The sequence below is a fragment of the Cibotium barometz genome, chromosome 64, assembly GCF_041138505.1.
Source record: "Cibotium barometz isolate CiBa-2024 chromosome 64, ASM4113850v1, whole genome shotgun sequence".
Lineage (NCBI taxonomy): Eukaryota > Viridiplantae > Streptophyta > Polypodiopsida > Cyatheales > Cibotiaceae > Cibotium > Cibotium barometz.
The window spans coordinates 11,766,419-11,835,689 of NC_141109.1; the positions used below are offsets into that span (position 1 = coordinate 11,766,419).

Consider the following 69,271-nt stretch of genomic DNA (forward strand, 5'->3'; position numbering starts at 1 on the left):
ATAAACGAGGTCGGCCACCCTAAGGTCACTTGTCTCTTTGTAGTCCACCCAAGATTCCCAGAATATGCCTCCGGCCACCCATTGTTTTGAGTACACAAGGAGGTTGGCCAGTTTCGGGTCAGGTGATCGGAGTTGGCCGAAATACTTGAGCACATAAGGGCGGTCAGCCACTAACGAGACCTAAAAAAAATACACATGTATTATGATCAATTTTTTGTGCAAATATGAATATAAGAGTGTTTCTTTTTTTTTTGTAATTACTTAGATGCGTGCTACGAGGGGAGACCACTCTGTCAAAGTCACTCAAGAATCGAAACTGGCCCTCCACATGCTGCTAGACCATCATTGAGAGCCCACCTCAATGATACATGCCATGCACACACAATCTCAAGAGAGTGCCTACCTCTCATGAGATTCACACATAACACTAACACAAGCCAATGCAAATGATGAACACACGAAAACACATGCAAAGTACAAACATTATGCACTATCGAACAATAACCCAATCAAACATAAAACAAATGACACACATACGAAACCACACATAATCACAGAAACGAACACGCTCACATGCATACACACACACACACACAGAGAGAAAAAAATCCTACGAAATAATGGGACACCGTCCAATAGCTCACCTCAAATCCTCTCCATCATGTGTCCTGCAAAACCGAATGGCTTTCATTAGGCATAGTCTGAGAAATGTTAAAGATACACTTTGACAACAACAAATCCTATATTACCTGTGTGAGAATGGAACTCGTTCATCTCACGTAATCATTAAAAAGAACTGTTCTCATTCGCAAGCCCATGGCCCTTTGTCGACTCATACACCTCCATCTAAGAGGTTCATTGACGTTGGTGTGTGGATCGACTTGATCAATGGGTTCCGTCTCTCCTCGCAATTGCACATAGTTGTGCAAAACACAACAAGCTAGGACCACAGAAGGAGCAAAGGGCAAAGCAACATTCAAATCTCTGAGTATACGCCATCTGTTTTTCAAGATCCCAAAAGCATTCTTGACTTTCACTCTTTCCTTGGCAATCTATTTATCAAACTCATTTTTCTTCTCTAGGTTCTCTCTTGCTTTTGATTTGAATGCCAAGTTACTTCTACTCTATCCTAAGCAACTTGCAAGTGTTCCAACACATGTCAAGTTACTCCTTCTATCCTAAGTAACTTGCAAGTGTGAAGCAAGCTGCCTATGGATTATATGTTGTAAGCGGGAGAGTATGGATTTTCCTATGCTATTGGCATGTGGATATTATACATTTATGGTTGTGTCTGTTTATTGTTGAATGAACAGTAAGCGCGCAACATGCACATGCGATGTATGGCCAACGAGGCCGCCTCCTTAGAGCCCTCGGATCCCATGAGCACCATAAACTCGTAAAGGGTCATGGAGGGATGAGGAGGCCTTTGGGTCATTTGACCCTATATCTAAGGTCTTTTTAGACCTTTATATAGAATGTGGGACATATGAAGACATGTGAGCTAGGGAACGACGTCACCACCAACACCCTCCCTAACATCAAACGTGGATTCCCTGCATAGAACACAATAGAGGCTGGAGCTTATGATGACCCGGCTCAAAGGCTCGACAACAAGCTTAGGCTCAAAGGGCTTCAAAGGCTTGGCCATGGCAGTAGTGGCTTGGCTTAAAGTCATGGCATGCCCTGCAGCTTGAACACACAAGGTGGGAGATGAGAACTAGGAGAGAGCGAGGTAGAGTGAAGCTCTGATACCATCATGTTGACTGAAGAGGAAGCATAACACGCACATGCGATGGATGGCCAATGAGGCCATCTCCCAAGAGCCCTCCGATCCCATGATCACCATGCACCCGTTGTAAAAGGGTGGTGGAGGGATGAGGAGGCCTTAGGGTCATTTGACTCTATATCTAAGGTCTTTTTAGACCTTTATATAGCATATGGGACATATGAAGACACGTGGCAACTAGTGAACGATGTCACCGGCCGATGCTAACATTTATATTCTTTGATGCTCACATGGAAGATATATTTCTTGAAGACCCTGCTTGTGCTTGTGGTAGTGCATAGGGAGGAAGGAGCAGATTTATCTTATCACCTTGATTGGTGACACATATGTTCTTGATGATGATGATATCTTTTATGATGTTATGTCCCGAGTTAGAGTATGATGGTGCTCTAGATGATGTTTTACCAGAGGAGCATACCCTTGCTCTAGTACCTATGTGTGCTGGATCATTTCAATATGATAGTGTTCTCTTTAGAGGATGATCCGACCATTCATACTTTATTGATGCACATGATTTTAGCCTATTTGCCTAATTTCTTTGGTGATTCTATTTCACCATATGCTTCATCAACATATTTTCTTGGCGTTGTGCCATCTTGGGCACATGTCCTAGTTGCTAGAGTTTTGTCATCCGCACATTACTTTATTGTTTCATGTGTTCCAATGTTATTGGATATACATTGACATATCTAGATGGTGATAGGACATTTTTGGCCTATGATGTAAATGATGGTGCTCTATGTAGATTCTTATTCCTTCACTCCATGCTCTTGGAGTGTGGATATCATTATTGATTCATGGTTCCATATATTCATATCATACAATTGGCATTGCATTTATCTCATGGGATTTCATTTTTAGCATGCCTTGGCATTTATGCAAGTTTGCACTTCGGATTGACATCTGATCCACTAGGTGTGCCACGTGTTAGTGGACACCTGGCACGCATTACTCATACACTAGCTAAGCCCATAGTCCTTTAGCACTTTATTACAAACCATCCTCATCCATAGGGTTTGTCCTCGAAACCTTAAAACATTTAGGCTTCCATATGGGTTGGGTATCCTCATAAAAGTGCTTAAATCGATGTCCACCAAGTACGTGGAGAAGAATGACTCATGTGAGAACATCGTCAAGTGATTCATGGCTGTAAATTGCTTCCAATGACCAAAAATTGTATCTTAAGCATGCAAAACAGCCCCAAACTTGCTCTCCATGATGGTACCTTCCTTATCAACACCCTCAAATGCAAGTACCATGATCTCCAAGTAGTACGAAGCTCTCTAACAGTGATTTACATGAAATTCTAGCAAGAAAAAACACTATTATGCCTCTTCATTTGGTCCACCAACAAATGCACCCATAATGCCTTCGTAACCTTCCAAGATTGAGGTGGGTTGCCACGAAGATTCGTCATTGGGTAAACCTCTCCATTTGACAAGGTATTCCACCAAAGAATGATTGCATAACATGTTCTCTCTAGTGCCCAACACCTTTTCTGGCACATAATCAAACATACCTTCCTCATTCATTGGAGGTAACTCATCTTGTACTTCCATTGTGGGTCCCATATATGCTTTCAATTGAGAGACATGAAACACATCATGTATGCGTGTGGTTGTGCCGGTAGCTATAGCTTATAAGCTACTTGCCCAACCCTTCTCTCAATCTTATATGGACCATAGTACCTATGAGCCAATTTGGTGTTTGTATTACCCTTGAGAGATGCATATCTTGATTTTGGTATGTGTAAAAGCACCCACTCTCCCAGATTGAATTCCACAAATCTCATATGGGCATCGGCATATTGCTTCATACTTCTTTGAGCATTCTTCAAATTATCCTTGCATTGTTGTATGAGAATTTGCATTCTTTCCACCTTATCCTTTGCATTTTGATTTGAAATCTCCTCTTTGTCACCATTGGCGCATTCACTTTGTATTGTCTTGCAACAATAGATGCCGAGTGAGTGACCTTGGTAGGAATAAAGTGTGCCATATTTATCAATCAATCCACCACTACAAACAAGTTGTCCCAACCCTTCCTTGTATGAGAAAGTCCCATGATGAAATCCATGGATATATGCGTCCACTTTCTCTCAGGAATAGGATAGGGCTGAGGAAAACCTCCCCACTTATGTGTTGGATCCTTGTATAATTGACATGGCAAAACACCTTGTGACATATGCATGCACATCTCTCCATATCCCTTTCCAAAAGAACTCTTCATTATCTTGTCAAAGGTTTTGTAGAGACCTAAATGCATTTCCTCCATCACCTTGCGCTTGTATGATAAACTAGATATACAAGATAAATCTTGTCTTTATAGTACAAGAGACCACCTTGCTGTAATTTCTGCACCACTTGTGACACTTCTTTATCCAAGAGATATTCCTCGTGAATGTCCATGACCTGATCTTTATGTAGCTCTGAGATTGCATTCAATGAACAAGCTCACATTCGTGAAAGAGCATCGGCCACTACATTATCATTTTTCTTTGTATAAGTGATCTCTAAATCATAGTTTTGCAAAATAGCCAACCATCTTCTTTGCTTTGGAGATAGAGTCAGTTGTGATAGAAAGTATTTGAACACCGAGCACCCTATGATCACTTCTCATATAGAAAGTATTTGAGCACCCTATGATCACATAAAAAGTATTTGAGCACCCTATGATCACTTCTCACACAGAAATGATTCCCATAGAGATAATGGTGCCACTTTGTGATTGCATGTAAGATGGCAATCATCTCTTGATCATAGGCATGCAATTCCATCTCCTTGTCATCCAATTTGCGGCTCTCATATGCAATTACCCCATGAACTTGATATAATACAGCCCCAATGCCTCTTCCACATGCATCTTCCCTTACTATAAATGGCTTTGAAAAATCAGGACACACCAAAATAGGGGTTGATGTAAGCTCTTCAAAACTCTTATTTGTAATTGCATCTCAAAAGAATGTCTCCTTCTTGAGCTTGTTTGTCAATGGTGTAGCTATGTGCGTTTACTTATCAATGAACCTCCTATAAAAGGAAGAGTCCCAAGAAACCCCTCAATTGTGTTGTATTGGTTGGAATAGGCCACTTTTGCACACCCTCCACCTTCTTGGGATCCACTCTTATGCCATCTTATTGATTAGCATGCAAAGCATAAAAAACCATGCACACATTCTTCAAGTGCTCTTCTTCACCCTTGCTATACACCAAAATGTCATCGAAGAAGACTAACACAAACTTGTAGAAAAAGGGTTGAAGAACTTGGTTCATCAAGGCTTGAAAAGTGGTGGGTGCATTGCATAACCCAAAACATAACCAAATAATGATAGAGACCCATCTCGGTCCTAAATGCCATCTTTTACTCATCACCAATCTTCATCCTTATTTGGTGGAAGTCTGACCTCAAGTCAATTTTTGTGAAAAAATGAGCACCCTTCAACTCATCCAAAAGATTCCACACACATTCTAAAGGTTGCATCCTTCTTCTTCACAAGAAGCACCGAAGATGCAAAAGGAGATTGACTTGGCTCCACCCATCCCATGTCCATCAATTATTGCACTTGTTTCACCACCTCATCTCTTTCCACGGATAATCTATATGGCAGCTTGTTTTGATGGGTCTAGCATTAAGCTCAAGATCTATCCCATGATCGATGTCTCTCTTTGGTGGTAAACATTTAGGCATGTTCAATACATTCTTGTATTCATCTAACAACTTTTATGTGCCCTTGTGCACTTCCTTCTTGATAGCATCATTTCTCTCATCCTTGAAAAGCTATAATACATATAGGTAACCCATCTTCTTGAGATCTCTCTTAAGTTGAGTGACATTCACTCCCATCAATGTAATGCTCCATTCACCATGCATAAACTACATAAAGCTTTGCTTCAATCATCTTTACATCTATACTCCTTTGAGAGCTCCAAACTCACATCTTGACACATCATTGTGCAATCCATTTTAGCCCCATTTACCACTTGAACTTCATGAAAAGTTACCAAAGGTATGGGTTGTAATTTGAGATCACACAATGAATTCTTGTGTACTTCCACTATCCACCAAAACATGAGACACTCTTACCATTGACTTTGATCTTAAGCCTTAAAATGCTTGCACCCTTGCATCCCCCATAAGAATCATGCGACAAGGTACAAAAAATTGGCTTCATGCTTGCATCCCCAAAAATTACACAGGCATTCCATCATCATACTCTTGCCAAGCCTCTTGCAAAGTGCCATTGGGATCAAAAGGAAATTCCCCCTCAAGCACATGATCATCATCACTTTCCAAGCATTCAGTGCAATCACCAAAAGCCTTGTTATCATCTCCATGATCATCTTCAATTGCCTTAGCTAAGACCATGTTGATGGTGATATTTTTGGCTTTGCAAGTTTGAAGTGCTCCTTGTTCCATTTTTCACCACATTTTTAGCAAAGCCCCTTATTCCTCAACTCATTAATATGGTCCTCCTTCATAAATAAGGAGACAAGAGAAGACTCATTAACTTGGAGTCAGGAGGAACAAGAGACATCGCTTACATGGAGTCTAAACATGGGTGAAGGTCACCATGAAAGCTTGCATGAGAAAGGCTTGATTGATATTGAATGAAAGTCATAAAAGTGTTATCTACAACTTGAGCTTATAATTGTCTTATATACCTTTGGCCCCTTTTCACACTTACTAATGCCTTGGCCTCCACATTGGGCCATGCCCAAAGCCTATAGTCATAAAAGTGATATCTACTACTTGGGCTTGTGATTGTCTTATATACCTTTCGCCCCTTTTCACACTTATTAATGCCTTGGCCTCCACATTGGGCCATGCCCAAAGCCCATAGTCCTTTAGCACTTTATTACATGTATAAGTTTTATAATTATCTGGGACTATTTGTAAGTTCAATACATCATCTTTCTCAACCTCTTTTGGGGGCTAATATCTTCTTGGCTTCTTGTTTTTCCTCAGCCAGGTCCTTGTTTCTCTTTCTTCTTTCTTATTTAGAAAGTTGTAGTTCAAATTTCATTGGGGAGGCTAGGGTTACTCGGGCTTTACCATAGGTAGTAATCTTTTCAAGCTCTTTGCCCCAGTTTTTTGAGAATTCTTTGTGCACTTTTGTGGCCTTGACATATCTGAACCTCTGCGCATCTATCCACACTGGCTTCATAATAGGGTGTTATGTCTAGCATGGTAACACTTTTGCCTTAACCATCTTCTTACGCACTTCCCTCTCAATGATGCCTCACTGTTAGGGTATGTTGTTAACTTTGTTTTTGTCATTTTAGCAACAGTCCCAACTCTCATCATCATGATGGAAGTTGAGGGTCTGTGGGTCATTGCATCCAAATCCATGTATTTAGTTCCCCGACTAGGGAATACATTAATGGTTAACAATATGTGCGTCCAGTTTTCACTAAAGTGTGTAAATGGGAGCGATGCATACATCAAATCCTCCTCCTCACCCTTGTTTGGTACAATCTCTGGTTCTCACACTTTGCACTGATGTAGTGTGGTTAGTGGTGATTGATTCATTCCCACAGAGGTTACCCTCCATATAGAACTTGGCCATCTTTTTGTAAATAGATTTGATCTAAGACCCAATTTGGCCTCCCTTATAAAGGGTTTGCCAAGTATGATATCATAAGAGTCTGGTTGGCACAAGAAATTCATCACTACAAATGTGCGATGATAGGGGAATGAAAAGATTTTCAATTTGGTTTTCTACAAATCTCCTATGGGTCTTACAGAGACTCTATTGTTCCATTTTCATGATAAGGTCCATCTGTTCTAGAGCTGGTTTACCCCATTTTTCCCAACATCTTTTGATGATAATGCTCACCCTTGCTCCACCATCTAGGATTGTAATTGCCTAATACTCGTTATGGTAGATAGGAATGGTTACATTTGTGTCATTATTCTCATAGTAATGCCCCAACTGGTTTACAAGGATTTATATAAATTTGGGGGTGTTACTTTCTTCCCTCAAATGATGTGGAGTTTCTAATGTTAGTTCTTGTCCTAGTTTCTCATGTGATTCTATAGTTTCTTTGACATATCTCTAGAGGGTAGGATTGCTACAAAGCTATTAACCTATAATGGACATTGAGACGTACTATGTTTTATGTCATTAATTTAAATATTCTGAGTCATGGGCCGGGCTTGTCGGCACCATATGTTAAGGATAAAGGGATTGGGTGATCGCCGATGAGAGGCGCACCTTGAATATCAGTAGGGTAAGGGTTAGGATCGGCCGGCCATGTATGGATGCCCATGTGTGAACGGCCAAGTCACCTATAAGAGCCAAATGTAACCCTAAAACTCTCATTCTCATGTGTTGAATACAAGAGTGCTCTTGCCTTATCTCCTTGGTTTCCTTCTCCTGAGTGTGAGAGAGAGAGAGAGAGAGAGAGAGAGTGAGAGAGCGATCGAGCACTGTGTAGTGGCACGGCGGCGGAGAGGCGGTAGAGCGGCGACGGCGGCTCCTCCTTCACTGCTGCGACGCGGGAATCCTTCACAGCGGCGGTTAGAGCGGTGAGTGACACACCCTTGCATTCTGTTTGAGCTTGCTTTCCTGGTTGTATGGTTGCAGCCATTCGTGGCTCGCATACGGTGTTCGGCAAGTCCCCAGCTATGACCTGTGCTGCTAAAGCGCACATTTTTGGCGCCGCTGTCGGGGAGATGCCCTGCACCAAGCTCCAGTTTGTAGGTCAGGCTGCTGCGTGAAGTGAAATTTACACTATAGGAAAGGCGACTGTGTGTTTGTTGTTGAGGTGTTTCCGTGTTTTGCAATCTGTTTCTGCAATTTGTCTTCTGCAACTCTGCTTCTTTTGTTATTTTTTCGTTCCGCGTGCGTTCTGTTCTCTAGTTTTCTGCGTGTGGGGGGGATTTCTGAATCCCCAGGCCTGCGCTGTGTGCGAACTACGCCACGGCAAAGTCTGAACCCTAGAAAGAAACCGTAGAAAACTTATCCCAAATTAAAAAAAAGGAAAAATTAATTTTTAAAAAAATAAAAATAAAAAATTAACTTTTTTAAAAGAAAAAAACCAAACGTGTGAAGAGGAAAGATTTTTTATTTAGAGAAAAAAAATTTGAAAAGAAAAAACCCCAATTGACCCCAACCCCGACCCCGGCCGCGGTCTCGGTCTTTTGATATATATATATATAGGAGAGTGAGCCTCCATAGCTTTCTTTCAAGTGAGAGCTTATGGGAAGTTGAGCCCTATATGTAGCCCACTCCCCAAGGAGTGAAGTGAGCATGTGGGATAAAGCCTTCACCCTTTCCTCCATAAGCAAATAGGCCTTCACCCCTTCCCCCACAAGGAAACAGACTGTTTTGAGGACCACACGAGCTCTGGATAGGCGAACACTGTGCTGTAAAGCACGCCAGGACCCTTTAAACGATACGCTCGTTTCGAGCTATCACACGCCCTAGTTCAGGTTCGACCATAAGTAAGGGGGTTAGAAACACGTTAAAAACAATACAAAAACAAGTAAAAACGGGGTGTGAAACACCTAAGAAACCACTTGTGTGGACTTCAAAGGTAGTCACCAACGCCCGTAATAGGGAACCCACGTCACATGCATCTACGCTCTGGTCGGGTGCTAGAGTCTGAGCCACTAGAAAGCGTTTCAGTTTACGCAGGCTCACACCATCCCTCCACGTTGGCATCTTGGCCTTCAGTTGGAACCCAGGGAAGTGCCAACTCCTATCAACCAGGCTATCCCAAAAGTGCTTCCACCAGCTATACTTGCTCACCTAGGTGATCTCGCAGTGTTTGCTCAGACGATCGGATGATCTATTGTGGAAAACATGCGGGGCATGCCTGAGAGAGAACCCAGAAGCAAGGCGGTACAAGTGGCTAAGCTCACTCAAAACTTTAGTGGTAACGAAGATGTGAGGAAGCACATTGAAGTCTTTGAACACATGTGTGATTCCTTGGAAGAGCACAATGAGCTGGATAAGTGTAAAGCCTTAGGCTTAACCTTGAGTGGGAAGGCCGGAGATTGGTATCGAACCTTAAGGGTTGAAGAGCGCACTCACTACCCCACTCTCAAGAGATTGTTCTTGAAAGAATACATACGTGAGGGTGTGCTTTGGAGAGTAGCATCTCAACTCCAAAAAGCTGAACGCGAGGAAGGGGAGTCAGTGAGAGACTTTATAAGTCGATTGAAGCATCTAAATTCTCGTTGCACTCCCGATGAGCGCTTCAATAATAACCAACTGCTCGATAGATTCATCCGAGGATTGCGCCACGAGGACATATACAATGGCCTAGTCATTAGAGGTCTTACAACGTGGGAAGCAGTCACTGCCAATGCAATCCAGTTAGAAGACAACTTGATGATTGCAGGTAAAAAGGTGTCTTCGGAGACAAAATCTGTTAGTTCGCAAGTATCTGGGCACGAGCCAATGACAGTAAAACCTATTGCCAAGGAGCCCAAGATATCCGAAATGTCTGTGAGACCGACCTTACTAAGGCTCTCCAAGAATACTTTAGGGGTAATCGAGCTCCTCAAAATAGCCATATGTACCCAAGAAGAGAGCAACAATGGTGTTCGGTTTGCTTAGGACCACATAGCACGAGTGAATGTCCCACATTCAGAGTCAAATTCAATTGGAATTGCAATGCATGTGGTAAGTATGGCCATCAATCTAAAGATTTCCTAGTACTTAAGCGAATGTTGGCAAATCAGGCACCACTAGCCTGGTCAAACACACCTCAATTACCCGCGCTAATGCCTGCACAACCTGTCGAGCAACCGTCACAACACATAGTTCCAAGGAATCCGAACGTAGTCCAGTCTGTGCCGTTACCACCGCCAGTGCTAGGACCACAACCTCCACATCCAAGGATTACCCCTGTAAACCAGATGGGTTGTGAGTCACATAGTGCGTGTGGGGATTATGAAGAGGAGATAGACCCCACTGTTCCATATGGGATTGATACGTTTGAACTGATTCCCCAATACTACATGGAGGATCATTTCGGGCAAGTCAAGCCTGTATATCAAGCGGCTGCTCTCGCCACAAGAGGGCAAAACCTTAATACTTTGGCGAGGAGACCACCTCTTCAATGCTACGAGTGTGGTGGACCGCATCGTGTAGCAGAGTGCCCTAATAGGCTACAGAAGATCGCTACTCAGATGCAACCAAATCAAGGGAGCACATTGGGAATGCCGGTACTTACATGTAATCATTGTGGCATAGATTATTTGATTGCTCAATGTCCACATAATCCTAATGCACCCAAGATTACGCCATTGAATTTGGTTGAGGTCACCAACCAGGCACGAGGAACCACACCCGTTGTACTCGCGAATGTAGTTACACGGTCAATGCTTCAAAATCAAAACTACATTCTCAAGGAGAGAGATATTGCATCAATTACTCTAGCAAAGAAAAAGAAAACGCGGCGGAAGAGATCGCTTAATGCCACGAGCTCCAAGCCTAGTTCAAAGACTAACATAGGGACAGGAGACGACCCCGTGTATATGAATGATCCCGAAGATGATTCCGATTCAATAGAAACCATGGGGACCAAAGCCACTACCTTAAGGGAGGATCCCACTCGGGAGCTCAATGAAGGAGAATCAAAGCGAACACATAAATCAGGGGAAACAAAAGGAAACTTCCTCGGCCCCACAACCAAGTCAGCTAATGCCCTCTCGGCCACCCAAACTGACTGAGACTCCCAAAGACAAGCCACGTGGGCCAAAAACCCTCAAGAAAAAGATTGGAACTTACCCAAACCCAGTTGAGGAGATTGAACAAGTGCAACACTTAAGGGGTTTGGTGGAAGAAACACAAAGAGAACTAGAGCCAGCAGACCCTAGAAGAATCAAAATTCTAGACACAGTGTTTCCTACACAAGTTCAGCCTCACAGGAGCCATAAACCGTTAGCTATACCTAGTATCATTCGGGAAGAAAGTGAGGATAGGACATCAAGAAGTGGGCAAACACCCTTCTTGCTGGAAAGAATGTTTAGTGAGGGAATGCCTGACCTCATCGAAGAGGAAGTGATTCCATCTTCACCAGTCCCTAGTCAAGGGGCGATATCTCGAAAAGTACCGTTGAATGTGTCCAAGCTAATGGATTTCATGTCCTCTGAGATCAGAACCACGATTATATCCAAATTATATGGAGATCCTGAGCTATTCTTACCTCTTCGGGCATTTCTCAATGGAGAACTAAAGGCGGGGCTACCACAATTTGCAAATATGGATAGACCCGACACGCTTTAAGATGAAGGGGAACATTGGGATCTACAACCCAACCTAAATGAAGACTCGGTCGTTGAAATACCTGTGAACAAGTTGGGACAGTACTTTGAAGGTGATGAATCTAATGCCACCCTCCCCATTACTACCAAGGGATTAACTCTAAAGGGAATCCTTGATGGTGGTGCTGGAGTGAGCATTGTGACTAAAAACTGTTGGGAATCTATGGGAAGACCTCACCTCGAAGTCATAAACATAGTGGTTAAGATGGCAAACGGAACCATAGCTAAACCTATTGGAATGTTAAGGGACCTTAAGATCAAGGTTCTGGGATACAAGGTAAAACATACCTTCATTGTAATGGATTTCTCCAAGCATCCTATGTCATATCAAATGATCTTAGGACGTCCTTTCATGAGGGAAGCACAAATGGTACATGACTGGTCGAAAAACCATGTCTACCTACAATTCCAGGACTCTGTCATTCGAGTTGATCTTGAGAATGGTCGTGCACATCCCTTAGGAAGCAAGGTTATTATCGATAATCGATCGGATACCACTATTCACTCCGCCCCATTAAGGTAATGCTATACATGCAAAAAAGAGACTGATGATGGGAAAGATTCTCCTTATATGGATGTCCTACCGGGTATGACTGAGTCGGATAACGTGGATTGGGTACACCTAGCGGCAACCATAGACACATGGGAAAATAGAGGCACAAGTTGGTAACACCCTGAGGGGTAAGATATGCCACCGTTAGTGCTAATAAACATGATAGGTGTTATGCACTTGACTCCTAATGGCGAGAAAGTGGCAAACTCCACTGACACTGAAAGCAGCGAAGACTCTGACCAATGCAACTCTGAGTATGAATCTCAAGAAGAAACTGACCCTGAGCCTGATGGGGGGGATGAATCAAATATTCACCCAAATGTGGAAGCAATGTGCTCAAGGCCTAGGACAGTGACCTCCTGCAGTTCATCCGAAAGTGAGGGGGACACAAGTGAAAATCGACCAAGTGAGTTCGAATATGACAGAAACAAAAATCAAAAACTTGGTAAGAAGAAAACAAGACATAAGCACCAACGCTATCGAGCTAATGTACGCACTGCAATAAACAAGGAGAGATCCACCGCAAAATGGCTTAGTTATGTAGGAGCTATTGACGCTCATCGGAAGTTAGGGGATAATTGGGGACAATACCTCCAAAGTGTCATGTGGTGTATTCCGCAACCTCATGACGTCGCCCAATTAGAAATCAAAGAGAAGCCGAAACTAAGTCGTACTGTAAGAAGGCGGCAAAACCAAGAGTTAGCTCAGCAACAAAAGGAGGCAGAATTGAAAGAAAAAAGCCTGGCACAACAAGAACCAGTAGACTTACACCCCGCACTCGAGCATTTTAAATCATTCACCACAGGGGAACGTAAAGTGGTCTACACAAAAGCCCAACGAACGCCTACCAATGGGAGTAGCGGTGTCTACGATGGTCCTGCGGTAGTTAAGGAGATAGACTTAGCAGATCCGGGTGAGGAGTCTAAACCAGTTTTTATTGCTCAAGACCTCACCCAGTCAGAGGAAGCTGCACTTAAGAAGCTTCTTAAAGAATTCAAGGACATATTTGCTTGGACATATCATGATATGCAGGGTGTTCCACCCTCGGTGGTGCAACACACGATTCCAATGATTAGCACTGCTAAACCAATCCAGCAACGTCCCTACCCAATGAATCCTAAGTACGCAAAGATTGTACAAGAGGAAATTGAAAAGCTTGTAAAATGTGGATTCATATACCCTATTAAGCACTCAGAATGGGTTTCTCTGATAGTCATCGTACCAAGAAGAATGGGAAACTCAGAGTGTGCGTTGATCTCAAAAAGGTTAATGCAGCCACCAGAAGGGATCATAACCCCTTGCCATATTCTGAACATGTGCTTGAAAGAGTGGCAGGCAAGGAGGCATATAGGTTTTTAGATGGGTACTCGGGTTACAATCAGATCACAATTGCAGTCGAGGACCAAGCTAAAACAGCATTTATCACGGAGTTTGGAGTGTTTGCCTTTCGCGTCATGGCTTTTGGCTTGACCAATGCACCTGCAACATTCCAACGATTGATAAACACGGCCTTTAAGGAATATCTAAGGGACTTCTGTGAAGCTTTCTTAGATGATCTTTGTGTTCATTCCTCTTGGGACGAGCACTTGATGTGTTTACGAAAAATATTTGAAAGGTGTAGATTATATCGCATCTCATTGAATCCTTTCAAATGCCAATTCTGGAACACGGAGTTATCTTAGGGCATATAGTGTCCAAAAATGGCATTTCCACTGACGAGAGTAAAATCAAGGTCATTTTGGAATTACCCCCACCCACCAACTATAAGGGAGTCCAACGCTTTATGGGCCACGTTGGTTACTATCGAAGATTTATTCTATTCTTCGCCGAGATAGCTCGACCATTGTATAAGCTTCTCATCGAGTTTATTTGGACCGAAGAATGTGACCGTGCCTATGAGCTATTAAAGAAGGCCTTGGCGAGTGCTCCAATCTTGAGAATGCCTAACTGGGATTTACTCTTCCATGTGCATATTGATGCATCAAACCTTGCTATTGGGTGTGTGTTAACTCAACCTGGAGAACACAAGCTAGACTACCCCATTAGCTTTGCCAGTCGTCGCCAGTTGAACGATGCTGAGATGACTACACCACTACGGAGCGAGAAGGGTTGGCACACAATCTCATCCTCAATAAGATCCATCCTTGCCAAACGATCAACATCAATATCCATTTGATCAATTTGTAAGGCTACGGTTAAATTTATTCCACTATCGATATTCTGTCCATTGATAATGGTATCGATGTCTTGATCATCCTCATCAACATCACCATCATCCTCAATGGTAGGGTCATTCTCATGATCATGAGAAATGGCACGCTCATCCTCATTATCATGATCATCTCTTATTTCTTGATCATCGATCACAACATCTTCATTGGCATGTTCGACATCATCTTCATTGCGGCTTGTTATATCCTCCATATGTTCCATATCAGTGAATGTATTATACATCACTTTGGAACGTGGTGCAATAGGGATGACGTACCACCATTTAATGTCGTGCACCATTGGCAGATAGATAACCTACTCAAATACACATACTGCAGTAATTAATTAGCATATCAAAAGTCAAGGGGTACGCGAGCTTAGATATATATGTACATGAAACACATTAGTAAAAAAATGCATACCTGCTCACATTGTTGTGGCAATACGAGCCTATCTTTCTTTGTTTGCCAAAACTTTGTAGAGTCAATAGTTACATAGCCACTTACATGGCGTTTTATCATTGCATTAGGCCCTTTTTCCACCACGTTCATTTGCCATTTGACATCCAAAACATACACAAAGAAGCGACGAAAGTCAAGCCTAAATATGTCTTGGATTGTGCCACAATAATCATCCATTTTTCCATTAGCTCCCTCAAAGCTACTAATGACACCGCAATCTTGTGTATTCCTCTTTTCATCAATTCTTTGTGTTTGAAAATGCTTGCTTCACACTATATAGCATTGAACATAGTGCACTGGACCAAAATAGAAGCAATATTTGTGTAAGCAATGTGAATAAATATTAAAAGCAAATCACTTACAACTAATGCAAAACATTAGTTCTATGTATCTTTAACATGCATCCTCCTGCATACTCCCATTCTTCCGCCGTGATATGCAGCCCCTCGTCGCTCTCTGCTCTCTCCATTTTCTCATGCAACCAATCAACATGGATATCATTCGGAAGTGTTGCTAGATGCTTAGGGTATGTCTTACGAGAGCCATGTTGCCTCCGAAAGAGAGCTCTTTCTGCTTGCCTTTTTGTCTTTGCATCCTCATATCTTGTAACCCATCTGCTCATCACATCACTATTAAGGATGCAAATGAAATTGAGATCATCAACAATCAATGTTCTGTCAATTGCTTTACTCTGTCCTTTTCCTTGAGGCACAATAGAGGTCATCCTCAAGTCCTCTTCATTGCTCCATAGTCGTGGCAAAGAGCTATCCACCTGACCAAGAAATTATGAAATATATACAAGAGACTCTTGTATCAACCAACCCTCGGCCATGCTTCCTTCGGGCCTTGCACTTTGCCTCACAAAGTCTTTTAAGGTCTTCATGAAGCACTCTAGGAAGAACATCCAACGTGCATGCACAGTGCCACATAAAGCAATTTCGTCCACTAAATGCACAATGAGATGTAGTTGACTTGTGAGAATGGTTCGCGGAAAAGTCTCCTCTACCAAACAAACCACCTCCACTGCCATAACACGCGCATCATCCAACGTGGCTGGATCAATTGCTTTGGAACTAACATATCTGAAAAATAAATGAATAGTACGTTATACCTCATGCACGTTCATTTTGCAAGGTATAATGAAGGGTGATCTGACATGGGTTTTACATACCTCACAAGCTCGCCCATCTTATAAATACATTTTTTCAAACTCTTATTTGCACAATGGTCGATGCTAGTAGGTAGTATGAACTGCGCACATAAGAGCACATGTATGTATGGTTTATGGCATTACAAAATTTAATTTCAACGTACAAGACTTGGAAAACACTTACTTGGAGCATCTTGTGCCAATCGTGGGACTTCAACCCATATAGTTGCTCAACGCCTCTTTTCTTAGTGGTTGTAAAGGCTCCCTTCAATGATCTCATGCATCCAGTGGGAGTACGCAAAGTGGTGATGGCCTGCTTTACTTGCTTCTCCTCTTTCTTTGATATAATCCATGGTACAGGTGGAAGACGAACGTGCCCACCCTCCTCTCGTGGCCAAGCTTGATGCATACGTCCTGTGACCCGCAAGTCCTCCCGTACGCTAACATTGTCTTGTTTACCAATAACATGTTCCCAAATACCAGATCCCACATTCTTGAAGATGTGCATGGGATCAAGAAGATGGTTGATCTTAAGATGGGTCCAATATGGTAGCCGAAAAAATGGAGTACCTACACAAGGGATTGCTCTATGTGACCTTTAATCCAATTAGAGACTACAAAAAACAAGATTGAAAAACATTACCATACCTGTTCATGCCATCTGGAGGAAGAATATTTGTAGACTCCCAAATACGCTTCCAATCTTTTGCACGAAGTGTTTGTGGAGGAATGTCACTCTTACTAGCAACATATTTAGGATGATCTGATGGGAGAAATCGATGATGATTATCGAATATGGTCTTACACAAACCGTCAGCATACTCATGTACTAACGAAGGGCCACAAACAGGACATGTATGTTTACCCGATGTTTTCAAACCTGTTAAAATATAAATAAAAGTTAGAATAATAAAGTCAATATTTATAATTAATATAGCCAATAGTATTAGAGTAGGGAGGTAATTAGAATTCTTACCAGAACAATCGCTGTATCTTGGAAAGTCATGCATTGTCCACATCAACACTGCTTTTAAGTCGAAGTGTCGAGAGGAGGGAGGCCTACTAATGTCCACCACCGCAACACCTCTCCATAGTTCCTCCAACTCATCAATCAATGGTTCGAGATAAACATCCATATGCTTGACTTTATGTTTCCCTGGAATTAGAAGGGATAACATAAGATGTCCCTTCTTGATCGCCATTGATGGTGGAAGGTTGTAATTCACCAACACAACTGGCCACACACTGTATGCGGTGCTTTTGAAACCAAATGGATTCACTCCATCCATATCTAGGCCAAGTCTCAAGTTTCTGGGCTCTGTTTTAAAGCTGGGCCACTCATCTTCAATATGCTTCCAAGCAGGAGTGTCTGAGGGAATTCTCCACATGCCGTCATCCGATCGATGTGAGGAATGCCATGACATGAGCTCTGCTATGGATTTGCACTTGAACATGTGTTTGATGCAAGGAATTATAGGAAAGTGTCGCAAGACTTTACGAGGTACATCAAAACTCTTCACATCTGTTCTATACCTTGCTTTACCCCCACAAGTGGGACAATGTTCTATACCTTGCTTCACCACAAGTGGGACAATGGAGATGTGATTCAAGGTAATTCGACGTGCTCGTACAATGTATCCTTGACATCGATTACACATACACTTGATCCTTTGTCCCAACCACACATCGCGATTACGATGATGCATTGTCTCATCCTCACCAGAACTGCTTGAGGAGGTTGATGACATCCTAACACAAACCAGAAAACACAAAATCATAATAAGTTTTTAATGAAAGTATAAAACTCGCGTGTATTAACGCGGCTAGATCCTAAAAATAGCATGTATTGACGTGGCTAGATCCTAAAAATCGCGTGTATTAATGTGGCTACATCCTAAAAATCGCGTGTATTAATGCGGCTACATTTAAAAATCACGTGTATCAACGCGGCTACATCCTAAAAATCGCGTGTAAGAACGCGGCTACATCCTAAAAATCGCGTGTATAAACGCGGCTGATTTATTATAAACGCGAAAATACACGCATTTTTACACACGATGACCTGTTCAACCTAAAAATAACCCGCCTTCCCCAAATAAACATTTTCAAAAAATAGATCTGCTCTCCTTCGTCGTCGCCTCTTCCAATAGAGCACTAAACCTAAGTGCAAGGAGCACACACGGGTGAAGGAAACCGACCAAAAAGAAGACTCACTTTTTCAGAGGTGAGTCAGTTTGTCCTTTGCCCTGTCTCTTTCCTCAGATTTGTTTATGCTATTGTCTCTTTCGTTTATGGGTTTGTCTCCGTCCTTCTCCTTCTCTGGTTGCCATCTGGTGAACGATTGTGACAGGGGGCGACAGTGGGCCTTTTATAAGGACGATTTGTCGGAGGTCGATCGCTTTCAAAAAAAAATTTTGCAGGCCGCGTCGTGTAGGAACGCGTGTATGTCTGCGTGTATCCTGTCTGCACAGACGGTTCACGCGCATATACACGCATTTTTGGATGGGTGTATACACACGTTTCTGGACGGGTGTATACACGCGTTTCTGGACAGGTGTATACACGCGACTGTGTTTCCCCATTCTATGGTCTTAGAGCTGATAGGTGGCTTGGATGATGGTATTTGTGTGAGTCAAGAGACAGTCCATGATGTACATGAGGATGGTAATAGTCATGCATGCAATAATGTGTGTGCAACCTTTGAAGATAACCACACAAGATGGATGTTGTGGTGATAGTGATGTAGTTTTTGAAGAGTTGTAGGAGGATAACTCTGTAGTTCTGAGTGTTGTTGAAGATGTGAATTCTCTAGATAGTGATGTCAGTTTGATGGTGGAAAATCATATGTGCTAGCTTGCATTTGTGCTTTGATGCAATCATGTATATACTTTTATTTTTGCAGATTCTTTATGGATATTCCAGGTTCTTCATCCGATCCATTTGCGTACAGCAATTGGTTGATGGAGATGATAAATCATTTTGGGCGCCATCCTGGTCCAGTTGAGCTTACAGAGTACATGTATGCCCATCCCCCTCCTTCCATACCTGGTGTCTATACCCCTACCGCGAGTATCCAGGGTACTCCACTGTCGTCTATGCCTACGAGTCTGACGAGATGGCATGCAGCTTCTCCTCTTCCACGCCCACCGAGGAGACATACCTCGTCGTGAAGAGCAGGCAGCATGTGGAGGCACGACGGATCCAGATGGAGACCATTGGATCTTCGCATTTCGGATCTCGCGACGTCGAGTCATGGGAGGCAGAGTTCGTATCTTGCCACTTTATTTGATTGTTTACTTAATTCATTAATTCTATGATTGTTTTAATCTTACAAATTGTGTTGATTATGATACAGCGCGACGGGTTACGGGGAGGAAGCCCACAGCCCACGATACTGGGTATGCTCGCCGGCATAGCAGACGTGACACGTGGGCCATCTTCAAAGCCGAGGGACGTATTACGGACGCGCAGTTTGAGATGGCCATGAGACCATACGGTCGATAGGTACTTGAAAACTCTAAACGAATGATTTTGGTTTATTGAATTACATATATATATACTTATATACTATATATTACTTGAACAGGCACAAGCTGCTGATGATCCACCCGCCGCCACTGCAGAGGGTGGACGTGAGCACTACTCATCGGATATTTCGACCGATGTGGGCTCATCTGAGCATGGAGGGAGCACCGAGTCATCATCTGGGTCTGAGTAGTACTCAGACTTATAGTATCACATTCCATATTGAGGATGTGGTTGTATATATATTTTTGTAACTGAAGCCATGGGCTACTTCGACATATGGACTCCCTTGTATATGTGTACACATAAAATTTTGATAGTAATATTGAATCGTGAATCGATAGTATTGCATTCATGTCTGTCTTGAATCGTGTATTGACAATGTATGCATTCATGTCGTTCTTGTCTTAATCTTCCTCGTGGATGGTCCAATGCACCCAAAAAAAAAAATCCAGAGAGTGTTATTGGGTGCTAGAATGCTGGAACAGCATTCAGGTACCAAATAGCACTCTCTGGAATTTTTTTTTGCTCTTTGTTCGCGTGTATAAACGCGTCAACTCTGCAAAAAGTCGCGTGTATATATGTGGATAATCTGTAAAACACGCGTGTATAGATGTGTCAAATCTATGAAATACGCGTGTATAAGCACAGCTAAACTGGCAAAACGCGTGTATAGACGCTTCTATCAGCGCAGCTAAACTGACAAAACACGTGTATATGCTCGTGTATCAGTGTGTCTGAACACGTGTATATGCTCGTGTATCAGTGCGTCTGAACAGTCCTATACATGCGCTTTTACACGCATGTCTCTGGCCGCGATTATACACACGCGGATACACGGGCCCGCTACTTTTTTTCACAAGTCATTTTTAGCGGCTAGGAGCACGGGTATGAGCCCGATCCCGTGTAGTGAGAAGAAGACATGAAACCATGAAAGAGGGAAGAAAGCAAGAAGTGCTTACCTTGGAGAGGGAGACTTAATTAATCCAACACCCTCCTTAAGGGATGAGTTGAGGTGGAAGGAAAACTGGGGCTACATGCATAGGCTATGCATGTGCAGCAATAGGTAGATAGATAGGTATTGACACCCGTCGGCTATGTAGCAAAAAACTCTATTGTGGTCACTGTCTAGCAGAGCGAAAACCTGGGTAAATTTTTGTTTATAGTGCAAGATGTTGTTGTGTGTTTTGTATGAACCCTAAATCAATTTTGGCCTGGTTAAAGATGTCTGACAGTAATCATCAAGGACTCGAAGTTAGATCCGCCGAGGCATGGTTGAGAGAGAAAAAATTTGATGTGTGTGTGATCGATGTAAGAGCTAGTATATAACGACAATGTCACATAACAATTGAGCATGTCCGAACATATGGTCTTCATGAGGCAGTGACAGACCAAGTGCGGATGATGACATAGAGGAGAACCATAGGAGAGTTCTAGGTAACATTTCACACCATTCGGTGACATTCAAGTAAAGTGTGGAAGGTGGCAAGGCTTCATATGGAGAGCTTGGTTGAGACTCATCTTCTCCAACCAATGAATGAGGTGCCTTCACCATTGCCACATGAGGAGGAAGATAATCTTATCATGGATGACATGGTGAATGCCTTCTTTGGAAGGGAGGTCATAGATGATAGTGAGCAAGCTCCAATGTCACAAGAGGAGGAAACCTTGCATAGAGAGGCAAGCACACCCTTGTATGAGGGATGTTTGTACTGCATACTCCGAGCAAACTTGGAGCTATTGAACTTGAAAACAACTTATGGATGGAGTGATGCAAGTGTCACAAGTCTTCTTCAGTAAGACTGCCTAATTTTATTGAAAATATTTCATGTTATATATACTCTCCTTGGTAATATTTTGACATATGATTTCTTACCCTATGTTGTAGGCTTCTCAAAAAGATTCTTCCCACTCAAAATCTATTACCAAACTCATGAGATGGGTGTCGTAAAATGCTCTCTATGCTAGGTATGGATTACACAAAAATACATGCATGTCCCAATGATTGCATGCTGTTTAGAGGGGTTAATAAAGATGTAACACAATGTCTACAATCTGGGGAGAGCTGCTATAGGGATGATTTGCAAGGGGATAAAGTTCCTAGAAAGGTTTTAAGACACTTCCCTATCATTCCTCGCATCCAACACATGTTTAAATTTAAGGGGATTGCAAAACTCATGACGTGGCATGCTATTCATCACTCGACCCCGATGGCATCATGAGGATCATAGCTGATTCACCGGCATGGCAACATGTGGAGCATCAATGGCCAGAGTTTAAAGATGAGCCTCGTCACTTACGTCTTGGCTTGGGCATGGATGATGCTAACCCATTTGGCTTCAAGTCCACATCATGGTCTACTTGGCCTATTGTATTGGTGAATTACAACCTCCGTCCATGGGTGGCAAACAAGAAAGGTCATATCATGCTCGCTCTCCTTGTACCAGGCAAGTATAAGGTGGCAAACATGGATGTTTACCTCGAGCCTTTGATTGAGGAGCTTGAGACACTATGGTGAGGTATTAAAAGATATGACATTTCAAGACCAAAAAATAGATGTGAGGCCGAGGTGAAAGGTTTTTTTCTTTGGACGATGCATGACTATCCTGAGTTCTAGGAGTTCTCAGGTAGTACCTACTTGAACCTTATATGCATAAGAGTTTAGCCTTTAAACTTTAAGTTTATATCTCTATCTCAATCATCTCAATCATCTCAATTAAAATAGGTTTGGCAATCTCTGAACATCATGCATGTCCGATTTGCGGACCATCACTTATTTTGGAAAGACCCTCTACACTTAAGAAGGTGGTGTACGACAAACATCATCGATTTCTTCCTCCTTCACATCCCAATTATGTGCCACAAGATGTCTCACCACTTGTGATGAGAGGTAGAGATTGGTTTCAGGCATGGAGAAGGACTCCCAATCCACCACCAAATGGGATGTCCAGACACTCAAACTTCTTTCGACTTCCATATTGGTGTGACATGAAGATCAATCATCTCTTAGATCCCATGCATATCTTCAAGAATGTGGCAACAAATATTTGGTACCATTTAATTGGTAAAAGAGATACAAAGGGTGCAAGGGATGACTTCCAAACATTGGACACCTTCAAAGTGCATGGCCAATTGAAAGTGAGAGCAGCAAAATAGTCCTACCAAAGGCACCATGGGTATTAACCAAAGAGGGAGAACAATAAGGTGAAAAGTGTGATCGCCTCTTTTCGTATACCAACGGGAGTAATGCATTCATTGAACTGGTTTCCTTCACAAAGTGCAAAAAGAAAGGAGAGGAACAATTATATAGCCTCAAGACACATGATTGGCACAAGATATTACAGGTATATAAATATTCGCTTTTTCATTTTCTCTTTGTGGTACATAATTTGTACGCTCATATACTAGCTTCCATTTTTTTCTATGCATAGTTTATTCTTCCAATTTCTATAGTTGGTTGTGAAGACAAGAAGGTGAGAGAGGCTATTTACGAAATGGGAAGCTTGGTGAGGTGTGAATACTCTCTTCAATTCACTAAGTTATATTGCTTATTTGGAACTCTCATGCACTCACAAGTTATGTATTGGTAAATAGTACACATAATTGCTATGTATGTAGGTACATATCCTCAAAGGAGATAGATCCTATGTCCATTGAGATGGCTCTTCTCAATGCTATTGAGACAATGTGTATAATCGAGAACAACTTTCCTAGAACAATTCTCACTAGCCAAATGCATCTTGTGGTGCATTTGGTTGATGAAGTGGCGTTGTGTGGTGTTGTTGTTCTAGGAAATTCCATGGATGTTTTTCCTTGAAAGGTTCATGAAAACCTTAAAGGACTTTGTGAGACAAAGAGCAAGGCCAGAAGCAAGCATGGCAGAGGGATGGTTGATGCAAGACTCTCTTGTATATCTCAAAACATCTATCTTGCACAGATCCTTCCATGCCACGATTATGGAGCAATGAGGAGGATGACTGTCTAATCACTAATGTGCCTCAGGGAAAAGGAAGGCGCAACGAAGACTGGATGAAGCATTATGCCACAAGGTAAATACATTCTGCGTTCTAAATAGTCCCATCATGGAGAAGTGGATTGGGAGATACAAGGATGCAATCAACAGACGAAAGGATGAGAGAAGAGCTTTTAGAAGAGCAAATAGACACTTGCCATTCCCGCGTATCTTGGAACCTCTACCAAATGTGATCAATATAGAATGGCTTCGTATGGAAATATCAATGGCATCGCAAAATGGAGAGATGATCACAAGATAAGAGCATGAGTATACAAGAGGATGTGACGCTCAAGTAAGTACATTCTTCATCTCTATCTCACGTATATACCTTGTTTAATGCACTATATATACTAAATTTCATGCTTTTGTTTAATGTTAGTACAATGCAATATGGTCAGAGGGAAGGCACTTTCACACAGAGTGTGTGGATTCTAAAAGAAACACATTTGATTATGGTGTGATGGCAACTTTTGAGCAAGAAATTCAAGCCAGTAGACATGATACCAATGTCATAGAGAGGACAATCTTGAGTATTGTGGAACTATTAAGAATATTCTTGAGGTTGGATTTAGAGCATTTAGTCTATTCATCTTTGATGTCAAATGGTTCAAGGTGATTTATAGAGGTGCTCAAGAAACCGTGAAGAAACATGCAAATGGGTTCTTCCAGATTGATTCCAGTAAGTTTTGGAATGATGAGAAAGACACCTTCATACTACCTCAACACTGTCAATAGGTTAGAAACCCAACCAATCCCAAATTAAATCTTGATGTAGTATAATAAAAGTGTAACCCGGCCTTTGCTTTGTGATATTAGGCTGTGTTTCACGCCTATCGAATTAATCTAAAGTGGTGGTATGTTATACAAGTTTCCCCTCATTCAAAACATATCTTTCAAGATCAAGATGTCGAGGCCGAATCTTTGGATGAGGTGCAAGTACTATCTCAAATCGGCTCATTGGAAGAAGATGATGAAGAAAACATTTTGGATGGGGCCGATGAATTGCATGAGAAACATCAATCGGAAGAAGATGATGAGTCACCTATCAATCATGACACAATGCTTCATTGGATCATGATAGTGATATTGATATTGATATAGAACTCCATTTTTTCATTGAGCTTCCATTAGATACAGACACACATGTGACATGTATTTTCAGAATTCAGCATCCAACAACTCTTTGGAATTTCATACAACAAAAATAGTAGCATAATTTCGCTGCTATCTTCGCTATTCGGCAGTAAAATCACAATATAGCAATGAAATTTTACTACTAAAGGTGCTTCTCAGCAGCGAAATTCCGCTGCTATAAATGTTGTGGAGCAACAAAATTTCACTTCGGGGCAGCGAACGGAATCCCCGACATCCCGACAAAAAAAGCATTATTGAAATGCTGCTAGAAAACGGTGATGTGCCCCCGACGTGTTGTAGTGAGCTAACACTCCCACTACAATAAACTTTCTTTTATTTCTATTGGTTCAATCAAAATGTTCATTGTGAGCCTTATCACTATCCACTATTGTTTCACTGCTTCACAGAGAACTTTGAGGATGTATATCTTTTAGTGAAGTGGGTCATAACATCATGGTTGTGTATGCCCTATTGAGAAAGTCACTGCTGTCATGCTACTCACTCAACTCAAATACTTACACTTGAAGTTGGGGCTGAGTATTGATGAAACTTCTGGAGCCTCCACTGAAGTTGATGATGATACCTAGGGTCTATGCCTCAGGTTCAACCAAAAGACCCTTTTAACCAAGTATTCGCAGTGCCTAGGTTTATAATCCAAAGTATTCGCAGTGCCAACTAGGGTTATAATCCAAAGGAGTTTGCTAGTTAGATCAATTTGAACACTTCCAACATGTGGAGCATAGTGAAGTCCATTGTGGATTTGTGCTTGAAGCTTGGAGAAACTTGGCTAGCTTTCGAAGCCCGTAGAATCAGAGCCTTAGGCTTGGAGAGGGTAAGTATGTTTTGGTGAAAGATTCATCTAAGAGGGTATTGCTGGGCTGAGTCTTTAACCAAAGGTAATGATGCATGTATTCTTTCAAATCTTGTGTCTTTCTAAAAGAAGTTACAATTCAAATCTTCTGACTTTGTAAAAGATATTGTTACAATTGCTTTAATCACTAATCCTTTTAATCTTTTGCAAGATCCACCTTAAGAACTTTTTAATCATCTTGATTAAGTAAGAATCGACTTAATCTTGTAATAATGGTGTCCAATTAACAATTTTCCTCTTCCAACGATCTCTCCCTTGAGCTGATTGTGGGAAAGACTGGGTGTCGTGAGGCCTATGAGCTCGCCGATGCTTTCCGGAATCTCACCGTGGAGGAGATTTGCCGACACGTCGAAGGAGATCCGTTATGTCAGAATTTGCTGGGAACCCTGCAGGCTTTTCAACATTCCTATGGACGCAGGGATGTGCCCATTAAGATGGTTATTATCTAGAAAGAGCTGTGTCAATTGGGAAGCTCCACTTAAGGCTACCATCAGTTCATCTGGGAGGCTGCCTGTAACGTTGTTCGTTCCAAGGTTCATCGACAACGCTCTCTCAGGCTCCGTCCCCAACCAACTCGCCAAGTGCAAAAGCTTGCAATCTCTGGACCTTCACGACAACGCGCTCACAGGCCCATTACCCACGTCCCTTTTCTCCAACCTCTCCGACCTCCGATATCAGTACGTCTCCAACAACGCTCTCACAGAAGCAGTACCCAGCTCAATAGCCACGCGCTCTTCTCTCACTTACCTAGACTTAAGCTACAACCACTTTACCTAGCTTCTCAAGGAGATAATATGGTACCTGTCAAACCTAACCTTGCTTTACCTAGTTTTCTCCGATCTCATCTTATCTTCATGACTTCCTCAACAGCTCGCCTTCCGCCCATGGGTAGGCTCAGTCAAAGACTCCAGATTCAAACTTCCAAGCATAGAAATTATACATTTCTACGCTTTTGTTTGAGAAGTAATTAAACTAATGTGAGTTAGGATTAATGATACGCTTTTGTTTAAGAAGTAATTAAACTAATGTGAGTTAGGATTAATGATGTACTGATAGGGAAGGCTCTAATACCATGTAGGGAAGGCTCTAATACCATGTTGAGAATCGTGAGTATGCACGCATGACTACAGTAGTTAATACTAATCTTACATTAATCTGATGACTAAGCTAATCTAAGGTGGGTGACGTCTAAGTATAAACATGAGGATTAATTGCTAAACTAATTAAACATGAGACTTAAGAATAATTATGTTACAAGATTGAGACTTGTACTCATATAGAGACTAAAGAGCTTGCTTTATATTTCATTGCTTGAAATGGCCTGAGGAGATACACCATTGGGCTTGTACATCAGTGTGGGATAATTTCCTTTGCTTGAAGTGGCCTGAGGAGGTACACCATATGTCATTGCTTGAAATGGCCTGAGGAGGTACACCATTGGGCTTGTACATCAATGTAGGATAATTCCCTTTGCTCATGTGGCTTCATGCTAGACTTTTCTCTTGCTTGGCTTACTCAACTCACTTTCTATCTCTTCCTTCTGCTCTTTGGCATCACATTTCATAACAGAATATTCTCACATGTGAAAGTCCTAGAAGAATAGCTTGTCCTATTTAGCACAAGGAATTCAGGCCTATGCCCATAAGTATCCCAAGAACCCACATGTGAAGTATCACTAAACTCATGTGCTATAATGGATGTATCACTAATCAAATGCACACTATCCTATAGAATGCTCCCATGATCAACTAATGTATCCACATGATCCCTAGGAAATAATATGGCATAAAAGTATCAATGCTCAATGTCCTCGCTACCATCTCTGCCCTCCTCGAGATCATGTCCACATGATCCAACTCACACACATCACTATCACATACATCATCATCATGTACATATGTGGTAATAGCATCATGTGCATGTGTATCAATATCATCTTATGTGTGTGGCGGTACATCACCGTGTGTATGTGCATGAGATACATTATCGCAGGTCTATGGGTGTGATACATCATCATCTAAATCTGTGTCGGTGTAGTCTATAGCTTCAAGGACATAACCATAATGACTCAAGAGTGTAGGACACTCATGTAAGATGCCCAACGAAGAATCATCCCATGTGAACAATGCCAAACCATCTATGTGGAGGTAGTCAAGCAATGAAACAATAAAATCCCGGTATGCAAACCATTTGGACCATAGAGCATATACATCCACCTCATCAAACAAATGCCTCGAGTGACTGGGCATCAATCTCTCCCCTCAAGCTCGAAAAACCACCCGTGGCATGAATAGGCTACCTCATCATAGCATGAAGTTGACGAATGAGAGTCTAAAGACTAAACCTCGAAGTGCCAAAAGTATGTATGAATGCATCAAAACCAAAATGATCAGTGACACAAAATGGTAGCTCGCACGATAACAAGCGTAGAGCCATGAAGACAATGCATGAGCAACCCTACTAAGATCAAGAGCTAAGATGGTAACATAGTGATAGTGGCGATCAAGATCTAAGATGGTAACATAGTGATAGCATGTCAATCATAAGAAGGATAAAGGTCATAAGAACGACCCATAGTGTGTGAATACCACCAACACACTGAAAACGTGTTTAAAAGAAACCTCACCCATTACAAAGCGTGGGAATGAAGTCTACAAAACCTCCAAAGTGTGCGAATCCAACCCACAATGCACAAGGTGTGTGAAAAAAAACTAATAATGCAAAGGGAACTCACAATGCATGTGAACAAGCCCAAACAATAAGTCAACATGGTTGAACAACAACGTGCATAAACATGCTCCCAAACGCATCAATGTGCCAATGGGTATAAAATGTCACCAAGAAATAGTCCCATGTGAATAATCTACTCACAAATACTCCAAGTGTACTCCAACAACCCAAGAGTGCACATTTGCGTGCAAAATGCCCCTAAGGCTCAAATAGATATGAAAAGGTAATAGGAAGACTAAGAGTGTGGACTAGCACTTGATTATGATAGGTGTGGAAATATGAAGTGTGAAAGGCTTAAAAAACGGAGAAGGCGACTTGTTTTTTTTTTAGGTCAAATTTTTTTTCTCTTTTACTCAAGTTGGCGGCCAGCTGCTAATGAGATAAGACCGACCAACTGCTAATGCGCTGAGAGCCTCCTTCTTCACATTACCGACCAACTGCTAATGCGCTGAGAGCTCGATGATGCTTTTCTCTTTTGTCGTGCTGTGTGTTGATCTTTAGGAATAAAAGGCGATGAAGCTTTTTTTTTTGTTGAAGCTTTTAGTTAGTTTTTCTTTGTTTGAAACTATGTTGAGCTGAGAAAATTGCGTTGATCTGGCGATGAAGCTTACATTGATCTGCTCCCAATCAAGCACTTGATGTCTTCAATGCTGAGAATAGGCTTTTTTCTGTACAAATCTCAACGTGAAAGCATGCGTCCACAAGAAGGTTGATCCAGCTAGAACCAGGCATATGCTTGGTACTCACGACACGCACCTTACTGTCACAGGGTTGTGCACTTCAACAGAAAGTGGCAACCATAGCTGGTTCAACTTCATAAAGGGGCCGAATTCGTAGGTGTTTTGATGCAATCATGGACAACAGTTGAGGCCCGTTACACATACCCCACCGCCCATGTATGGGCGGGGGATTGGGCGGGGAAGATTGCCTGCCCATGAATTATAGGCGGTAGATACCCCACCACATAAGCATGGGCAGGCAGGGGTATGGTGATGTGTAATGGGCCTAAGTGTTGCACGAGAATTGGCTTTGTCAAACTTGTGTCTTAATATGACAATGAGAGAGATTCACAATTTATGTCTACTCCTGAATGGATTCATTTGGGGGCCATTTTCCCTGGAGCTTTATTCGGTGCTTTCTCATGTCCTTTACTGCAAGTTGCAATGGACGCTAATGACACCCATGCAAAGAACAGGGAGAATAGATAGGGTACTGAGGGGGTTTATGCCATGTTAGCCCTTCAATTTTGAGTCTAGCTATTGCTTTTGTCGTCTAATATAGGTCGGTGTTTTGGTGTATTAAACCTCGTTACTCCTATGGTAGCAAAGTCTAAGGTCATGATCTAGACATTGTCAAGGCTAGTTATTGAACTTGTTCATTCTCATTGCATCAAGCAAGAGTTTAGACCTTGTTTATTGTACCATCTTATTGTTGATAATACATTGCTATATTTTACTTCAAGTGTTGCTATATTGTACTTCAAGTGTTGCTCTATACTGACTTAGAACATAGGTGGCTAGGATTGCAATCTTGCTCTTCTTGACCTTCCCACTCAAGAAGCCTTGTATGCAAGTTAGGAGACCCTCTAGTATATAGAGCACACTCTAGTGGCTTACACTAGTGGAGTGGGTTTAATTCCCAATAGGGCTATACACTAAAATGGTTTCCAAAGTCTTTGTAAACTATTTGTATTCTAGTGTCTCTTCAATCTTTGTAAACTATTTGTATTTTGGTGTCTCTTCAATCTTTTTGCAACTTTTCATCAAATCTTTGCAGGATTTATCCTTTATCACTTTCTTGATCAATAAACTATCCAAACTACTTCTAATTTATCAAGTTCCATCAACATTACTTACTAACCATAAGATTAGCACTAAACTTTATTGTTAGTCATGTTCTTGATCAAGAAATTATCTTAATGGTGCTTAATCAAAAAATTGTTGACATAGCATACACTATTATCATGAACTGGTTTAAAAGTTTTGCTTTCTTGCATAAACTTTTAGCAATATCCATCGTTTTCTTGAACTTTGTAACAATTTATTCTACAGAAACTAGATTTTACAAAAAATAACCAATATTAATGAAAGGTTGATCAAGAATCACTCATTGTCACCAAGAATTGATTCTACATAATAATCTTTGCAAACTTTGAAAATTCTACATCAAGATTCTTGAAATTTGATTATGCATAGTAAACTTTGTATAAAACTACAACTTCAAACTAAAACTTCACAATAAATTACTCAAATCGATAATCTGCATAGAATCTTCAATCTGCACCAATTCTTGATGATGAAAACTGCACCAATATCTATATAGCAAGCTTCAATATCCTCCAAACTGCCAAGATCCCCATATAGAAGGAAAGTAAAGTTTATGAATAGATTTGATGAAAGGAAAGACTAATCAAGAATATTTAACAAGAAAGTTCCAGGAAAATCACTATAAAAATGGTTAGAAACCTTAATTTGAAAATCAAGAAAATCAAGATCTGTGAAAGAATCGGGGTTTTTTAATTTAATATTAGCATGTAGCCAAAAATGATTATCATTAATCTCATTGCTAATTCACTCAAAAAAAATCTAAAAACTATTTAAAAAGCACTAATCTAAAATTAGATTAAGTACTAATCACTCTAATCAAAACATCAACCAAGAGGTCTGATACCAATGCAATGAAGAGAATCCATGGCTCTGATACCAATGTAATGAAGGGACCTAAGGGATAGAATACACACATGTACCACTCATCATAGGGAGTAGCACCTAGACATGGGAAGACTACCATGAATCAGCCACGAAAGCTTGGGCATAAGCTCCAAGAAGACAAGGTGTATATCATATCAAAATTATCAAGAAGATATCAAAAAGGGTATCAAAAGGGTACAATAGCCTAGACCAAGGTCACTTACATAGTACCTGGCCATTTTACATTGGCTAACAATACGCCCATGCCCCCAAATCCGTACATGTGCATGTGTATATATAATTGCTTCATTACACAACAAGAGAAGGACTCTTCAGTCCCCCCAAAGTGAAAGAAAAAGTGATAGAGCATAAGGACAACTATAAAAGTAACCAAAGAAAAAATAAAAATCTACTTCTACAGACAAAGAGCCTCCTCAATGCTCGATGCAAAGGCTAAGGAGTATAAGAGCCTCTAATAGAGACCATAATGAGGTTCCCAAGAAAGGAACGAGAAGACCAGCATGTGGAGCATGAAGGAAAGAACCGCCTCCACTACAAAGAGAGAAAGAAATCCAATTCAAGAATCAGAGGAAGTCTACACCATAAAAGAAACAAACGAAACTAATAGACCAAGAGAGGCCTCCATCACCTCCACCATTACCCAAGAAAGTCTTTCAACAAGGTAAAAAGAATCCTACAAAATCTCCACAGGCGGGAGCAGAAGAAGAAGCTAGGCCATCTAGGCCTTAGGAAAAGGAGAGCTTCAATAAGAAGCCAACAATTACACTTAAAGTGAAGCCAGTAGCACCCCCAACATTTAACAAGGAGTGAAGGACCAAGCCTAGTGTCAAAGCACTAAGGGAAATAAGAACAATGCCAAAAACTTATCATCAAGTATGTCAGAGAGAACCTTTCCGATGTGTGGTTCGTGAAATAGCTCAAGACTAAAGTCTTGGGATAAGGTTCACCCCAAGTGTACTAGAGGCCTTGCAAGAAGATGTTGAGAAAACGCTTACTAGCCCTTTTTAAAGACACTAACCTATGTGCCATCCATGCCCATAGGGTAACAATAAGGTTCACCCCAAGTGTACTAGAGGCCGTGCAAGAAGCTGAAGAAGATGCGTACTGGCCTTTTTAAAGACACCAACCTATGTGCCATCCATGCCCATAGGGTAACAATAAAAGAAAAAGACATGTAGCTCGCCAAGAGACTTTGTGGTGATCATAGCTTAGAATAGAGATGAAATAGAGAAGTTTCTTTTATCACTTCATCATTTACTTACTTTGTAACTCTTTGATTTTAACAAAAGTATTACAATTGATTTGGTCTCTTCAAAAATCTCTATTTGTATCCATTTGATTTGATATGAAGTATAATGAAACTATTGAAATCGATTTGGCCTCTTCAAAAATCTATGTTTGTATACATTTGATTTGATATTTGTATAATTTAAGGTTGCACCCTTTGAGGGAGACCAACAACTTAAGATGATTTGGTCTCTTCAAAAATCTATATTTGTATCCGTTTGATTTGATATGAAGTATAATGAAACTATCGAAATCGATTTGGCCTCTTCAAAAATCTATGTTTGTATACATTTGATTTGATATTTGTATAATTTAAGGTTGCACCCTTTGAGGGAGACCAACAACTTAAGCTAACACATTCCTAGCCTATCCCCATGACCAAGGTTATGCGAGTCGGGTAGAAAATAATTTATTATTTTCTCTCTAGCTGCACCGTGTTGGTTGGGGGTGTGTTTGTACTTTCGATTTTGTATGGTTGACACAGGTGACTCTATAGACCTTGTACATAACTTAGGGGTTTTAAAAATCATCTTTCAAAATAAAAATAAAAAATCCCAAACTAGGCTTTGGATTTGGTTGAGTAAAAAAATATGTATTTCTTTTTTTATATATATTTATGTGAACCAGTAGGACTTCATATAGTATATCCTCTTTGTGTGCCATATGCATTTATGAGAAGCATTATGTAATTGTATGAATTTACATATGCTTGTAGACTTAGAGAGAGAGAGAGAGAGAGAGAGAGAGAGAGAGAGAGAGAGAGAGAGAGAGAGAGAGAGAGAGAGAGAGAGATACCTCTTATTAGCACAAAGGCTTATTTGTTTATGTGAAATATCAAAGTAGAAAAGTGTAGAAGAAGATCCTAGTTTCATGTTAAAAATTGTGAATGAAGACACATTTATCAAACTCAATATATGAGAAGAGAAATAAGTTAAGAGGACCTATAGACCTCTTCTTGAGCATTACACATCAAACAAAATAAATAAAAAAGTTTAAACAACCCTTCAAGATACATGTTGATTGGAGGGGTGTTTAAACTTTTATTATTATTATTATTTATGTGTGATGCTCCAAAAAATATGAATAACCATTAACAGAGCAAATATATGAATTGTGAGGTGACTTGATCTTGCTACCCCAACCACCACCAACAACCAAGATAACTATGATGAATTAAGATAAAGTGGAGGAGCTATAAGACAATGAATAAGGCTTGTAGACCTCTTCTAGAGAATCACATATCAAACAATTTATTTTTTTTAAGAGTTTAAAGACCCCTCCAACCAAAGTGGAGTGACCAGGGCCATTATGGCAGCTCTGTAGAATGGCCTTGTTCACTCCGTGTTGGTTTTAAAAACATTGTTTGCTGTGTTATGCTCGAGAAATGGTGAATGACTAATAATGGAGAAAATAAATGAGTTGTGAGTTGCCTTTTATCTTGCTATCCCAACTGCCAGCAACAAAGTATGATGAGTTAAGTTAAAGTGGAGGAGCTATAAAATAATGAGTATTATGTATTCTTTTAAAAAATGATATCCAATGGGCGATATAATTTGTGATAAAGCTCACCTTTGGTTTCTTACTCTCTAAAGACTTTTATTTAAGCTACTTTCAATACCAAAAACATCATATCAGATATTTACTCATAGGATAAAAATTACACAAAGCCAAAAAGAAAATGTTATTAATATGTTAATCGAGTTACATTATGTATAGGAAATTACACTACACCAAAGTTAATTACATTGGCTTCTTTCATTTAACATTAAAATACTTGATGGATAAACTAGGTTCACCTAATTTTTCTATGACCTTCTTTTACAGATAAAACCTTGGGCTAGTCCCATAGTTGTCTTAACCAAAACTTTTGCTTCTTGGGAGGCACCAAATACAAAGATTGCAGTCTCCTTGCACAATAGGATAACTTTATCTGCATTCTTTGTTATAGGTTTCTTTTCCCAGACACGCGACAAAGCCTTGCACTTCACTAGCTCTTGTGTAGCACTCGACATCATTTTGGCATGGATCACAACAATGATCACAAGGGGAATAAAATGGGAAATAAGTGTGCCAGAGAAGCATCTCTCCTAAATACATCTCTGGTGCCTCCTTTTTGAGAACTAAATGCATCAATCTCAATATCTTTATGTATATGAAAACAAAACAATTTACAAACCACAAAAACAAAGAATTTATTGAGAGAAAAGGCAAAGAATACTATAACTAAAATAATTGGCTTACCAATCTATCATCGTCCTCCTCGACAAGGCTTTCTTGAAGTAGGTTTTTATGGAGCCTTCAAAACCCTTTCCCAATGCCTCTAAGATGTTGATATCCATGACATGATAACTATTAGAGCCAAAATGCTTCAAAGTATTTGACACGCCTTTCAAAGTTAGGGGCATTACCATACAAGTGGAGGAGGAAGTCAAAAGGAACCCATCCCTTGCTAGAATCATCTAGCTAGTAAGTATGTTTGCTAACATGCAAATTCATATAGTCAATCAAATCAAATAAAGTATATTTATCCTTATCATAGCAGTCATAAGAACATCAATCTTTTGGGCAAAGATCTAAAATAAATTTTCAAATCTATAACCAAAATCACTGCTACTAATAAATCGTCGTCGTAAGCTCGCAAGGGGGTAGAGAAAGGCTAATACTCAAGGTTACGAAGCTAAGAAGAGCTAACACTAAGTGAGTGAGTGAAATGAGAGAATAACAATTACATCTAACTTAAATACTTTTTCAAAAATCTATTTTGGATAATGTCCCATTTTGGTAAGTTTTAATACTATGATAGTAATAATTTGAAATAACGTTAAAATGACATGAGACAAATTTACCGTATAGACATTGCCAAAAATACAAAAAAGATATATTAAGTTAAGCCTCAAATGACAAAGTAGTAGGAGGAAGACACTTGATACAATTTTAATGTGCTTTCTGACCTTCTCCCTATAGCCTCAAATGCCAAAGTAGTAGGAGGAAGACACTTCATACAATTTAATATGCTTTTTAACCTTCTCCCTATAATGTTTCTATTCAATCTAAATTTAGAGTTATCTAGTGTGCCATCTAGATATTACTCAATAGATTGACGAACATCCTTCAAGGTCCATTTAGAATTGAACATGAGTTTCTTGTTGTTTCCAAGACCCATTTGAATATTAAGTTCAATTTTAATTGAACTTCCTTCTAAATCCAATGGAAACCAACATCCTCTACTCTTCTTCTAGCTTTTATAGTCCAAACCCATGTATAGGGTATGTCAACAGATTTGATATGATATTACTATTGACTCTATACAAGCATTGCACTTGAGTACTTCACCTTTATGTATCCCTTCCTTCAGCTTCCATTCAACTCCAAGAGTGGTATCTAAATCATTCTCTCCTGCATAACCACATTGTCTTGGTTTTATGTATATTGGAGCGAGAAAAACATGCTACAAAGACATGAAGTGGGATAAAGCACAACAACTTAAGCGTCTTAGAAATTCTTTCAATGTACTGATATCTATAAGCAATCATTCACATTTCAAAACTACAAAGTTGAACACTTGAACGTATTGAGATCTGTAAGAATTGCCCACAACTTTTGCTAATGAAGGTATAACAACACAAGCTTAGACCCATATTGGAAGAAGCTTTAATACAGAAAGATTTAAAGGTCAAGTCCACTTGCTCCCCTTCTTTGAAAGGCACAAGAAGGTGAAGAGGCTTCAGAATTGAAGCAGGGGTGAGGTGGCATTTGCACATGTAACCAGGAAATGCCTTTTCAGCCTCCACATTCCCACATTTAAAATAAGGCATTGCCTTCTTTCAATGCATGCACTCTACAACAGATCAAAGAGAAGGCCATAGTAGGATATAATCAAAACTGCTACAACAACATAGCAATCATTATCATAGCTATGAGGAACAAACACAAGAATGTCCATTGTCAGCACATAACCTCTATGAATTGAAAGATCAAAAGCAGCAAGGCAAGGTTAGGTTGAATAGCCTTTGAATCATCTTTTTGGTTCAATTCAATAACCTTTGAATCGTCTTAGAGTTTGAATAAACACCATTGAATCATCTATTTGCTGCGTGCTAACGCCAAAAATTATTGCAGAAGCCATTGGAGACCATGTGGTGTCTCTTGGAAGAGATGATGTCCGAGAAAGTGTCAACCAATTGCCCTGCCAAGCTTGCCGGGTTGTCCTGAAGCGTATCAATAAAGACGCTCACAACCCTTTTCTCGTGCTCTGAAGCCCTTAAGCTAAACCAGGTGAGGAACTTCATCCGGAAATCTTCCTTGAGATGGCCTTCACATTCCAACCAACGAACAATCTTCACACAAAACTCATAGTTCCTTGCAGCACAGATGGGGCCTCCCACACCGCTTCCTCCTCCACAACCATTTCCAAGCCCATACCCATCCCCTCTCTCTAGCCCGTCCATTGCCCTCTTCCTTAGCATGGCCGTCTGTGGCTCCATCCCAATGGTTGTCCCTGCACTTCGAACTTGAACCGCCCAGCTTCCACCATGCTCTTTTGACTCCAAATCATCGATTCTGAGTGTCTCCTCTGAGACATCATGCAGCTCATTTCCGCCATTGGCCTGCAGAGTATCTGAGACAATCGGAGACACGGCCTCAGTTTCCTCCCTCCGTGATGTGTGTGAGTTGCCGGGATCGCTCGTATTATCCAATTCTGCAACCTCTGCATGCACCAGCGGGCCCTTGGCTTCACCTTGCAATAAGCCACTGGAATCCCGCCTAGACAAGGTTCTGATCACTGGTGGGGGCAGTGGTACCTTCACAGTTGCTCTGCTCTCTTCCACACCAAGGTCTACATTTGCAGAAACATTCAGGTCACTGCAGAGTGCTTTGTCATGGCTCGGCTTGCATCCATCACCCTCCACACAGGACGCATCCGCTCCAGGACTCGAGAGAACATTCAAACCTGACGCGCATTCACTCTTCCTCTCCTCATTCTTCTTATCATCATTCAGACTCTTCATACCTCCTTTGCCATGGAAGATTCCTTTGATAACACGGGCCGGCTGGTAATCTTCACCCCATGCTGAATGCAATACCTTGCCCAGATCACGAACCTTGAAATTCGATTCAAATTCGTCTGAAATACAAATCCTCTCCTCGGCATTGGCCGGGTGTAACACATGCTTATGGTGGCAGTCTCCTGAGTCCACCTGCGACTCCCTGGGTGGTTGCAACTCTACGCTCTTTGTAATACAACGACCTTCTGCCGGTTCACCAATCCCTCTATCAGAATACGGGACAATGTAGAATGCATACTCTGTGCAAGCCTGCAGGCTGGAAATCTGAGCTCTGCCAGAATTGGCAGGAATTATGCAAGTCGGGTTGTTTGGAAAGCTTGCCTCGCTTGCTTTGCGATGCCAAAGCCGATAACCAGTCACTAGATCCCCACCGCCTTTCACAGACAGCAAGATAGAAGATGATGATACTTCATTGAATTGTATTGTGCAAAACATATCTGCATTTTTCTCTGCAACAAACAGCACACAAACAGAGGAGGTTAGAGATTCAAACCACTCCAAACTCCCTCTGCCCCCTCCCCCCTTCCTATTCATGTCAAGTACCTTGGATAGCTGAGGCCTCCACTCTTGATTGGCAGTTCGAAGCCAGTTCTTCATGCAAGGCTTCTGCTTTTTCAAGGGCCAAATCTATGACTTTGAGTACCTCGACACTTGAAGACAGCCTAATCACCAAACCACGAGCAAACTTGGCTGACCCTTCAGTGATTGAGCCCACTTCAGCTTCCAGTTTTTGGATTGCTCTGTCTACAAGTTCATGGAGTGCCCTGTGCCTGTGAGTGCCATTCAGTAATCTATGACTCAAGGAGAGTCGTTGGCAAAGGGTATCAACTCTTCGGGCATCCCTTGCAATTAGAAGCTGTTTTTTCCAGCATCTGCAAATATCATGTCAGTAAATTTAGTGCAAGGCAGATTAACACCCAATATCAACTTCTTAAAAACCACGCAAGGCATGTTGTAACTTGTCATTGTGTATATAGGGGCTATTTGAGAAAAAAATGAAAAGTCTGAAAGTTTAATTGGCAAATGGAAACATGATGCCATAAACTATGGTCACCAAAATGGTCCATTAAATGCACAACCCACCCTATCAAGCTGCTGATTTTTCCGCAAGAACGGCACCGGTAGCTTCCATCAAGTAGAATGTTTGATCCATCAACTACTACCCCAGCCATGCCATTGTTGAGAGCACACTCTATATGACAAGAAAGTCTGCAATCCCTCTCCACATCAAGCGGTTCAGGCGTGCAGACAATCCAAAGACTAGGGTCCTTGTTATCATCAAAGTTTTGGCAAATGCAGCAAGAGCATCGCTGACAAAAACTCGCACCCAGTAGCAGCTGGGCTTTGCATGCTGTATTTCTGCACACCCAAGAGAGCTCAGTCTTCCTATTATCTCCGTCCACGGGTATCTGGATTGCTGATGGGATGCGAGCAGGACGCCCTCCCTTCCGCTGCCGCCTACACGGGCTCTGTAGGGAAAACTGAGAGGTCGGTGATGCAAAGCTAGGGCTTGTCACACCTTTCTCCAAACCCTTCATGGAAACCAACTTCAGAAGATGCTCGACCATTTTGCTTTTGGAAACACCTGTATACTTTCGCTCTTTGCCCATCTCAAGACATATGAGTTGTAGCAGATCTTTCCGTGTCCAAGACTCCAGGGCTTCTCGGCCTCCCTCAAGCCCTTGTGCAGCTTGATAGAGGATTTCCTGCTTTTCCGGTATACTCAGACCCGCAATCATTGAAGTGTATGCTCCTGGAAAATAGACCCCTGCAGTCCAAACCAAAAACAATCGACATCTTTGCAAGAAAAAAGTTGATGAGTTGAAAAACAGAAAGAATCTAAGGTAGCATGACCAATGTCCAAGTACTGCTGTAGAGGCTAGCACAGGATACCAAAACCTATAAACCATAACTTTTTATGGTTTAGGACAGCCTACTAGCTAGGGCAGGTGAAAGCTTCTCAAAGCCATGCAGTTGGCCACATTCCCCATCTGCTGCACAGTTGCAATGAAATGCATTGTTTTAAACTTGTGAAACATTTCAAAAAATCCATTTTTCCAGCCCCGTGTTTTTTCCAGTTACGGTCATTATTAAATTGCAGTTTGTTCCATATCAGCACGTGCCTGCAAGTGATGTCCCCATCAAAACCTACCTCAGTAGCACTTTGTAGTAAAATTTGTCTCTAGACTCTATTTTGTAATCTCTGCAAAACAATGCAAAATATTTGGCAAACATAGGCAAATTTTGCATGTTCTATACCTTTACAAGGGCCAGTTGTGGAATTTTTATGGGACTTTAACCCCCTGAAAGATACAAATCTCCTTGTATATTTGTAAACAGCATTCCAATTCACAATGCTGTGGAATAGTCACAAGATCTGTGAAACAAACCTGACTACCCTGTTCAAGATTAGTCCACCACTCATTATGGATTTCACCACCCTTGCATTATGTTGATTTTTTCCTTCTATAGGTTCAAAGGCCCTCATGAGATTCTAAATCCCGATTCCCGCCTGATTTTTCAACCTCTGCTTAAAACCTCCTTGAATAATAATGCACATTTGTACCGGCATTACTGACCTCCTGGGATCAAGGCATCCAAAACTAGTTCGAAACGGGTACGAACCCCCTCACCCAGAATAAACACATCCAAAACTCACCCAAAAACAATACTTTGGACACCCTGTTCTGTTGAAGGCTTACACAATCAGTCAACGCCCCCTTCCCCAAGTGCAATGTGTCATATTATCTGTCCTTATTCAGCAGTTACCAAAAGACAATTTTGCAACCCCTCCTAATTAAGAGAATACCTATGATTAACACTGTACAAAACCAAGGATTATACCTAAACACATGCATAGCTTGACAATTTTAGCTTAACGATTGACAATTAAGCACCAAACACCCATAGCTACAAAGGTAAACCCCTCCCTCTGAGGGTTCGAACTAAACATCCTGCGCAATTAGCAATGAAGCTTAGAAAAGCCCAGCATGACTAGTTATGGCTCAAAGCCCTCCACAGTTATGGACAATGCACGTTAAAAACTGCGGATAGATTTGAAGCTTACCTGAGGAAGAAAGAAATTGGGAGGTTTTGGGTCGTGACATGATCCTGGGCACTAGATCTGGTCCTGTGTATGTGTGAGCAGGCAGAATTTGTCCACCAAAAAGAAGGGCTTTCACCAGATATGCAACCCTTCTCAAGATGGGCGCACACCAATGCTCTGCATCCGCTCCCTCAGATTGCCCATTTCATCCTTCGAAACACCTTTGCTTCTCCCTCTCTCTCTCTCTCTCTCTCTCTCTCTGTGTGTCTCTCTCTCTCTCAAAAACACAGATCAAGAATCAAGATTATTAAAGGAGATGGCGAGAGACAAGGCTCTAACACAAGTTTCGAGAGAGCGCAGGATACACACTGTGCAGGTTTCGAGAGAGCACGATACACACTATACTACCAACAACAAGAGCGAAAGCAAAGAGAGAGAGAGAGAGAGAGAGGGAGAGAGAGAGACAGAAGGCCTTGTTCACATGTAGAGAGAGAGAGAGAGAGAGAGAGAGACAGAAGGCCTTGTTCACATGTAGAGAGAGAAGGCCTTGTTCACGTGAAGTAGCTTTTGCTTTTTTGCCTGCCTTAGTTGAGTGGGTTAGTTGAAACCTGTATTTGAATTTTGGACTTTTAATCTAATATCTCCGTTTCAATTGATAATCATGGACCTATTTGCAAGGCGATTTGATCTTCCTAATTTCGCATCTACATGACTTAAGAGGGATTCGAGGAGCTAGTGTGCATGAGTCTCTCTCTCTCTCTCTCTCTCTCTCTCTCTCTATATATATATATATATATATATAGCAAAACCTCTCTCTCTCTCTCTCTCTCTCTCTCTCTCTCTCTCTATCTCTCTCTCTCTCTATATATATATAGCAAAACCTCTCTCTCTCTCTCTCTCTCTCTCTATAGCAAAACCTCTCTCTCTCTCTCTCTCTCTCTCTCTCTCTCTCTCTCAACATGTCTATGTAGTGCTAGCATCATCACTCTCCTCCTTGAGGATTCCTCGCGTGCTAAGCCCACGCTTCCCCTAGGTGTAACCCACCACCTAGCAATGAGGTTATGTAAGAAAACACTACTTCTGTGTTCACACAAACTTGCAAAATCTTCCACATACAAAGAATTGAATGTAAGAGAGATGGAGAATAATATTGAGTTATTGTTTGCAAACCAGATTACAAACTAATGGCACATGCCCCACCTATGAGCTTAGACAAGGAGTTTTGATGGTGATCTAGGTAGGCTTTGGAACCTCGAGGATGAGGATAATGAGCTTGAAGAAGTGGCTTGTGTCAACTATGGCTTGGTCAAAGATCTTTGTGTGTACTAGAGATCATTGAATTCTTTCATGGGGAGTTACATCATCTTTGTGCCGGTGGGTGGCATGGGGCATTGTAAGGAAAGTTGTAGATAGCATGCCTCTTGCCTTCCATTCATAAGAACTTGCGCCAGGACCACCTTCTCTTGATTGGCATAAAACTTGGTTGTTAGATGCAGACTTCTCATGGTATGGCCATGTAGTCTTTTTGTTTAGGACATAAGGCTTGCGCCACCAGGTTATAGTCCAAAATGACCCTTAGATCAATAAATTCTCTTGGTATGGCCATGTATTCTTTCCACATCTGGTTGCCACTCGGGTTGTAGTTCAAAATTAATAAATTCCCATCCTCCTCTAGTGTGATGGGGATGGTCAGCCTTCCACTGGGGTCTGTTGTCCATTTGTTATGTCCAAGAAGAAGGAAATGGATCATAGAAGAAGAGGGTGGCAATGAGCAGTGCAAATTATTTCCATAAATTTGGCTAAAAATGGTTTGCAAATTTTAAAATTTAGAAAAATTTTGAGTTTATTTTTTTAGGTCAATCGCCAAAAACTAACTAGAGTTTATGGTTTTAAAGCCAAATTCTAAATAAAATTATGGACATAGTTAACAATATAGGAAAACTTGTGAGAATTTCTTTAACAAAAGATAACTTGTCGCCATATGAGTGATTTTCCTAGGGTGAAAAAAAAACACTAATTGGTGTTGATGCGGGCAAGAATGTTGTAGAACTGGGAGTCGGGATAGTTTCAAATAAAAAGATGTTAAATTAGAGTAGGCATAGGGAAAGGGTATAGTTGATGAGGGTCAAAGTATCCACGGGGGACTGGTAATTTGTTGGTAAGGTGTTAAGATCGGTCACCCAAGGCACAAGCATATCTATAGCGTGAGAGTATCCACGAGGGACTGGTAACTTGTTGGTAAGGTGTTAAGATCAATCACCCAAGGCACAAGCATATCTAGCTTCTTTTGGTCATGCCCTTTCAAGGGGGTGTCATCCAAGGCGATGGCTTCCATTTTTATGCATTTCTAACATGTGCCCAAACTCACTACCTAGGAGAACAAAGACAAGGTGGATGTCCAACCAATCATTGGTTCCTACCTCAAAAAAAAGGTAGGAGAAGATGACCAAAAAGGGTGGGCAAGGGTGAGTCGATGCTCCTGATCAACGATGGTCTTGATGAAGGGACAATAATAGGGTCATCAAGGTCAAGCCAAGAGAGCATCTATATACAAATAGCTCCTAAACAAATGGCCCTAGAAAGGCCAGCAACCCCAAAAGGCATAGGACAATATCCTAACTAAAAAAAGGAAATTGAAAAACTTGAAACAGTAGGAATTGCTAATACAGCATCACACAATTCGTAACTTCATACAATTTTATGTCATTATTTTAAAAGGAAAAGATACACATTTATTAACACTAATGATACTTACCCAAGGGAAAAGTGGGCAAAAATGAAAAAACAATAAAACCCTTAAAATAGTATACCCCATAGAAGATATGAGATAGAATATGGAATTGGACATTCTAGAGCCAATTCAAGAACAAGGAGATGAGCAGGAGCTTAGCTTCCTAAATAAGTCTGAGAATGACCTCATGAACATAATGTTTGAAACAATGGAAGAGGTGTACACCTCAATCCAAAAATGGGATCGAACGCTTGGTAAGGGATAGCGAAGTAGCATACAGACCATAGGACGTAGCCAACTTGATGACATTTTTGTCATCAAAGGTGAAAATGCCTATTGGGCCTTTGCTTTGTAGCAATCCTACCCTCTAGAGATATGTCAAAGAAACTATAGAATCACATGAGAAACTAGGACAAGAACTAACATTAGAAACTCCACATCATTTGAGGGAAGAAAGTAACACCCCCAAATTTATATAAATCCTTGTAAACCAGTTGGGGCATTACTATGAGAATAATGACACAAATGTAACCATTCCTATCTACCATAACGAGTATTAGGCAATTACAATCCGAGATGGTGGAGGGTGAGCATTATCATCAAAAGATGTTGGGAAAAATGGGGTAAACCAGCTCTAGAACAAATGGACCTTATCATGAAAATGGGACAATAGAACCTCTGTAAGACCCATAGGAGTTTTGTAGAAAACCAAATTGAAAATCTTTTCATTCCCCTATCATCGCACATTTGTAGTGATGAATTTCTTGTGCCAACCAGACTCTTATGATATCATACTTGGCAAACCCTTTATAAGGGAGGCCAAATTGGGCCTTAGATCAAATCTATTTACAAAAAGATGGCCAAGTTCTATATGGAGGGTAACCTCTTTGGGAATGAATCAATCACCACTAACCACACTACATCAGTGCAAAGTGTGAGAACCAGAGATTGTACCAAACAAGGGTGAGGAGGAGGATTTGATGTATGCATCGCTCCCATTTACACACTTTAGTGAAAACTGGACGCACATATTGTTAACAATTGATGTATTCCCTACTCGGGGAACTAAATACATGGATTTGGATGCAATGACCCACAGACCCTCAACTTCCATCATGATGATGAGAGTTGGGACTGTTGCTAAAATGACAAAAACAAAGATAACAACATACCCTAACAGTAAGGCATCATTGAGAGGGAAGTGCGTAAGAAGATGGTTAAGGCAAAAGTGTTACCATGCTAGACATAACACCCTATTATGAAGCCAGTGTGGATAGATGCGCAGAGGTTCAGATATGTCAAGGCCACAAATTCTCAAAAAACTGGGGCAAAGAGCTTGAAAAGATTACTACCTATGGTAAAGCCCGAGTAACCCTAGTCCTCCCCAATGAAATTTGAACTATAACTTTCTAAATAAGAAAAGAAAGAGAAACAAGGCCTTGGCTGAGGAAAAACAAGACGCCAAGAAGATATTAGCCCCCAAAAGAGGTTGAGAAAGATGATGTATTGAACTTACAAATAGTCCCAGATAATTATAAAACTTATACATGTAATAAAGTGCTAAAGGGCTTTGGGCTTTGGGCATGGTCCAATGTGGAGGCCAAGGCATTAATAAGTGTGAAAAGGGGCGAAAGGTATAAAAGACAATCACAAGCCCAAGTAGTAGATATCACTTTTATGACTATAGGCTTTGGGCATGGCCCAATGTGGAGGTCAAGGCATTAGTAAGTGTGAAAAGGGGCCAAAGGCATATAAGACAATTATAAGCTCAAGTTGTAGATAACACTTTTATGACTTTCATTCAATATCAATCAAGCCTTTCTCATGCAAGCTTTCATGGTTACCTTCACCCACGTTTAGACTCCATGTAAGCAATGTCTCTTGTTCCTCCTGACTCCAAGTTAATGAGTCTTCTCTTGTCTCCTTATTTATGAAGGAGGACCATATTAATGAGTTGAGGAATAAGGGGCTTTGCTAAAAATGTGGTGAAAAATGGAACAAGGAGCACTTCAAACTTGCAAAGCCTAAAATATCACCATCAACATGGTCTTAGCTAAGGCAATTGAAGATGATCATGGAGATGATAACATGGCTTTTGGTGATTGCACTGAATGCTTGGAAAGTGATGATGATCATGTGCTTGAGGGGGAATTTCCTTTTGATCCCAATGGCACTTTGCAAGAGGCTTGGCAAGAGTATGATGATGGAATGCCTGTGTAATTTTTGGGGATGCAAGCATGAAGCCAATTTTTTGTACCTTGTCACATGATTCTTATGGGGGATGCAAGGGTGCAAGCATTTTAAGGCTTAAGGCCAAAGTCAATGATAAGAGTGTCTCATGTTTTGGTGGATAGTGGAAGTACACATAGCTTTATGAACAAGAATTCATTGTGCGATCTCAAATTACAACCCATACCTTTGGCAACTTTTCATGAAGTTCAAGTGGTAAATGGGGCTAAAATGGATTGCACAATGATGTGTCAAGATGTGAGTTTGGAGCTCTCAAAGGAGTATAGATGTAAAGCTGATTTGCTTGTTCTTGATATGGGGCCCATCGACATGGTTCTTGGGTGTGATTGGCTCTCAAGTCTTGGTTCTTTCACTATGAATATGAAGCAAAGCTTTATGTAGTTTATGCATGGTGAATGGAGCATTACATTGATGGGAGTGAATGTCACTCAACTTAAGAGAGATCTCAAGAAGATGGGTTACCTATATGTATTATAGCTTTTCAAGGATGAGAGAAATGATGCTATCAAGAAGGAAGTGCACAAGGGCATGTAAAAGTTGTTAGATGAATACAAGAATGTATTGAACATGCCTAAATGTTTACCACCAAAGAGAGACATCGATCATGGGATAGATCTTGAGCTTAATGCTAGGCCCATCAAAACAAGCTGCCATATAGATTATCCAAAGTAGAAAGAGATGAGGTGGTGAAACAAGTGCAATAATTGATGGACATGGGATGGGTGGAGCCAAGTCAATCTCCTTTTGCATCTTCGGTGCTTCTTGTGAAGAAGAAGGATGGAACCTTTAGAATGTGTGTGGAATCTTTTGGATGAGTTGAAGGGTGCTCATTTTTTCACAAAAATTGACTTGAGGTCAGACTTCCACCAAATAAGGATGAAGATTGGTGATGAGTAAATTTAGGACCAAGATGGTCTCTATCATTATTTGGTTATGTTTTGGGTTATGCAATGCACCCACCACTTTTCAAGCCTTGATGAACCAAGTTCTTCAACCCTTTTTCTACAAGTTTGTGTTAGTCTTCTTCGATGACATTTTGGTGTATAGCAAGGGTGAAGAAGAGCACTTGAAGAATGTGTGCATGGTTTTTTATGCTTTGCATGCTAATCAATCGTATGCCAAGGAAAGAAAGTGCACATTCATGGCGAGTGAAGTGGAGTACCTTGGTCATATAGTAAGCAAAGATGGCATAAGAGTGGATCCCAAGAAGGTGGAGGGTGTGCAAAAGTGGCCTATTCCAACCAATACAACACAATTGAGGGGTTTCTTGGGACTTTCTTCCTTTTATAGGAGGTTCATTGATAAGTAAACGCACATAGCTACACCATTGACAAACAAGCTCAAGAAGGAGACATTCTTTTGGGATGCAATTATTACAAATAAGAGTTTTGAAGAGCTTACATCAACCCCTATTTTGGTGTGTCCTGATTTTTCAAAGCCATTTACAGTGAGGGAAGATGCATGTGGAAGAGGCATTGGGGCTGTATTATATCAAGTTCATGGGGTAATTGCATATGAGAGCCACAAATTGGATGACAAGGAAATGGAATTTCATGTCTATGATCAAGAGATGATTGCCATCTTACATGCAATCACAAAGTGGCACCATTATCTCTATGGGAGTCATTTCTGTGTGAGAAGTGATCATAGGGTGCTCAATACTTTTTATGTGATCATAGGGTGCTCAAATACTTTCTATCACAACCGACTCTATCTCCAAAGCAAAGAAGATGGTTGGCTATTTTGCAAAACTATGATTTAGAGATCACTTATACAAAGAAAAATGATAATGTAGTGGCAGATGCTCTTTCACAAATGTGAGCTTGTTCATTGAATGCAATCTCAGAGCTACATAAAGATCAGGTCATGGACATTCAAGAGGAATATCTCTTGGATAAAGAAGTGTCACAAGTGGTGCAGAAATTACAGCAAGGTGGTCTCTTGTACTATAAAGACAAGATTTATCTTGTATATCTAGTTCATCATACAAGCGCAAGGTGATGGAGGAAATGCATTTAGGTCTCTACAAAACCTTCGACAAGATAATGAAGAGTTCTTTTGGAAAGGGATATGGAGAGATTTGCATGCATATGTCACAAGGTGTTTTGCCATGTCAATTATACAAGGATCCAACACATAAGTGGGGAGGTTTTCCTCAACCCTATCCTATTCCTGAGAGAAAGTGGATGCATATATCCATGGATTTCATCATGGGACTTTCTCATACAAGGAAGGGTTGGGACAACTTGTTTGTAGTGGTGGATTGATTGATAAATATGGCACACTTTATTCCTACCAAGGTCACCCATTCGGCATCTATTGTTGCAAGACAATACAAAGTGAATGCACCAATGGTCGACAAAGAGGAGATTTCAAATCAAAATGCAAAGGATAAGGTGGAAAGAATGCAAATTCTCATACAACAATGCAAGGATAATTTGAAGAATGCTCAAAGAAGTATGAAGCAATATGCCAATGCCCATATGAGATTTGTGGAATTTAATCTGGGAGAGTGGGTGCTTTTGCGCATACCAAAATCAAGATATGCATCTCTCAAGGGTAATACAAAACACCAAATTGGCTCATAGGTACTATGGTCCATATAAGATTGAGAGAAGGGTTGGGCAAGTAGCTTATAAACTATAGCTACCAGCAACCACACGCATACATGATGTGTTTCATGTCTCTCAATTGAAAGCATATATGGGACCCACAATGGAAGTACAAGATGAGTTACCTCCAATGAATGAGGAAGGTATGTTTGATTATGTGCCCTTGAAAAGGAGGTGTGGGCAGTAGAGAGAACATGTTATGCAATCATTCTTTGGTGGAATACCTTGTCAAATGGAGAGGTTTACCCAATGACGAATCTTCGTGGCAACCCGCCTCAATCTTGGAAGGTTATGAAGGCATTATGGGTGCATTTGGTGGATCAAATGAAGAGGCATAATAGTGTTTTTTCTTGCTAGAATTTCATGTAAATCATTGTTAGAGAGCTTCATACTACTTGGAGATCATGGTACTTGCATTTGAGGGTGTTGATAAGGAAGGTACCATCATGGAGAGCAAGTTTGGGGCTGTTTTGCATGCTTAAGATACAATTTTTGGTCATTGGAAGGAATTTACAGCCATGAATCACTTGTTCTCACATGAGTCATTTTTCTCCACTACTTGGTGGACATCGATTTAAGCACTTTTATGAGGATACCCAACCCATATGGAAGCCTAAATGTTTTAAGGTTTCGAGGATAAAGCCTATGGATGAGGATGGTCTAAAAATGAAATCCCATGAGGTACATGCAATGCCAATTGTATGATATGAATATATGGAACCATGAATCAATAATGATATCCACACTCCAAGAGCATGGAGTGAAGGAATAAGAATCTACATAGAGCACCATCATTTACATCATAGGCCAAAAATTTCCTATCACCATCTAGATATGTCAATGTATATCCAATAACATTGGAACACATGAAACAACAAAGTAATGTGCGGATGACGAAACTCTAGCAACTAGGACATGTGCCCAAGATGGCACAACACCAAGAAAATATGTTGATGAAGCATATGGTGAAATAGAATCACCAAAGAAATTAGGCAAATAGGCTAAAATCATGTGCATCAATAAAGTATGAATGGTCGGATCATCCTCTAAAGAGAACACTATCATATTGAAATGATCCACCACATAGGTACTAGAGCAAGGGTATGCTCCTCTAGTAAAACATCATCTAGAGCACCATCATACTCTAACTCGGGACATAACATCATAAAAGATATCATCATCATCAAGAACATATGTGTCACCAATCCAGGTGATAAGATAAATCTGCTCCTTCCTCCCTATGCACTACCACAAGCACAAGCAGGGTCTTCAAGAAATATATCTTCCATTTCAGCATCAAAGAATATAAATGTTGGCATCGGTGACATCGTTCACTAGTTGCCATGTGTCTTCATATGTTAAAGGTCTAAAAAGACCTTAGATATAGAGTCAAATGACCCTAAGGCCTCCTCATCCCTCCACCACCCTTTTACAACGGGTGCGTGGTGATCATGGGATCGGAGGGTTCTGGGGAGGTGGCCTCCCATCCATCGCATGTGCGTGTTATGCTTCCTCTTCAGTCAACATGGTATCAGAGCTTCACTCTACCTCACTCTCTCCTAGTTCTCATCTCCCGCCTTGTGTGTTCAAGCTGCAGGGCATGCCATGACTTTAAGCCAAGCCACTACAGCCATGGCCAAGCCTTTGAAGCCCTCTGACCCTAAGCTTGTTGTCGAGCCTTTGAGCCGGGTCATCATTATAAGCTCCAGCCTCTATTGTGTTCTATGCAGGGAATCCACGTTTGATGTTAGGGAGGGTGTTGGTGGTGATGCCGTTCCCTAGCTCACATGTCTTCATATGTCCCACATTCTATATAAATGTCTAAAAAGACCTTAGATATAGGGTCAAATGACCCAAAGGCCTCCTCATCCCTCCACGACCCTTTACGAGTGTATGGTGCTCATGGGATCGGAGGGCTCTAAGGAGGCGGCCTCGTTGGCCATACATCGCATGTGCGTGTTGCGCTTACTCTTCATTCAACAATAAACACACACAACCATAAATGTATAATATCCACATGCCAATAGCATAGGAAAATCCATACTCTCCTGCTTACAACATATAATCCATAAGCATATGCCTGAACATCCATCAATATGAGCATGGAGATAAAGAAATCCCATCATGCCGAGAATAAGAAACCATAGCATGGATACACAAAGCCCTATCATGCATAAAAACATCATGAAATCATCATGGATCACAATAGCATCATTAAAAACAAGAGAAACCGCATCATCATCATGAAGATAAGCTTGAACATCAGCAGCAACTAGAGCTTGACCATCACTATGGATAAAGATCAATATCCACATGAGCATTCATGTGAATTCATACTAAATTACGAAGATTATTTGAAAGAATACCCGAATCAAAATTTAAGTTGCATTATATGTTATTCGAGTATTCGTTTATACGTGAATAATATCTCGTTAATATGTTTGACATATTTATATGGGCATATCATATAGTGACACATCATGTATAATGGAATATATGTTTTAGCTGTTACATTTTGATTGAAAAGCTTTCACTATAGAAGAGCTTATTTTATACTTTATTATTGGTTTGTACACTTCAGATCTTGAGAACAAAAAACAAATTATATACCTTTAAAAAGGTAATCAATTGAAATTGGATTTTTAATTTAAATATAATAATATATACGTAATATTAAGAAAATATATATATATTGAGTAGTCTTATTTTTTTTCTTTAAATAGCATAATATTAGGAATATATATATATATACATTGAGCAGTTGTGTTTTTTTCTTTAAATAGCATAATATTGATAAAAATCTTCAGTGTTTGTATTGGTAAAAAATAAATTTTGTGTTAAATTGGTATTTATTGAAAGTTAGCTTTTCATTGGGTTAAGTTGTTAAGGATAAACTACAAGTAACTTGTCATGCTTGCTTCACACTTGCAAGTTACTTAGGATAGAAGAAGTAACTTGACATGTGTTGGAACACTTGCAAGTTGCTTAGGATAGAGTAGAAGTAACTTGGCATTCAAATCGAAAGCAAGAGAGAACCTAGAGAAGAAAAATGAGTTTGATAAATAGATTGCCAAGGGAAGAGTGAAAGTCAAGAATGCTTTTGGGATCTTGAAAAACAGATGGCGTATACTCAGAGATTTGAATGTTGCTTTGCCCTTTGCTCCTTCTGTGGTCCTAGCTTGTTGTGTTTTGCACAACTATGTGCAATTGCAAGGAAAGACGGAACCCATTGATCAAGTCGATCCACACCCCAACGTCGATGAACCTCTTAGATGGAGGTGTATGAGTCGACAAAGGGCCATGGGCTTGCGAATGAGAACAGTTCTTTTTAATGATTACGTGAGATGAACGAGTTCCATTCTCACACAGGTAATATAGGATTTGTTGTTGTCAAAGTGTATCTTTAACATTTCTTAGACTATGCCTAATGAAAGCCATTCGGTTTTGCAGGACACATGATGGAGAGGATTTGAGGTGAGCTATTGAACGGTGTCCCATTATTTTATAGGATTTTTTTCTCTGTGTGTGTGTGTGTGCATGTGAGCGTGTTCGTTTCTGTGATTATATGTGGTTTCGTATGTGTGTCATTTGTTTTATGTTTGATTGGGTTATTGTTCGATAGTGCATAATGTTTGTACTTTGCATGTGTTTTCGTGTGTTTATCATTTGCATTGGCTTGTGTGTCCCATTATTTCATAGGATTTTTTTCTGTGTGTGTTTGTGTGCGTGCATGTGAGCGTGTTCGTTTCTGTGATTATGTGTGGTTTCGTATGTGTGTCATTTGTTTTATGTTTGATTGGGTTATTGTTCGATAGTGCATAATGTTTGTACTTTGCATGTGTTTTCGTGTGTTTATCATTTGCATTGGCTTGCGTTAGTGTTATGTATGAATCTCATGAGAGGTAGGCACTCTCTTGAGATTGTGTGTGCATGGCCTGTATCATTGAGGTGGGCTCTCAATGATGGTCTAGCAGCCTGTGGAGGGCCAGGTTCGATTCTCGAGTGACTTTGACGGAGTGGTCTCCCCTCGTGGCATGCATCTAAGTAACTACAAAAAAAAAGAAACACTCTTATATTCATATTTGCACCAAAAATTGATCATAATACATGTGTGTTTTTTTTAGGTCTCGTTAGTGTCTGGCCACCCTTATGTGCTCAAGTATTTCGGCCAACTCCGATCACCTGACCCGAAACTAACCAACCTCCTTGTGTACTCAAAACAATAGGTGGCGGGAGGCATATTCTGGGAATCTTGGGTGGACCACAAAGACACAAGTGACCTTAGGGTGGCCGACCTCCTTTATGTGCTAAGGCTATCTCACGCACTCTCTCTCTCTCGCTCGCTCTCTCTCTCTCACCCTCTCTCTAAGGAGGCTCCTGCGTATAGAGAAATACTCACTCTCTCTCGCTCGCTCTCTCTCTCTCTCTCGCACACTCTCTCTGTAAGGAGGCTCTTGCGTATAAGGAAATTCCTACATCAGGGGCCGAAAGTCCTACGAGTAGGAACGTGCAATAATGTGGCATAGATGGCTTCTTGCCGGAAGGCAGCTCAAGCAATGGACAATTGGATCCGAAAGGCCCTTACCGAGCGCCGATGGAGATGGATTTCTTGCCGGAATACAGTTCCATCAGGGGGTAGTTGAACCCAGAAGGCACATACCGAGCGCCGACGGAGATGGCTTCTTGCTGGAAGACAGTTCAATCAGTGGGCAATTGAACCAAAATCTCACGTACCGAGGGCGTATGGATGGATTACTTCCGGATCCCTTTTGGTTGCGGAAACAGGATAGCAAGTGGGTGCCATTTCCTTTCATTTTAGAATGGGGCTGGCGATGGCCACAGACAATACCAAGCTTCCGGCATAGGCTCACCAAGGAGTAGCTATGGCTGGACGGCTGTCACAACACAAGTTGGTTTCAAGACATCTCAAGACTCCAGAAAGCCGAAGAGCGTTATGCAACGAAGGCAAAGAAAGAATTGGAACAACAACAACAAAATCAGTGGTGGTTGTTGTGGTTGGGAGATCCTTAGCTTAGAGGAGTCTTTTCCTTCCCTTGTACAAGGGATGCTGCCCTTACCCTCGTTTGAGGACCTTGCATCCATCTTGCACAAGTGCAGAAAGGAGAGAAACCTTATCCTCGCGCTGAGGCTGCATGCCTCCATGTGTGAACATGGGCTGGACGCAGATACATTTTTTGGGAACTACCTCATCTCATCTTTGGTGGAAGTTGGAAGCATGTGCCATGCCCAGCAGGTTTTTGATAGGCTGGTATATCGGGATGAGCGATCATGGAACTGCCTCATCGGAGGGTATGCTAAAGATGGAGAGTCACAGCAAGCCCTCACCCTGTACCAGAAAATGCACATGGATGATTTTCTACATCCTAGTGGATACACTTTTGTGAAGGCTTGCATTAAGCTGAAAGATGTGGAAAGAGGTTGTGAAATACATGCTGAGATTGCTAGACAAGGGTTGCTGGAAAGAGATGTTTTTGTTGGCAGCACCTTGGTTGATATGTATGCTAAATGCGGCTCCCTTGCAAAAGCACAGGAAGTGTTTAACAAGCTTCCAGTTAGAAACATAGTCTCTTGGACTGCACTAATTGCGGGATATGCCGAGCATGGGGGTGGTCAGGAGGCACTTCACTGTTTCGAACAGATGCAACACGAGGGCATTTCTCCGGATGCTGTCACGTTTGTCTGCAGCTTGAAAGCTTGTGGCTGCCTAGGAGCTATGGACAAGGGTCAAGAATTGCATGCTGAGATTGTCAGAAAAGGGCTGGAAAGAGACCTCTTTGTTGGCAGCACCTTGGTTGATATGTATGCTAAATATGAGTGCCTTGCAGAAGCACAGCAAGTGTTTGACAAGCTCCCAGATCGAAATGTGGTCTCATGGAACACACTAATTGCAGGACATGCAGAACATGGTTGTGGTGAGAAAGCACTCAATTGTTTCAAACAGATGCAACAAGAGGGTGTCTGTCCAGGTGCTGTCACATTTGTTTGCAGCTTGAAAGCTTTTGGCAGCATAGGAGCCACAGACAAGGGCCGAGAAATACATGCTGAAATTGCCAGAATAGGGTTGCTTGAAAGAGATGTTTATGTTTGCAGCACCTTGGTTGATATGTATGCGAAATGTGACTCCATTGCAAAAGCGCAGGACGTTTTTGACAAGCTCCCAATTCGAAATATAGTCACATGGACTGCACTAATGGCAGGGTATGTGGAACATGGATATGGTCAGGAAGCGCTCAACTGTTTAAAACAGATGCAACTTGAGGGCATATCTCCGGATTCTGTCACACTAGTTTGCAGCTTGGACGCTTGTGGCAGCGTAGGAACCACATTCAAGGGACGAGAAATTCATTTCGAGATTGTGAGAAAAGGGTTGGAAACAGAGATCCTTGTTGGCAACACCCTGGTTGATATGTATGCTAAATGTGGCTTGCTTGCAGAAGCCCAAAAAGTGTTTAACAGACTTCCAGTTAGAACTGTAATCTCGTGGACTGCACTAATTGCTGGATATGCTGAACATGGGTGTGGTGAGGAAGCATTCAATTGTTTTGTACAGATGCAACAGGAGGGCAGCTACGTGGATGCTATCACATTTGTTTGCAGCTTGAAAGCTTGTGGCGTCATAGGAGCCAGAAAAAAGGGCCGAGAGATCCATGCTGAAATTGTGAGGACTGGGTTGCTGGAAAAAGACCCTGTTCTTGGCAGCACCTTGGTAGATATGTATGCTAAATGTGGTTGCGTTGCAGAAGCACAAGAAGTGTTTGACAAGCTTCCATTTCGAGACGCTGTCTCATGGACTGCACGAATTACAGGCTATGCAGAACGGGGGTGTGGCGAGGAAGCACTCGACTGTTTGGACCAGATGCAACAGCGGGGCATTTTCCCAAACGCTGTTGCACTAGTAGGTAGCCTGAAAGCTTGTGGCAGCATAGGAGGTACAATCAAGGGACGAGAAATACATGCTGAGATTGTGAAAAAAGGGTTAGAAAGAGAGCTCCTCATTGGTAGTACCTTGGTTGATATGTATGCTAAATGTGGCTTGCTTGCAGAAGCACAGGAAGTGTTTGACAAGCTTCCAGTTCGAAATGTAGTGTTGTGGACGGCACTAATCTCAGGATATGCCCAGCTTGGAGGGAGTGAAAACGTTTTTGTAAGCTTGGACAAAATGATAGAAGAAGGTATAAAGCCAGATCCGGTCACATTGGTGAGTGTTCTTAATGCATGCACTAATGCAGGTTTACTGCATAAGGGTCAGATGTACTTTGAGGCCATTAGCAATGATTATGGTTTAGTCCAGACTTTGGAGCATTACACTTGCATGGTTGATCTCTTTGGCCGTGCAGGCCATATAGAGAAGGTGGTAGCAATGATTAAGAAGATGCCATTTCAACCTGGTATTGTGATGTGGCATACTGTACTGGGGGCCTGCCGAAAGTGGGGCAATGTGGAGCTTGGAAGACATGCCTTCGAACAGGCATTGCAATTGGATGAAAAGAATTCTGCAGCTTATATCTGTATGTCTAACATCTATGCAGATGCTGACATCCAGGAGGAGAAACAAGCATGGTCATAGTTGGTGGACGGACACGCATGGCACTGTCCATTCTTTTTTGGTTGGGAATGAAAGAGAATCCCATAGCAAGAAAACTTTGAATGTTTGCCAAAATTTTCAAAGGAAGGATATGCCCCAGGTTTGCCTTCGGTGTCACAGAATACGTTCACTACACCATTGCTGTGTAGAGTTTAATAATATCAATTATTATCTATTTGGAAGTCTCAAAATTTGGAAGTAATTTTATATAATAAGAAAATGGCCTGCTGAAGAAAATTTTTAGCCAGCTTCTGCTTTAAAATTCACATCTTTAATTTTAATAGCATAGGGGCACGGTTGAAAAAGTAATTTGATATGGAGAGGGAGGGACCTTACATTCTTCCCCCTTACAAAGAACGAGCTATCCTCAGCTCGAGAAATGAGGATATACGTGACAAATATTGTCAGTCTTTTCCCTAGTAGCATCCTCTAAATTGAAGTGTTTTCAAAATTTCTCAAAGAAGTCTATTTCGAGGAGGCTTCTCTCGAAAGTCTAAAATTTGTTCTGGCTGAGAGAATCGGCTAATTTTTTCTTTCTAGGATAAAATTTAATCTCAAAATTAAATTCTTGAAGCAGTTCAATCCATGTTCTCTAACTCATATTAACAATAGCCTAAGGACCACAACCAAGACTAAATCATGGGTAGGATAATTCATCTAATGCTGTAAGATTCTTCTCTCTAGCTTTTGAGGTGTAAAGGTGTAAGAATCTTCCTTTCTGTTCTTGTAATTATTTACCTCTCTGAAATAAAAGAAAGATTTTGTTTTACCCTGTTTTGGCCTAGAGAGAGAAAATATCTAGAGAGAGGTAATTCAAAATTGAGATATTTTTTGATATAAAAATCTTTCTAGTGTCTAAAATGGTTTTCCCTGAAACAAAAATTCAAAAAGAACTTTCTAATGTGCATTTGGAATTAATTGAAAATGTGTATAAATGACCTTAGTCTAAGGGTCAAGATTTTTTTGAAAGTTTTGGATTATGATCCAATTAAGGTTCTTATTGATCAATTGGATTAATCCAAGTGTGGGGATGAGATAAATCTAAAGAATAAAAGAAGATACCCAAAAAATGAGTAAATGCTCACATAAGATGAAGAGTTGATTGAGTACAAGGTTTATTAGTTAAAAACTATGAGATATTACTAAAAAAATGAGATATTTTGGTATAATAATACATTTTTAATACCTTGGTAAGGAGGGGAGAAGAGTTTAAGGAGGCACCTATTTCACATATATGAATGAGTTTTTAAATAAAAAATATTAAGATATTTTTATCTCTCCTCTCTCTTGGATCAAACCAAATAAAAAAGGGAGCCAAACTGATCTAAATCTTGTCCAAATTCAGTCAAACTGAAGCTGAAAAATTCTAGAACTTAGTTGGACTCAGTTAGTAGTCTCCCTCATCTATAAATAGACCCCTATTCTTTTGTATTCTCATCTGTGAACTATATCATGTTAGTATTACATTAAAATAATGATATTTTCTATTATCTTTTAAAAATCCTCTACATTTTGGAGAGATTGGAGCTTCTCTCTCTCTTCAATCTTTCTTGGAGCTTTCCTCTCAACACACTAATCAATTGATTGGTTGGGGGCTTCTTCTAAGATAGAGAAGCAAGCAAAAACAAGAGGTAAAGTATAATTTTATGATTTTTCTTTACTATTCTCAAGGTTTCACTTCTCAACCTCTCTCAAGCTTGAGAAGTTTCTAAATTAAGTGTTTATAATGCAAATCAAGCTTTTCTTAAGAGTTGTAATGAATAATTAAGAAAAGTTTATATTTATGCTTAATTAGAATGCTTTTTATGTTTATCTCTCTCTCCCCAAAAGAATGGTCATTCCTATGACCAATTCTCTATTTAAATGATGCTTCTCATTGATAAATTCTCAATTCACAAATCAAACTCTAGACTTGTGAAGCTAGAGGTTAAGAAAGTGGATTTTTATACTCTTATGCTTCTAAAATTATGATAATCTTATGATTTAAATCCATAAATTAGATTTAAGTTTAGAAGATAGTTATATTATCATAATTGTATTACTAAGTTTATTCTTTTCAAAAATATTAAAAATTATCAGTAATAGTAGTGGAGCTATGGTAAAATTTTTAAGAAATTAATATATAATTCATTCTTATGCATAACGTGAAAAGAGGACTTGCTACCATATTCTAGGATTGGTCATCCTATGCTAAAAGAATGATTTTCATCACATTCAATGGAAAACTAATTTTTAAGGTTTATGCATAATTAAATAATTTAGAAAAGAGAAAGTTATGGTAATTTTATTTAAATGATAAAAGAGAAATTCCTATGACATTTGAAATTCAATCATTTAAATGGAAAAAGTGAAATTCTTAGCATATTGAATTAATGGATATTTTTATTAAAATTTAAAGAGAAATTTTAGATAAATTTATTTATGCATGAGAAATATTTAAATGATAAAAGAGGAATTCCCATGACATTTGGAATTCAATCATTTAAATAGTAAAAGTGGAATTCTTGGCATATTAAATAAATGGATATTTTTATTAAAGAAAAGAGAAATTTTAGATAAATTTATTTAATGATAAAAGAGGAATTCCCATGACATTTAAAATCAATTAAATGTAAAAAGAGAAATTTCCATGATATTTGAGATCCAAGAAATTAAATGAAAAAAAGAAGAATTTTTAACATAATTTAAATTATGAGTATTTATCAAAAGTGAAATTTTGAGCATTATTGAATATGGGTAGAATTGATTTTTGTAAATCCCATGAATCTTTTACTCAAAAAGAAGAATATTGAATATATTTCACTTGAGAAAATTAAGAAAGAATATGAAAATATCCGTTGAGAAAAAGAACCTTTACCTAGGCCAAGCAATTGGCTGAAATATTAGAAAAGTCCCATCGGTATCAAAAATAGAAAAATGATACTAAATGTGAAATGGATGTGGATGCGAAAGAAGAGATGAGAATGAGATGTGAGGATATGTGAAAGGATGTGATATAAATGAATGTGGATGTGAATGAAGAGATGAGAATGAGATGTGAGGATATGAAAGAATATGATATAAATGGATGTGGATATGAATGAAGAGATGAGAATGAGATGTGAGAATATGTGAAAGGATGTGATGTAAATGAATGTGGATGTGGATGTGATGTGATGTAAATGAATATGGATGTGGATGTGATAGGAAGAAGTGATGCGATATAAATGGATGTGGATGTGGATGTGAAAGGATGTGATGTGATGTAAATGGATATGGATGTGGATGTGAAAAGATGTGATGTAATGTAAATGGATGTGGATGGATGTGATGTGATGTAAATGGATGTGGATGTGGATGAGATGTGATGTGATGTGGTGTAAAGGGATGTGGATGTAAATGTGATGTGATGTGGATGAAATGTGATGTGATGTGAATATATGTGGATGTGAATGTGAATGTATGGATGGATGTGGATAGACATGCATGTGGATGACTAGATAGATGTGGATGAATGAGATGGAATGTATGGATGTGATGAGATATGGATGTGATGTAATGTGGATAGAATGTATGTAATGGGATGGGAATGCAATGAATGTGATAGATGTGAAATAAATGCGATGAGATGTGAATGGATGTGAATGCGACGTGACGTAAATAGATGTGAATGGATGTGATGTGAATTGGGATAGATGTGAATGGGTGAGATGTGGTGTGGATGTGATGTGATGTGATATGAATCGGGATAGATGTGAATGGGTGAGATGTGATGTGGATGTGATGTTATGTGATGTGATGTGAATCGGGATAGATGTGAATGGATGAGATGTGATGTGAATAGATGTGATGTGGATATGGGTAGATGAGAATGAATGATATGTGATGAGGATAGATGTGATGGAATGTAATATAATGTGATTAGATGAGAATGGATGAAGGACGATGGAAATACATATGATTGGATGTGGATTAAGTAAAGTGAATTGATTTAGAAGAACGTGGAATAACGGGAAATGATATGGAACGATGTGAAAAGCTGAGAGTTCATTAGAAACTGTATTACGACATGTTTTTAAATGAATGTTTTATGTCAAGAATGCTGGAGAAGCATTTTGACCATCTTGTGAATGAGGTCGTGGAGACCTAAGTGATAAAGTTGCAACAGTTGACGGAGAGTCAATGGAGGACGTCTCGTGTAGCAAGGTCGACCGAGGTCTTGACCAACCTCGGTTCGATTTAAATGGTGAGCTTTCGATACGGTGGATGAGGGACCAAGGAAGTGGCCTATGAGTGAAGCGCTAGGTGACCTGCGAAGGATCCTAGAGGGTGCTGACCATACGGTGCTCAGGCTCTGGGTCACCGAAGATACCCACGCGTGGGTCGAGGAAGAAAATGGAACAAGGAGTTAGAGTTGTTTTCTGAAACCGGGCATGGATCTGGTTGATTGACCTTGCTGGTCCTCACAACGGATGAGTCCATGGCTCTTTTATATGGATCTGTTGGTTGATCTTGCTGATCTTCAACGGAGAGTCCATTTGGTTTTTTATAAGTGAATATGTTTCCAGGTACTATGAGTTAGGAACTATTGAAAAGGCCCCTGAGTGGACAGGTGGTGAGAGTTCTGGTTGCCAATGATTGCATAGGTACATTGATGAAGGAATTATTGAAAATTACAACTCAACCGGATATTTTGGAGGATTATGATAAGTGATACTATGGTTTTATTAAAAGATTGTTTTAAAGACAGTTGAATTTGTGAAAAAGGGAATTTTATATTGGGTGTGTAAGTGGTGTGACTATCTTGAAGTTTGTATGAAGCGCCGGCTAGGGGGCCTCGGAACTCTTTTCCCTAGTACCCGGGACAAAACATAACCAAATTCCTAAATGGATCCTTTCACTACAGTGGTTGGTGGGCGGTTGGCTAACCCATGGGACTGGATGGGGTTAGGCTGGACTGATGGATCCCTAAAATGAGACTCAATTTTATTATGGTACGATAGATGAAGTAAGTCCCAGACTGTCCTTGTTCTATGGAAAAGAATCAACGGCTGTGCCTCTTGATGAGGAAAAAAGCGGTCGTCTCTATGATCCAAGTGCAAGTCTTTTCTTCGATTTGACCATGTGACTTACGGGTTCGGTCGGATCAGTTCGATTAGTTAAGGCTCTTGCATTTGGGTCCCCAAATCCGGGACATCGGCCTTGATTTACATGCCAAAGAACTCGGGGGAGGGGGAGCGAAATTCTTTTTCCAGCGAAAATGTCCGGGATGTTCCCCTGATTGTTGGGGTGAAGACCGTTCGTCAATCGGATGCTCGGTCGTGCATTTATTAAGGTCGTCATTTTTTAAACTAAAAATAACTAAAATTCGCATATAAGCTTGATCCGGTGTTCATTTTGGATGTTGTAAAATCCCATATTAGAGTAAAATCGTACGCAAATTCTAAATTTGGACTCGAAATTTAAAGATTCTAACTAGAAATGGGTTGTTTAATAAAATCACTAATTTTTATACCATAAAAACTCATAAATTCATCTATCATAGGGACATTAAAAAAAATGAAGATGGGCATATTACATCCTTCTCCCCTTAAAGAAATTGAGATGTTCTCATCTCATCATGAAATGGGGGTAATCCTTTAAGAGTGTAGCTTCATCTTCCCAAGTTGCATCCTCTTGAAGGTAGTCTTTCCATTGTACTAGATGTTCTACAAGAGTTCTATCACACGGAGTTGCCTTTCTCTAGAATCTATGATCCTACTAGGCTATATTCAAAGACTCCTTGAGTAGGGATTACAACTTGGTCATCATCAAGAATATGATCGAGACTGGGTTCATAAGGCTTTAACAAACTTACATGAAATACATTATGGACTTTGATATGGGCAAGGAGCTGGAGTTTATAGGTACTTTTACCTAGACACTTGATAACTGTATAGGGACCACAATACCTTGGGCTGAGCTTTTGATATTTCCCAAACGACAGAGAAATTTGTTTGGGTCGCACTTGTAGAAGAACTTTGTCTCCTTCCTTGAAGATCCTTTCAGAACTCTTGGTGTTAGCATAATGCTTTTGCCGATCTTGATCAGCTTTAATATCCCTTTGGATTGTCTTGCTCTATTCCTCCATCTCTTCGAGCATTTTCCTGGATCCCTCAACTCTTATGGTTGAATCAGAGAAATTTAGAGGAGATAAGCATTCTTTCCCATAGATTTCTTTGAATGGTGACATTCCTATGCTCTGACGATAAAATGTATTGTATGCAAATTCTACCAGAGGAAGGTATTGAATCCATCTTTTTGGTTCCCGTCCACAATATGCTCTGAGAATGTCTTCAATTACCTGATTGAATCTCTCAGTCTGGCCATCGGTATTTGGATGATAAGTTGTGCTAAAGCAAAGTCGAGTTCCTAAGGATTGAAATAAGGACTGCCAGAACTTTGAAGTGAAGTTAGAATCCTGGTCACTTACTATCCTCTTTGGGAGACCATGAAGTTTGAAGACTTCCTTGATGAGTAATCAAGTAACATCAAAAGCTTTGAAGGTCTTCTTTGCTGGTATAAGATGAGCTACTTTGGTAAGCAAGTCTACTACTACCAAGATGGAGTTATATCCTCCTTGTATAGTGGGGAGACTTGTGACGAAATTCATACTAATGCACTCCCACTTGATTTGGGGAATATCCAAGGGTTAAAGTTTCCCAGGCATCTTAACCCTTTCAGCTTTGATCCTTTGGCATGAGAGACATTGCTTCAAGTACCGAAGGACATCATTTTTCAAGCCTGCTCAATGAAAGCTCCTCCTTACGGCATTTAATGTTTTCGCATAGCCTGGGTGCTCTCCAGTGGGACTATCATGAGCTTCATGGAGGATTAGTTTCTTTAAAGAAGGATCCTTAGGGATACATAGCATGTGATTGAAGTAGACGCTTCCTTCATGAGTGGAGTATCCCTTGATTAGATTCTTCTCCTTCTCTGAATTTTCCCCTTCTTCTACTAACTTCACCATCCTTTGATAATCTGGATCATGAGATGAGACTTCTTTCACTTTGACCAGTATGGGATCCTTTGGCATATCGAAATTGCACTTAAGAAAGATTTGCAGCGGCTAAGTGCATTTGCTACCACATTATCTTTCCCAAGGTGGAATTTGATGTCGAAGTCATATTCTTGTAGGATTTCAATCCATCTCCTTTGCCGCATGTTGAGGTTAGGCTGGGTGAAGATCCACTTCAGACTTTTGTGGTCAGTTTGCAAGCTAGAATTTCCCCCCCAAGAGATAATGTCTCCATAATTTGAGGCAATGAACAACTGCTAAGAGCTCCAACTCATGGGTGGCATAATTTGCTTTAGCTTGCGGGAAGTATAAGCGACTGGCCTTCCTTCTTGGTGGCCTAAGACACCACCAAGTTCTAGACTACTGGCATCAGTAAACCACTTCAAATTCCTTGGTGAAATCAGGATGTTTCAGGACTGGGATAGAAGTAATAATGGTCTCAAGCCAATCAAAATTGTTTTGATGGATTGGTAGCCACACTATTTTGCAATCCTTCTTAAGAAGATCCGTCAAAGGGTGCAGCTACCAAGGCATAATCTTTGATGAAAATCCTGTACCATCCTGTGATTCCCAAAAACCCACGAACTTTACGAACTGATTAAGGGGGTGGCCACTCCAGTATATCTTTGACCTTGGCGGGATCTACTAAGATACCATCTTCGGAGACGATGAATCCAAGATACTCAATTTGATGAGTAAAGAAGGCACATTTTCTTTTCTTAGCATAGAGTTTATGTCTGCACAGTAATTGTAGAACCCTATGCACATGCTTCTCATGCTCTTCCATTGACTTGGATTAGACTAAGATGTCATCAAAAAAGACGCACAAATTCATCCAAGTAAGGACGGAATATATCTTACATTAGGCGGTTCAAGGTTGCAGGAGCATTGGTTAACCCGAATGACACTACAGTAAACTCATCGTGACTGTAATGGGTATTGAAGGCTGTCTTGGGTATATTTGCTTCCTTGACTCTGATCTGATACTAACTAGACCTCAAATCTATTTTTGAGAAAACTTTGGCCCGATGAAGCCTATCAAGAAGCTCGTTGTGCGAGGGATAGGATACTTATTCTTGACAGTGACTTGATTTAGCCCTCGATAATCTATGTAGAGGCAAAGAGTGTTGTCCTTCTTCTTTTGGAAAAGAACAAGTCCAAGGAGAGCTACTGGGGCATACAAATCCTTGCTCAATGAGTTGGGAAAGTTGCTCCTTAAGTTCAATGGCTTTAGGGAGGGACATTTTATAGGGCGTTTTTGAGATGGGTTGCTCCACGGATCACCTCGATTTCATGATCGACTTCTCGAGGAGGTGGTAGCCCTGTAAGCTCGTTGTCTCAGGAAAGATGCCAGAGAATTCTTGGAGCCAAGAGGGTTCTATCTCCTTACTAGGTTCAACGGCTTTGTTGAGCTTGACAAGGAAAACTTGATGTCCCTTACGTGCTCCCTTGAGAAGGTGTTTTGCCTTGACTACCCTAGATTTAGGTTTACCTGTTTCCCCTAAGGATACTACTTGGCCATGCTAAAAGTGATACTCCCTTGGCTACAGTGAATACTAGCTTTGTTTGCAATTAGCCAGTCCATCCCAAGGATTTCATCATACATTCCTAATGGCAAGAATCTAAAGTGGCCATGAGTTTGCTCATTATAGCTCAAAATCAAGGTTTCCTATAAAGTGACGAGATACTACTTCTTTTCCACTAGCTAATTCTACAATCATTCTTCTAGTTGTTTTTTGACCCAAGTTTAATTTTTGCAAACACCTAGGAGAAAGAAATGAATGGGTACTGCCACAATCAATCAAAAGCTGGAATGGCTTACCATGTGATGAGTTGCTGGGGTTTGGATTACACCAAATTGTTGATTTGGACCTTGATGTTCTACTGTCGCATGGATGGTGGCGCGCTCTTCCTCAGCCCTTTCCAAGGTCGGTTCTTCACTTATAGTATAGGCGGTTCTAGCAACTGCTCCTCTGCGGCCTCTGCCACGTCCACCGCCTCTTGCACCTTGGTGGATAGGGGTTCAAGGCCTTGATTTTCTCTGCCACCTTGGGAAAAAGATGTTGCTAACTTGGGATAGTTGGCCCTAAAGTGTCCTGGCTCATTGCATTCAAAACACAGAGGGCCTTCTTTGGAAGGAGTAGCATACGAGTGGGGAACAAAAGAATTACTTTGTCGCCCTCGGTTGTAGTAGGGAAAATTCTATTGGGGTTTCTTGTAGGGCTGATCTTTAGGGTTTGCCTCAGGGTAAGATCTCTTTTGAGACTTAGCTTTGTCAGTCCTTAGTTCTTTCATAAGAGGCTTTGCTCGTCTGAGAGCATCTTGTAATGTACTTGGCCTCAGTGCTTCAAGGTGAGAATCTAAGGGTTCATTTAAACCTTGGCAGAAATGAGCCACTTGCTAGGAAGTAGTCATAGCTGGGGCATGTTTCCAGAGAGTGATAAATTTAGAATGATAGTCTTTTTGAGAGTTAAGCTGCAGTGCCTGAGACTAAAAAACTCATTCATCTTTATGGATTCATGGGATGGGGGAAGATATCTTACCTTCACGGCCTGCTTGATGTCTTCCTATGTTTAAGAATGCTCGGTGACTCCCTTGTCTCACGGCACCATTGTTTCCACCAGAGTTTAGCATCTCCGATGAGGCGGAACCATGCAAGCTTAGACTGATTTGCTGCTCAAGTACCGGCAGAAAGCAGAGAAATAATTGTCTCGCTTCAATCCAGACTTCAGCATCCTTCTCAATCTTTGAACCTTCTCCCTTAAAGGAGGGAGGTTGCATTTGCTTGAGCAGCAGGAGCTTCTTCTCCTGGATATCGATGTATAGTGCATTGGGAAGTGGAGGCCGATCGTCCTGGCCATCATTGTAAGATTAAGTTTTTAAGATTACAAGATTCATACTTTGCACACAACTCTTAAGCTTTAAAAAAAAAGAAAAAAGTAAAACATTGAAATCATTTTATTTGTCAAATATTTATAAGGACAAGTTTTATTACAAAGATTTGAGACTAATATAATTATTCTTATTCGTCATGAAGGGAAATTCCTAAGATCAACTATGACATAAGGGTAGAGCGGTCCACAAAGGTGAAATATAGGGGTTCCACTGTAGTTTCTAAGACTCGAAAAACTGATGTAAGGGTGGTAGACTTTGGATTGGGCCAACAAGGCTACCCTGTCAGCATGCAGGTAAGACTTGCATCACTCGGTCATAAACCCAGTGGTCCTGTGGGGTATGCGATTCCCATCTATAGTCACAGAGGTGTTGGGCTTGGGAGTACCCACGAACCAAAATAAATAGACCATCTTTAACTTTTCAATCCAACGAATCCGCTTTAGATCGGTGGTAAGGTTCCCAACTTGATCTGCTCGGATGAAGAAATATCTTGGCCCACGACTCCAGAAATCTCTAACCCATCCTCTTTCGATACGAGAGTTATGGGGGAGGGACATCTTCTCTAGTATCTGCACCATGGTGTCACGGAACTCAAAATTTGGGGAGAGACAAGTGGTCTAGAAGATGCACTAGAAAACTAAAAATCTTGAGTAGGCATCTTCTTCTTCCTATAATCATTCAAACATCAATTCAATTTGTTCTTAGTAAGGTGTTTTTAGTAATTAGCATTATGTTAGGTAAAACATACATTGCAAAATAGTCTTTAAATGGCAAGTCCTAGGAGCTAAGATCGACTCTGATACCAATTGTAAGGTTTCCCCCTTCCAAAATAGAGGAAACACTTAAGATAGTCTACTGAGTCTTAACTTGGAGAAAACTTCCTACTCGTTGTCACCTTGACCATACAAAGATTCAAGGATATGATTTGTAGGTAAGACCTAGTCCTATCCCCCAGGGCGAGCGTGGTCTTCTAAAAATCAAATCACCCATAGGGTAATTGATTATAGTTTGGACAACAGCTAATCTTGATTCCTAAAGACAACGCTTTTTTCCTCATTCATGCAAGGCACAACCGCTCGCCTAGTCTTCTAGAATAGAGTTGCCCGAGAACCTATTTATCCAGCGTATGGCTTTCACTTAAACTGTTGGAAAGCTACCCAACTAATCCGGTCCGTCCATAGGATGGTGCCGTCGGGGCATTCCATCCTCCCACTTTCCACCCTACTCACATGTCAATTTGTTTTCTAATTAATCCTACCACACTGTTTGACATAAATAAACATGTTCCTTAATTAAGGCACTTTCACTAAAACAACCTCTTTCCACAATATAATAATGCTAAAGAGAAGATATATGTGAAAAAGAAAGTTTATAGAAGAATCAATTTCATACAAGCCAAATCGGCTCTCTTATTCTTTTTCTTTATACTGCCGATGATCTAGAATTCGGCCTTCTAGCCTCTATATGCTAGGAAAAACCCTATGGAACCATACATTCGTCGAGGACTCAAGCTGGCCTGTCACCCCCTTAGGCTCCGTCGCTCGATCCTCCCGCCCCTCTGAGGGATGTCTACGCACTAGGGTGGGCTTATTCACTGCACTAGCTTGGGTCCTCAAAACTAGACATCATCACAATCACTCACCTCATTCTCCCAATGGTGTGAGGGATACCATGGACTGATCTCAGGCTTTGCTAACAACGCCACCCGGCTACACAACCACGGAAATGGAGTTAGCGTCGAAGCCAGGAGAAAAAAAAATACTTGTACTCTTTCTCTTAAAGATAGCAAATTCAATACAAACCATTGATTAGAAAATACATCACTTCAAATAGTAGCTTCATAAAATTTCTAACATTTTTCAATGGAAAAATTTGCATCTTCTTTCTTGATTTATTGATATTAATATTGAAGAATAATTTAAAACTCTTTTTAAATGATAACCAAGCTAACCTAGCCACCGTTCCCTTATGGAGCTTGCAACAGGAGGGTTGGAGCTACACTAGGAGCATTTGCTCTAATCTCGTTGTTGCGTGCTTCTCTTGGTGTTTCCGGGATGGGGCCATCTTGATCAATGCCTTGTAGTGCTCAATGCTGCGATTGTAGTGCTTCAGTCGGATCTCGGTTCCGAGATCATTTGCTCACTCTAAGAGCAAAAAATCACAACGTGTGAACCTCCTCTAAGCTCAAAAACCTCTTGTTAAAGTCTACGCAAATTGGGGGGGGGGGAGAGAGAGAGAGAGAGAGAGAGAGAGAGAATTGTGCGATGTCCTAAAGGTAAAAACGTTTTGCTTGAAGGGGTGAGGACTGCTTTAAGTCTATGAACATGGGGCGGGGGGGAGGGGGGGGGAGAAGAGTTGAGGACACCCTCTTCTCACAAGGGTGGGGTGAGTGAAAATGGGCTTATTTGAGAAATGGCTAATTAGGGGGTGATGAGAGGAAGGCTGTACAGTATGCATGCGCTGAGTGTGGCAGTACGGTCTAGCGGTATGGCCTTGTGCAACGTGCAGGCTGGTGGGGGTGTGCTCTACGCAGTGAGCAATTGGCCATGGAGCACCCAGGGGTTTATATAGGTGCAGGGTACGGTTGTGGTACTGAGCAAAGTACGGGTGAACGGGACGGTGTACCATCAAAGCGTATCGGTCACTGGTCTGCATGAGCCTAGGGAAAGGTACGGTGGTGGTGCACAGGCAAAAGGTGTGGTAGAGGGAGCATGGATGTCCACATGGCGGTATGTGTGGACCATACAATGGGTGGTCGGCCTTTGGTCCTTATGCGGCCATTGTACGGGTGCCGTGGTGAGTGTGTATGGTCCTTTTTTGGGGCAAGGTCCCCAAATTTGGGGTGTTGGTCTCGATTTACGTGCCGGAGTGCCGAGGGTCAAAAATGTTTTTCCAGCGAAAATGTCCAGGATGTTCCCTTGGTCGTTAGGGTGCATACCATCCATCAATCGGACGCCCGGTCGTGCATTTATGAAGGGTTAAAGGTCGTCGTTTTTTAAACTAAAAATAACTAAAATCCGCTATAAGCTTGATCCGGTGTCCGTTTTGGATACTGTAAAATCCTATATTTGGGTAAAATTGCATGCAGATTTCAAATTTGGACTCGAAATTTGAAGATTCTAAGTGGAAATGGGTTGTTTAATAAAATCACTAATTTTTACACCATAAAAACTCATAAATTCATCTACAGGGACATTTAAGAAAAAATGAAGATGGGCATATTACAATTGTCATCAAAAGAGTAAACTATGATATTTAACCAACATTATTAATTACTATCGCTTATTAATTAGTTGTAAACAAGATAACATGACCCAGAT

General features: G+C 40.7%; 2 protein-coding genes across 2 annotated transcripts; one reads left to right on the forward strand and one right to left on the reverse strand.

The window, feature by feature from the left end:
- Window positions 1-36,651: 36,651 nt before the first annotated feature.
- LOC147603324 (VIN3-like protein 1) lies at window positions 36,652-41,376 on the reverse strand. Its single transcript, XM_086796506.1, has 4 exons — window positions 40,843-41,376; window positions 38,859-39,543; window positions 38,319-38,647; window positions 36,652-38,224 (listed from the first exon to the last, which is right to left on the reverse strand). Exons 1-4 carry the CDS (start codon window positions 40,880-40,882, stop codon window positions 36,807-36,809), a joined length of 2,472 nt encoding a protein of 823 aa, XP_086652632.1. The 5' UTR covers window positions 40,883-41,376; the 3' UTR covers window positions 36,652-36,806.
- Window positions 41,377-45,595: 4,219 nt separating this feature from the next.
- On the forward strand, window positions 45,596-56,002 carry LOC147603325 (putative pentatricopeptide repeat-containing protein At3g15130). Its single transcript, XM_086796941.1, has 6 exons — window positions 45,596-45,768; window positions 51,534-51,753; window positions 53,234-53,923; window positions 53,966-54,401; window positions 54,495-55,433; window positions 55,545-56,002. The coding sequence occupies exons 1-6, from the start codon at window positions 45,596-45,598 to the stop codon at window positions 56,000-56,002; spliced, it is 2,916 nt and encodes a 971-aa protein (XP_086653067.1).
- Window positions 56,003-69,271: the final 13,269 nt, after the last annotated feature.

Bases quoted from the DNA above. Each gene is read 5' to 3' on its own strand.
- LOC147603324 (XM_086796506.1), bottom strand. From the start codon at position 40,882: ATGTCACGACCCAAAACCTCCCAATTTCTTTCTTCCTCAG. The intron at 38,648-38,858 runs GTGGGTTGTGCA...TGATATTTGCAG, and splicing joins AAAATCAGCAGCTTGATAGG to ATGCTGGAAAAAACAGCTTC. The intron at 38,225-38,318 runs GTACTTGACATG...TGTTTGTTGCAG, and splicing joins GGAGGCCTCAGCTATCCAAG to AGAAAAATGCAGATATGTTT.
- LOC147603325 (XM_086796941.1), top strand. From the start codon at position 45,596: ATGGTCTTAGCTAAGGCAATTGAAGATGATCATGGAGATGATAACATG. The intron at 45,769-51,533 runs GTAATTTTTGGG...CTTGAAAAACAG, and splicing joins TATGATGATGGAATGCCTGT to ATGGCGTATACTCAGAGATT. The intron at 51,754-53,233 runs GTGAGATGAACG...CTTTCATTTTAG, and splicing joins CAGTTCTTTTTAATGATTAC to AATGGGGCTGGCGATGGCCA.